Here is a 72,089-nt window from a genome sequence, read left to right on the forward strand (position 1 = left end):
TGCTTCTCCTCTTCTTATTTTCTGCAACAGTGCTGGGCTCGGCCCAGCACTGTAGTAGGCTAGTGCTGGGCCCGATCCCAGCACTGTAGTAGAGATCCTTTATCCTTTTAATTTTATTATTTATTTATTTATGTATTTCTGTCTTAATTAATACAAATAGATTTAGACATTATTTATTTTAATAATAATACATATTCATCATTATGATTATTATTAATTAAAGTTTATTGATGATTAATTAAGTGGTAAACTATTACACATAAATATAGGTAATACTTATATTTATTTATTTATTTACTTATATGTATATTAGATTAATAGATAAATTTGTAAATTATAGTTATTAGATTTATATTCTAATATTCTTATGATATAAATTTTAAGTAATTCTGTTAATTTATTATACATTATTATTTTGTAACAAATAAGATAATGACTACATAGTCCCTAATTAATCAAGATATAATTTAATTATAATTAGGTTTTTATCTATATTTATATTTTATTTATAATTAAAATCTAGCCAATCATAAAAATAAGTAGAAATTCTAAAATCTAATAAATCATCATATTTTACTCGAACGGATTATAATGGGATAAACAACTAACTTTATGTTAGTTAACCATTTTCAGATCCCGAACCGCTTATTTGAGACCCCGTTGTCCTTGCTAGCGAGAAGTGTCACACGGTTGATGGGCGGATGTAAGGGATACGTGGTTTGTATCTTCTGATCAGGGTGAGTAGTCTTATCCCCTAGATCCCTTTCTCAAATTAGGTTATATTATATATTATGTACATGCATGTTTTGGCCTCCAGCATGATTATATGATTTTATCTAGAGATGATTACAGTCGAGCATATTTTTATCATGCATATAATTAGGCTGATCTTGGATATGAGTATGATGATGATAAATAGAGATGATGAGATATGATTATATTGTGGTGAGGTTATGTCTAGTTGATCTGTAGCATGGGTATGCATATAATAGATTAGCATGAGTATGCATGTGTTGACTATATAGTTGGAGACTACATTGCATCATTTTTCTCTTGATTCCTATTCCACCTAAATTCCTGTTATGCATTGACTTGTTATCGTACTGGATATATGCATATGATCTGTCATTTAGAAGGAAAGCATGAAATGTGATTGATAGGATAGTTGATAGAAAGCGTGAGGATACCCGAGTGGGCGCGAGGGTTACGGCGTGCCTGGAGATGACTGATCGCTCGACATAGTCGCGATCCTGTTGGCCTTACGTGTGAGGTCGTTAGTCTGTGTGCGCAGCAGACATTCGGACACATGCCGTTCGCTAGGGCATATGTGGCGAGTTATCCTCACGAGGTTTCTATCAACTATGTGGGTGCCCGGTATGGATGGATGTTGATACCCTAGCGGGTGGCGGGGTATGGTTATATTAGAGATACTCTTGCGGGTGGCGGAGTATGCTCTGAGCCTTTGGACATGATGTTGAGACCAGGTACCGGGTGTTGACTATGCACAGTGGTCTAGTATGATGATATTATACCGAGAGGTCGGTGATGATTATGATGTTGAGAAATGCATATGATTTCATTATCATTTGATACCTGATTATCGAGTGGTCAATATGCATCATATATGGTTGCATTTGATATCATAGCATGGTCATGGTCGGCATGCATCATGTGTCATATTTGAGAGAGAGTTATGATGATAGTATGACATGGAGATTTGTTTACTCATGGTCGAGGATTATATACTTTAATTAGTTATGACATGTTATCTACTTTTCATTTATATATTATTGAGGATACATTCATATACTCACTCATGACATGATACTCTTTCTGATTCATATTATCCAGTATATGATTTACTCTCTATTTGGCATCACTGATTCGGGGTAAGGTCTATTCACTGAGCCTTTTGCTCATGACTCTCTTTATTTCTTTTCTAACCCCTCAGATTTGTGGTACGTGATAGCGACCTGAGATATCTTGGAAAGATATTTTAGAGTGATGATGAGGTGAGCTATTGATGCGAGACGGTATAGAAGATAGTTTAACCAGACATTGAGTTGTATCGTTGTTTGTTATATTTGTACCTTATTGTATCAGACGATGATTTGTATAATATAGGTCGAATCATAGTGTACTCTTGTATTAGTTATTTTAGTTGTATCTTGATGGTTTGTTGTGGCCTGTGTGGGTCCTGCCAGATTATGTAGCGGTCTAGTGTATATTATTGTGGACTTTGATATTCATATGTTAACAGATTTATTTGGTTAAGAGTATGATTTATTTGGTGATGGATTATATGATCATGGATAGGTTAGCAGGTTTTATTTGATGATGTCATGATTATATGTGCACAGGAGAGTATCCGTGCGTGACGGGCCCCGCCCGACTTGTCGCGTGCGTCGCGCGTGCCGTGCGGCCGCGTGGGTGTGCACGTGCCGTGCCGGGCGGGGGCGTTACAGTTCAGGTGGTATCAGAGCCTAGGTTTAAGGATGATCTGGCAAACCATCAAGATAGTAGTTGTCGGTTTATTTTAGGGCTACCCTAGTAGTCAATCTCGATGAGTTTGATATTAATTGGTTGAGATAAGAATCTAGGTTGTGATGTTAAGATTATTAAGTTTTGATACTTGTCGATATTGATAGAAATAATGTGTGATATTTGTATATTGATAATTTATCTGAGCGCCTAATGAATAGGAAGATGTATTATTAAAATCATGCATTGATATTGATATTGATGTATCATAGTCTGTGAAGCCTAATATGGGATATATATAGCGTTTTTCATATGTTGTGATAAAGTGTAGAAATTTGTAAATATGTGGAGATATGTATTTTGTACAGAAGAATTATTATAAGTAGATTTGAAGTTATTCTGAGCAGATATAGCATATTTTTGGATTTTTGATCTTTTATGGATATATTTGATATTAGGAGATTGATGTAAAGAGATATATGCGCAGAAAGACTATTTTGATCTTTATGAGGGTTATAATTATGGATTGTGGATGGATGAATAAGACATATGATGATTTTGTATAGTGGAAAAGAAATTATGTGTTGTGATATAGATGATTGTAGATTGTATATAGAAAATAATTTTCGGATGACTAGTATGATAAATTATGTTTGCAAGATGTTTGTGTTAGTAGATATGAAATTTTGATTGTATCGATAAGATGAGTGATTCAGTAGGGATATGTGTAACTAACAATATTGTTAGAGGATTAACATCTCATTTAAACCTTTGAGTTGATTACCAAATAGGGCAACGGGTATAAGAAATATGTCATGGATACAGTTATTAGTTTGTGAGTGGTGTTAGTAACTGAGAAGTAATGTATATCTTTCTGGATGGCATGATAGTAGGTTTAGTTTAGAAGTTGCTGACTGTGTGAATGTGATTAGATAGAAAGAATAATAATGAAAGGAATTATATAGGGTGATGATAGTTGCTAAAGTTGATAGTCTCAGGATATATCTTGTATGGCAGTGAAACTATATTATGGTTATTAGTTTAGTTTTGAAAATTGATTTAGAGGATAAGAATATTATAGCTTAAAGATCGTGTATGTTGGGTGATGAATTTTAATTACAAGTATACAGACTTATTTTATTACGATTATTAGGTGATATTAATGATGTTGTAGAGGGATATTGATGATTCTATACGATTAAATTGTGCAGCATATATAGTGGACTTTGTATAGAGGATGTGATAGAATATTAAATTAAGACTCTTAAAGAAGTATGAGGTTTAAATGATTTAATTAGGAATGAGATATGTTGGTATAGATGTTAAATTGAGATATTATGTGTTTTGACATGTTAGTTGTTTCAATGATACTAATTGGTGAGCTAATTTGATAGCGTTATTCATAAAGCCTATAGACTTGATTATTTGTTATGACTGAGAGATGGTTTGGAAGTTGAACTAATTGCTTCATAGGACGATAATGAAAGGAATATAGAGGACTATGATATTTCATGTACAATGTATCGATGGATGTTTATTATACTGCTAGATGATAAACAGATAATGATGTATAGGAAAGTGATTATATTAGCAATTGTTTAACCATTGGCTTACATGCTCGATTATTACTAGAGGTTATTGAGCGAGCCTTTTTGAATGATTAGATTGATTTAATGATTGTAAAGACTTACAGTAAGTCTTAAGATAAAGACATTTGATTGGAAGATAATGATTTCATGATTGGTTCTATTATAGTTTGTGGAAATTTGATCGTTTAATGGATTGCAAAGTTAAGGATGTGAGAATGTTGTTATCTATATTGTTGGATGTCTTCTAATCTATAGGAATCAGTTAGTGTCAGTTAGTTTATTAGCAGATCATAATAGCATTATGAATTCAAGAGGTTAATCTTAGTAACTTTAGTTCATTTATAATGATTTTATGGATTTGTTTAAGATGTGTTTATGTATTTTTTAAAAGATCAAGTATGATGGATTAGTATATATTGGTGTGGCAATGGATTAATATTAAGAATTGAATATTATATCTGTCGAGATATTGAAGAGATTATTGGATCACTTAATAGAACTCCATGGATAGTCTTTGGATTGGAATATCGATATCATTAAGCGATATTTTGGTGGATATACTAGTAGTGATGGTAATTAAATAGATAATGATCAAACTGGAATTATGTGAATCGAGGAATGAATAGTTTGGATATAGAAGTGATTGATAGAAAGATCATTATAAAGTTTATCATGTATGTTTCTTGAGATAGTTAAATCCTTTTAGATATTGCAGATTAAGAAGGAAGATAATGTGGAGAATTAGAAGAGGATATAAATTTCGGTTGAGGTTGCATTAGGATTTACATTGATAGGTCGGATTTGATGCACTGTATGTTATTCTGAAGAATGTATTATGAATACACGTTGATATTGTAGTCTTATATGGATAGGTATGATCTCTTATATTGATTTACCTAGTAATTTATATAATGGTTTAAGCATATGAGCAGTGCACTTTAAATAAGAGAGTTTGTGCTATCGCCTAAATTTTATGAGGATATCGTATGATGCTGAGTATGTATAGATTAGTGAGATTATTTGTTTAGAAAGAGGAGCATGAGTTAAAGTATTTCGGATGTTTTTGAAATAACTTGTATTTATCGTTCCACTTAGTATTAGTGATAGTATTGAGGAATAACCCATTGAGTATGTTTGGGATCGGAGTATATATTCAGCAGATTGGAGATAATTTACTTAAATAGGTTGTATCGTATAATCATAGGTGATTATGGCATTACGATGTGTATTATTGTAGATAATAGGAAAAGTGATAAATTGGTGTAGCTTGAGGTATTTTGGAGTAGAATATGATTCAATTAATAGAATGAGTGTACTCTTTCTTGCAAAACAATTGTATTATTGATGTGTATAGATATGGTATGATTACCTGACTGACTTAGATCTAGAAAATTTAATCTTGTAAGGGAGCTACTTGTGGTGGTATAAGTTATAGATTTGAAAAAGTAAGATTGTGCAGTTATCGATTTGATTAGAAGGTACTAGAACTAGATTTGTAGATTTTTTTTTTACAATACCAGTGTGATTTAAATTTCGCGGTGGAAATTTTTATAAGGAGGGAAGGAAAATGTAACAACCCAATCCCAAAAAAAAAAAAAAAATTCTTTCTATGGGCACGACGTGGCCGGCCTCACGCCTGTGCAGTGGGGCTGCGTGGGGGAGGTGCCACGCACCCCCCCCCCCTCGCGTCGCTGCAGCCAACCGGCTGCGGCCATCTGGCAACGGCGGGCCCCAGCGCCGCCGCAGCCACCGCCAATCTCCCACCGCCTTCCCTCTCTCTCTTTAAATCTCTCTCTCTCTCTCGTTTGGTCTCTCTCTCTTTAAACCTCTCTCTCTCTCGCTCTCTCTCATTGAGGCCGGTCTATCGCCGCCGTCGCCACCTCCGTGAGCTCCGGTGAGCTCCTTTCTCTCCCCTCTCTCTCTTTCTCTCTCTCTCTCTCTCTCTCTCTCTCTCTCTCTCTCTCTCGCTCACACCCGAGCTCGGGCACGTCGGAACAGAGCCGCCGGCAAGAGGCCGGCCGCTGGCTGGCCAGCAGCGGTCGGTGCCCTCCCCGCCGACCCGGTTCCACAGTTCCCTCCCCTCCTCTCTTTCTTCTCTTCTTCTCTTCTCTTTTCTTCTTCTTCTTCCTTCTTTCTTCTTCCTTTCTTCTTCTTCTTCCTCAGCTGCTTCTCCTCTTCTTATTTTCTACAACAGTGCTGGGCTCGACCCAGCACTGTAGTAGGCTAGTGATGGGCCCGAGCCCAGCACTGTAGCAGAGATCCTTTATCCTTTTAATTTTATTATTTATTTATTTATGTATTTCTGTCTTAATTAATACAAATAGATTTAGACATTATTTATTTTAATAATAATACATATTCATCATTATGATTATTATTAATTAAAGTTTATTGATGATTAATTAAGTGGTAAACTATTACACATAAATATAGGTAATACTTATATTTATTTATTTATTTATTTATTTACTTATATGTATATTAGATTAATAGATAAATTTGTAAATTATAGTTATTAGATTTATATTCTAATATTCTTATGATATAAATTTTAAGTAATTCTGTTAATTTATTATACATTATTATTTTGTAACAAATAAGATAATGACTACATAGTCCCTAATTAATCAAGATATAATTTAATTATAATTAGGTTTTTATCTATATTTATATTTTATTTATAATTAAAATCTAGCCAATCATAAAAATAAGTAGAAATTCTAAAATCTAATAAATCATCATATTTTACTCGAACGGATTATAATGGGATAAACAACTAACTTTATGTTAGTTAAACATTTTCAGATCCCGAACCGCTTATTTGAGACCCCGTTGTCCTTGCTAGCGAGAAGTGTCACACGGTTGATGGGCGGATGTAAGGGATACGTGGTTTGTATCTTCTGATCATGGTGAGTAGTCTTATCCCCTAGATCCCTTTCTCAAATTAGGTTATATTATATATTATGTACATGCATGTTTTGGCCTCCAGCATGATTATATGATTTTATCTAGAGATGATTACAGTCGAGCATATTTTTATCATGCATATAATTAGGCTGATCTTGGATATGAGTATGATGATGATAAATAGAGATGATGAGATATGATTATACTGTGGTGAGGTTATGTCTAGTTGATCTGTAGCATGGGTATGCATATAATAGATTAGCATGAGTATGCATGTGTTGACTATATAGTTGGAGACTACATTGCATCATTTTTCTCTTGATTCCTATTCCACCTAAATTCCTGTTATGCATTGACTTGTTATCGTACTGGATATATGCATATGATCTGTCATTTAGAAGGAAAGCATGAAATGTGATTGATAGGATAGTTGATAGAAAGCGTGAGGAATCGGCCTCATGGTTAGGATCATCGTGCATTGAGTCCTCCCTTGTCGGTGTGCTCTCCATAGGTTTCCTTGTTGATGTCATCTTCCTTGTTTCAACCATTAATGGAGGTCTAAGGTTCGCCTAATCTGAAACCACTTTGATAGGCTCTGATACCAATGATAAGCTCTGATACCAAATTGATAAGATCTGAAACCAAAGATAGACTACGCTAAGATTTCTTCAAGATCTGAATTTACTATAGAAATCAGTCCACGCAACCGTGGGAAAATATTTGTCAAACAATCTCCAGTAATCAGAAAATTATGAAACCAATTGAGTTGGATTCGTAACTTCCTGATCTACAATCTTTGTATTTACGCCCTTCATAGATTCGAACTGTAGTAGGGACGAAAACACAAAATAACGTGGGTGATGATAGTGGTGACAGGTGAAGTGGATGTTAGGGTTATGGATGGGTATGGAGATGAGGGTGGATTGTGGAAGTGATTAAGGGAAGTAGACGAAGGGAAAAAAAGTTAAGATCCCAAAGAAGAGGGGTGACACAACAGACGAGGGAGATTAGAAGCGAGGAGAAACCTTACCAACGGTAGATGTGGAAGGATGGTGAAGAGGGAGGAGAGAGAAGTCTACAAAAAAGATAGGAGGCAAGAAATCAATAATCCAATAGCATAATGAAGTTGGCTGCCATCCACATATTTATAGAGGCTAGCCGACAAGTCCTAAAACAATATAAAACTCTAATTCTAGAGGATTCCCGTCGATCGCATTCGAACGCACCCGATCGTGTTCGAACGCACTAAAAAAAGCCCCTTCTCTGGATTTGCGAACGCGACACAGACGTTCGAACGCGAGTGTTCGAACTCGCCCGACTGCGTTTGAATGCAGGTGTTCACGAGGGCGTTCGGTTGTGACTCCACCTACGTTCAAACGCGACCTATAGGAATTTTATTTTAATGAAAATAAACACCTAATGCAATAAAAAAAGATCCTAACTAAGTGTATCAGAGGCACAAACTCCTAAGTAGAATATGGTAGTGGAGGGTCGACGGCGATTGGGTGGCACCGACAGACATGGTGGTAGTGGAAGATTAGGGATAATGAAGAGGATTAGGGTGATGGTACAGATAGTAGAAGAAGAGTGAGAAGTGGGCTGCCCCCTAAAAGACTATGTGGTTGGCCGATCGATGAGGATTAGAGGCGACAAAGCCGAGGTGATGGCTACTGCCAAAGAAGGAGAACAAGGGAGAACAAGAGGAAAAAGATTAATCCAAAGAAATTATATTCATTTGATAATCAATTATGGTGCGCACCACAATGCTCTTTATAAGTGGCTACCGTCGAGCCAGTACTAATGTAGGGACTAAAATGCCATAAGAAAATAATGACAATTAAATAAAAATAGATATAGAGATCCAATCCTCATGCACTCGGCCTGAGGTGACTTGGCTTGACCTAAGTCATATGAGATGTACACCCAATTACGCACCTACTGATGCAAAAACTCAAATTATAGGGGTACCTTTCAAAGCTACCCAAACTACTGCACTTGTCTTACTTGATAAAGTAAAATGACCCCTCCACAAAGATGCACTTGTCAATGACCCATGTCAATTTTACAAATATAAACAAGTTAGTCATGTAGCTTTGAGGTGCCCTCAAAAGGCCCTTTACCTTGGGGAACAAAATGACACTATAAAAGAAGACAAGCTCGATGGGCAAGATTATGAGTAGTTTTTATGGCCTTGCTATTTTTTATTAATGCTTTACGAGAGAGGGTTTAGCACTATCATGTCCCCATTCACTACTTGCCTAAAGAAAGGGGATTTTCATTGGGGTAAGTCAGCAAGTAAAGTTTTTGAAGAAATCAAGAAAATGATGACTACAACACCTATAATGCGTCTTCCTAACTTTTTCAAAACCTTTGAGGTGGAATATGATGCCTTCGGAATTAGGATTGATAGTGTTCTTAGCCATGACCGTCATCCTGCTGCTTATTTCAATGAGAAATTAAATGAGGCCAAATAGAAATACTCCACATATAATAAGAATTTTTATGCAATTATTCAAGCTTTTCACCATTGACGTCATTGCTTACTCACGCATGATTTGTCCTTCATTTAGACCATGAAGCTCTTTGATTCTTAAATTCTTAGAAAAAACTAAATATGAGACATGCTCATTAAATCGAGTTCTTGTAGGAGTGCACTTTTATACTAAAAAGTAGAGCTAGGATTGAGAATAAGGCGACTGATGCATTTAGCTTTATTTCTGCCATTAGCATCAAAGTCACCGAATTTGACAAAATGTAGGAAGATTATACATCTTGTACTAACTTTGGAGAAATTGTTCTCACATTGTTGAGTGACTCGAATGTAGCTTTCAATATTTATTTCTCTATGACGGTTACTTGTTTAAAGATAACAAACTCTGTATTCCCCGTACATTTGTACGTGACTTCTAGTTTAGGAGATCCATGCTGTCGGCTTGTCAGTCATTTTCGACATGATAAGACCATTGAAGAAGTTGGGCATCAATTCTATTGGCCAAGTCTTAAACTTTACGTAACAAAATTTGTTAGCCGATATAGGACCTATCAACTGGTAAAACATCAAAAGCAGAACACTAGGCTTTACACTATTACTGTGCTTGATCACCCGTGGCAAGATATGAGAATGGATTTTGTCCTTAGATTACTACACACCTTTAGAAAACATGACTCAATCTTTGTGGCCATGGATCATTTCATTCCTTATGCCAAGACCTCTAATGCTTCACATTTGGAAAAATTGTATTTTTCCTATATTGTCAACTTATATGGTCTTCCAAAAATTATTGTATCTGATCACGATGTTTGCTTTATAGGCTACTTTTAGAAAATTTTATGGCACATAGTTGGCACAAAATTAAAGTTCTCCACATCGTATCATCTCCTAACTGAGGTTGTCAATCGTAGTCTTGGAAATCTTTTGCGATATCTCATGGGTGACCATAATAGAAATTGGGATGCCATTCTTCTTGTAGCTCAATTTGCATATAATAACTCTACTGATAAGATTTTAGGTATGAGTCCATTTGAAGTTGTTCATGGTTTTAAAGTTTGCAAACATTTAGATCCTTTGCTCATGTCATCTCATGCTAGTCTCTAAGTTTGTCAAAGCATTTGCACATCATGTTCATTCATTGCATTAGGAGATCACCAAGCGATTTGAGGTGAGAAATCTCTAGTATAAAATAAATGTCGATTTGCACAAGTGTGCCAAGGAGTTTAATATAGGAGATCATGTTATGATTCGTATCAAATTCAAACAGTTCCCTTCAAGATCTATTCAAAAGTTGCATGCTCTTAGTGTAGAATCTTTCTAAGTTCTAAAATGTGTAAGTTCTAATGCTTATGTCATTAACATTCCCTCTGATTACGGCATTAGTTCTAAGTAATGAGGATTAAGTATCTTATAGATCGCCTATGAACATCCCTACTGGACTATATGCTATATTTGTTACTACTATTTTAGAGATATCTAATATGCCACCCCCCACTTCTCCTTTTCAATCCACACTATAAGAAAAGATATAAGCTATTTGAGATGATCAAATAACATCTACTATAGAAAGGTTGACCGGAGTTTAATTGTACGTGGATCACTTGTGAAGAGTTATAACAGCTTGACCTTGATATCTTGGAGTACTATCAGAACCATCCACACCCTCACACGATTGGGTCGAGTATCTTCCACCATAGGAGAGTTGGTGCGGGCACCACTATTCGTCACATTTATTCTTGTAGGCACAATGATAGCTCTCCATAGGTCTCCTTGTTGGTGTCATCTTCCTTATTTCAACCATTAATGGAGGTCTGAGGTTAACCTGGCTCTGATACCAAAGATAAGTTCTAATACCAAATTGATAAGTTCTTGTACCAAAAGATCGACGACTATTGAATAATTCCTTAAGATATGAATTTATTGTAGGAAGCAATCCATGCAACCATGGGAAAATATTCGTCAGATATTCTTTGATAGTCAAAAAATTATTAAACCAATTATGTTAGAATCTGTAACTTCCTGATCTATAACTTTCATATTTACACCCTTCGTAGATTCGAACTATAGTAGGGATGAAAACACGGAATAACGTCGGTGATGGTGGTGGTGACGAGTGGAGTAGATGTTAGGGTTATGGATGGGTATGGAGATGAACACGCCCGATCGCGTTCAAATGTACTCAAAAAGCTCCATCTCTAGATGTGCGAACGCGATGCAGGTGTTCGAACGCGGGCGTTTGAACTCGCCCGACTGCGTTCAAACGCACAATATGCGTTCTCTGTATTTGCGAACCTGATGTAGGCATTCACAAGGGCATTCGAACACAACCCCTCCTGCGTTCAAACGTGACCTACATGAATTTTATTTTAATGAAAATAAACACCTAATGCAATAAGAAAAGATCCTAACCATGAGGCTGATTCCTTTGGAGTGACCACGGTAAGACCGAGTCAACCAACGTCCATGGGTTCGAATATTGATGAACTTAGAGGCATGTTCCAAACATTGTTGCATAGAGTTGACCACATGCAAAAGGATCACAATAAATTCAAGGAATATGTCGTGAATTGATTTCGTCATCTCCTCGAGGACGAACAGAGTTTCAAGGACCAGTGGTGGGACCTCATCGAACTGATACCCCATAGGTCTAGGTGCGTCATATGAGTGTCAATGATCCCCTCCTACCTATGCCTTCACATCATCCCCCACCTCCATTACAAAACCCAAGACCGGCAGTGGTGGAACTCGAGAGGCATGCGGCATCGATGCGATTCGTCGATGAGGAGGATTGGCACTATGAGGATGAGGTTGATCCCTATGGAGATAGTGATGGACGTGCTCGAGGATTTAGAGAAGGTGATCAACATGCACAAAGGTTTAGACCTGAATCAAGGATCTTTTCCGAACCCAACAACGCTATTCAGGGGAGAACCGCATGCTTGGACTTCCCAAAATTCCAAGGCGGTGATCCAACGGATTGGGTGTTTCAAGTTGAACAATATTTTGATTGTCAAGGTACAGCGAAAGATGCAAGAGTCTAGATGGCAAGATTTCACCTTCAAGGAACAACATTGCATTGGCATAGATCGGTTATTCAAGGTGGTGGATTTACCAGATGGGCTAATTTTTATAGGAGGATCACACGTAGATTTGGGATAGCAGCATACGAAGATTTTGCTACCACATTAAGCAAGATGGTTCAGAGGATGACTGTATCGGAATATCAAGCCGAGTTTGAAAGAGTTAGTAGTCATTGTGAGCCACCATGGCCCGAACATACATTGATGAGTCATTTATTTCAAGGCTGCGAGAAGAGATACAAGCGGATGTTCATGCTCTATGTCCTACTACTCTTGAGGAGGCCTTTGAGAAGGCTATGAGGATGGAACAAAAGTACAGGGCTCTAAAGATGGCAGCAAAAACCAATTGGGGCAACCAAAATGGGTGGTTTGCACCTAAAACGCCGACTGAAAATTCTTCGGTTTCAAAAATAGCGGTTGCAAGCACTAGACCACGACCACTTTGAGACCTTCTTTAGATGTTAGAGGAGGCACTAGACCCCCAATTCGAACTCTCACACCTACCCAGGTGGAGGAGCGAAGAGCGAAGGGACTTTGCTTTTGATATGATTAGCGTTTCACCCCCGGTCATCAATGTTCTAAGCCGATCGGGAGTGTGATGCTTTTCGATGGTCTTGAGGAGGATGATGAGGTTGTTGATGATGGAGAGTGTCTAGAAGAGACCCATGAGGAGGCCGTTGAGGAGGGCGTGGAGGAAGATATCCAAACTGAAATATCGATGCATGTATATTCAGGTACTTCCGCGTCGAGGACATTACGAGTAGTCGGACTCGTTAGAAAGTATTATGTGCACATCCTCATCGATTCAAGGAGTACACACAACTTTCTAGACGAGAGGTTAGTGAGGAGATTGGGTTTGGATGACAAACCGACCACAGGATTTGACGTTGCTATTGGAGACGGCACAAAGCTTAGAGTGGAGAGCTTGTGTTGTCGGGTCGGTATACGGGTACAAGGACACGACATCATTGTGGACTTGTAACCATTGGCGCTTGAAGGAGCGAATATTATCCTTGGTACTCAGTGGTTACAGAGTTTGGGACCTATCACATTTGATTTCCAGAGCACGTGGATGAAATATAAACAAGGAAATAAAGATGTGCGGCTTGATGGTGTTCGGTCTTCGCTGATTCCTGCGATGCGGCCTATGGTGGGGCTACGTTGTGCGTACAATTTGGCCTATCTTCTTCAGTTAGGACCAATAGGAGATGAGTCTCAAACGAGTTCATGTACTACTATTGAATTGTCTAATTTATTAGATAACTTTTCTGGACTGTTTGAGGAGCCATAGGAGTTGCCACCGAGAAGAGCGGCGGACCATCGCATAGAGATTGTACCCGGGGCTGCACTGGCGAACATGAGGCCATATCAGTATCCACATGTGCAAAAAGAAGTTATCTCAAAGATGGTAGCCGAGATGTCGGAGCAAGGCCTCATACAACCAAGTCATAGCTCATACTTATCCCCTGTGCTATTGGTGCGAAAGAAGGACGGGACATGCGTTTTTGTGTCGACTATCGGGCACTAAATGCTATTACCGTCAAGGACCGGTATCCCATTCTGATTATCAAGGAGTTGTTGGACGAGCTTGCAGGGGCGACTATATTTAGTAAGCTTGACTTGAGGGCCGGGTATCATCAAATTAGAGTTAACCCGAGAGATGTGCACAAAACTGCATTTCAGACTCCGGACGGGCATTACAAGTTTCGGGTGATGCCTTTTGGTCTCACTAATGCTCCAGCTACCTTTCAAGGCCTCATGAATGATATATTTCGGCCTCTATTGCAGAGGTATGTCTTGATATTTTTTGATGATATTTTGGTGTATATAGCAGGACTGAATTGGAGCATTAGCGGTATTTTGAGGACATGCTGAATTTGTTGAAGCAAAACCAATTAAAAATCAAGAAATCCAAGTGTCTATAGGGAGTACCAAAAGTGGAGTATTCAGGCCACATTATTTCAGCGGATAGTATAATGGTGGATCCTCAAAAGGTTGTATGCATGACCGCTTCGCCTATTCCTACTACTACCACCAGATTGACAGGATTTTTGGGGCTGACTGGCTATTATCGCCGATTCATCGCTAGTTATGGCAAGATCGCTCCTCCTCTCACTTCTTTGTTGAAGGACTCTTTTAGATGGACGGATGAAGCCACTTCAGCCTTTAAAAAATTAAAAACAACAATGACGACGGCACCCATTTTAGCGCTACCGGATTTCACCAAAGAATTCATTGTGGAATGTGATGCATTGGGTGTTGACATAGGAGTTGTACTAATACAAGGAGGACATCCCATTGCCTATCTTAGCAAGGCTTTATCACATTTTCTGCCGTTATGGTTAGTTGAGCTTGATTGCGGCTTCCTTGGCTAGTCCAATTCTGTTTCAGGTGTAACTTCATGGCCCTATGTTTGTCTTCCATGAGTACCGCATCTTCGAAGGCCTCCTTTAATGTTTAAGGCCTTAGAGCCCTCACATCAGCTTGTATGTCTCCCCGCAGCTCGAAGATGAAGGTGCTGCAAAGTTACTGATCCGTCCATGAGGGTTGACATTGGCTTCTTATCCTCTCAAACTCTTCTTAGTATGCCCCAACCGTAGTCTTTTTGAAACACCCAAATCTCCAAATATACATATAAACTGCGTGGGTAAATCTCCCCACACGGTGCATCACATGACCTGTCAGTAAAAAGATTTCACAAGGCACACAACAGCACAAATTCACCATAAATAAACTCAACCATAAGAGTCCGAATATAAGTTCCACAGGCCACAACAAGCCTTCTAAATACACATCCAAAATACAATACTAAAGTTCAAAATACATCATCAATCATAACGCCCTCGTAGGGGCTTAATACAACTAATAGACATACTGAAAAAGGAAGGCAGCTATTCCTCGCTACCCACACCTGCGTCCCCTAGCTCTGAAATAATGCCACCAAGAGGTGGTGAGCTTACAGCCTAGCGAGTAGAATCCATACAATCTAAAATAATGAAATCACATGTGTATATCCAATTTATGCCTATAATTACTAGCAATAATAATATGCTTGTTGAAATGACTTACCATGAGTTACTAAATCAATACAATCGATAAAGATTACCAGTCACTATCCTAGAACATGCTAGTTCCTAAACGTATCAAGATAAGTCCACACAGATATAAAGTTTGATACAATCTTTTATTCATTCAAATCTCAATCATAGTATTTACATGTTATGCATAGTAATAAAAGAGTAGTTTAGTCATCTTATGCTTACCAAGGCGTTAATCATACTTATCATAGCTCACCGAGCTATTCACTACACAAGGTAAATACTCTCAAGAAATAATCATCCATCACATAACCATCTATCATCTCATACATCGAGGGGGGATATATACACATATAGCGGTAATGCCACCATGGTACACTAAATGCATGTATTGATACCGGCATTTCCTACAGTGTCATGACAGGTATAATGACTGTAACTACATCATTCTAGACTTGTATAAACTTTACTCGCCTGGGGGTTTCCACAGTACACTAAATCTCGTCAGTTAGCCGGCTCCTCCGGAATCCCAAAATCCTTCTCAGACGGTGTCAATCCTATAAATTCACGCAAATAAAGTCATACGTAAGATTAGAGAACTAATATAATTAATTATCTTGTTAGAGAATTTATGTTTGGGCATATACATAAGTCAAGGGTCTCTTAAGGTGAGCCTATGTTATCCTAAAATGATAATAAATTGTCATTACGGGGGTTAGGCTAATTAATCAAGTGAAAATAGATAAACAGGGTTATAGGGTCCAAGTAGTCCTAAATGGGCTAGGCTGGAGGTATTGGGTTAGGCTCAAACCTATCCCAATAGGCAAGAGGGGCCTTGGTGGGCTAAGGTGGGTTGGAAGTCCAACCACAGCACACCAAGGTTGGATTAGTGGGCTGCAGTCTGTAGCCCGCCCAACATTTGGGTTAGTGGGCTGCGATTTGACCGCAGCCCATTAAGGGGTTGGGTTGGTGGGTTGTGGCCTGCAGCCCACCCAAGTCTAAGTGGGCTGCAGCCTATAGCCCACCCCGAGCCCAGATTGGTGGGCTGCAGCCTGCAGCCCACCCCAAATCCAAGTTGGTGGGCTACGGCCTGTAGCCCACCAACTCCTTTGAGGGAGGGAGATAGAGGAGAATTGGGAAAGCCCACCCGGCCGCGGTGCCAGTGGCGCAACCATGAGGTCAACGACGCAGCCACTAGGTTGACGACACAGCCACGAGGCCGGTGGTGCAGCACAAGGCCGACGGGTAAGTGAAAGGGGAGAAAAAGGAAAAAGGGGAGGAGGAGGGCCCGATGGCGATGGGCCGCGCTCCATGGTTGGCGGCCATGGAGGTGCCTCCTCTCTTCAATAAGGGCCCGAAGGCTAGAGAGGGTTTCTCTCCCTCCACCGGAGCTTCTCGGATCGACGGCTAGACGCGAGGTCGTTGGCCGTCGTGGACTCCGACGACGGCGAGGGAGTGGGAGGTTACACTACTGAAATTAATGGCGAGGGGGTAGGAGGGCTTACCAATGGGGGGTTGGTCGGCAAGCTCGACGGCTCTGGTTCCGGGGCTTCGTCAACTCGGGCGTCGGCAACCCAAGAGAGAGAAGGAGAGAGAGTTGGCAAGGTGGAGAAGAAATGGTGCGGTGAGGGGAGGGGGAGATGGGGATTAATGGAGGTGGGGAAGGTGGCGTGCATGGCAAGGGAAAAGAAAGAAGAAGGAGAAGATAGGACGGGGGGGTGGCAGGCTCTGTGACGCGCGTGCGTCACGGGTTCTTTTTTTAAATTGGGGTGTTACACTTTTGCACCATCTTTGAGAGGAGAGCATCGAAGTCTTCATACCCCGACGCTCCAATCGCCGCGTGATATCAGCACAAAAGTCAGCCCAAGTTTCAATAGTCTCATTGGCATTGGCTGTTCGAAACCAATAAAGCGTTGCATCTTCAAGGTGGAAGCTCGCAAGCGTTACCTTGTATTCTTCCGCCGTACCCTGGTATGCGAAGAATTGCTCCGCTATATACAACCAATCAATCGAATTCGAGACACACGATTTGCCCACGGATGTCGTTGTCTCAATCAGGATCATGTCCAAGTCCTTATCTAATCGAAGGAGGATGCACCATGAATGGTTGATGATCCCTCCTTCGATTTTGATTAACTCGTCGTGGTTCCGGTTTGTATTGCCCCGCCTACGGATCTAGATCTCCAAGGCGATCTCCATAGCGGTTCGCTCGGCGAATGGGCTCACCTGCAACTAGGCCTGGTGGAATCATCCTTGCTGGTCTTTGCCCATAGGGTGGTGGCAGCAACGGCTCTTGTGGTTGCAAATTCTGAATCGATGGCGGCGGGTTCATGGGAGTGGACCGACGTTGTGGGGTTGATGGTGCATTCCCGTTCGCCATGGCTTCCCTTGTCACCCGTAATTACCGTATCATCTCCATCATCATCTGGTTGTTGATGGTCATTTGTTCAAAAAGAGACCCCAACATGGCTTGAACACTAGGTTCTTCCGTATTCCAATTTGATCAGGCTGTTCCGCGGGTGGAAGTCCCCGCAACCGTTTCCCCCTTCTCTATTGGGAGAATCTCTTCTTCCTCATCTCTCCATGTAGCCATGGCTCTGGTTGTCGTCATAGGAAGCGTGTGTCTGAGGAACGGTGGCTCTGATACCAGCTTGATACGATCTCCCCTTTTTAGGCCAAGGTCGATCTATTCCGAATTTCAGATCTGGATAGGATCTGACACAGAACTTGAAAAATAGATCCCAAAATATGCCGCCGTCGGATCAATGTAAGATTTTGATATGTTATAGCCCCGTGAAAGAGCTTTCCAACAAATCAAGCTTTAGGAGAATCGGATGTTGGGATCTCGAGATATCGTTCGATTAGTGCACAAACATGGGGGGGGTCTATCTTAGGATGCATGGATGGAGGCACGAAATCCTTGATGATGGTGGAGGTTGGTGGACCGGCGTTAATGGGGTGGCACCGGTGAATAAGTGGTGGTGGAAGGGTTATAGGTGATGGAAGGGTTAGGGCAAGTGTTGGATAGATTGGAAGAACGGGGAGGACCCTAAGAGATTAGGGTGATTGGCTGGTCGAGGGAGGTTAGAAGCGGCGTCGCCGGAGATCGAGAGAAAGGGAGAGAAGAAGACGAAGGAGACAAGACAAAATACTCAATTCATCAATAATGACTCCATGGTTGCCATCTACATCCTTAGAGGCTAATCAAACAATTCAAAAATAACCCTAAACAGTACATTTTTGCTGATCGCGTTCGAACACACTTATTTCTCACTTCTCTGGATTTGCAAACGCAATGCAGGCATTCGCAGCATGTTCGAACGCACATATTTGCCACTTCTTTGGATTTGCGAACGCGATGCAGGCGTTCGCAAGCACATTCGAACGCACAATTCGTGCTCTCTGGATGTGCAAACCTGATTCAGGCGTTCTCAACCGCGTTCGAACGCACTCTACCCACGTTCGAACATGACATACAGAAAACTTATTTTTATAAGAATTTAAACACTAAAACAAGAAACAAAGACACCCCTAAAGTGAATCCATGCTCGAGACGACATCAGTGAAGTCCGAATCGTATCAACATGGGAGTTGGAGACTGATATCTTGGAGCGTTTCCCTGACTTTTCACCTTGAGGGCAAGGTGGGGGAAGCGTGGTGTTTATTTTCACTTAGTTAGGATCTTTTCTTATTGCATTAGGTGTTTATTTTCATTAGCACCGCATCATGTAGGTCGTGTTCAAACGTAGGAGGGGTCGCATTCAAACACCCTTGTGAACGCCTGCATCAGGTTCACAAATACAGAGAACGCATATTGTGCGTTCGAACGCCTGCATCGCGTTCGCACATCCAGAGATGGAGCTTTTTGAGTGCGTTTGAATGTGATCGAGAGCGTTCGAACGCGATCGACGAGAATCCTCTAGAATTAGGGTTTCATATTGTTTTAGAACTTGTTGGCTAGCCTCTATAAATATATGGATGGCAACCAATTTTATTATGCTATTGGATTATTAATTTCTTGCCTCCTATCTTCTCTCTAGACTCTCTCCCTCATCCTTCTTCACCATCCTTCCACCTCTACCGTTGACAAGGTTTCTCTTAACTTCTAATCTCTCTCGACTATCGAGCCACCCCTTTTCTTTGGGATCTCAACCACTTCGTTCTCTTCATCTACTTTCTTTAATCACATCCACAATCCACCTTCATCTTCATACCCATTCATAACCCTAACATCTACTCCACCCGTCACCACCACCATCACTCACGTTATTTCGTATTTTCGTCCCTGCTACAGTTCTAATCTATAAAAGGCATAAATACAAAAGTTGTAGAGCAGTAAGTTACGAATCTAACCGAATTAGTTTCGTAATTTTATAACTACCGGAGAATATCTGACGAATATTTTTCTACGGTTGCGCAGACTGTTTCTTGCAATAAATTCAGATTTTCAGGAATTGTTCAGTAGCCAATTTTTTTGTATAAGAACTTATCAATTTGGTATCAGAACTTATCTTTGGTATCAAAGCTTATCACACAAAAGAGATGCACCCGTAGCTCTCTGGCTTAATGAGAGTTTTAACTAGCCTTAGATGGCTATTTTTATCATTTTGCTTTGCTTTGCCTATATAAAGCTTGTAATCCTCTCTTTTCAATTAATAATATTTTGAGAGTTTTGATAGATTGAGTGTCTATCGGTAGATTCCAATGTCAGTAGACTCCGACACCCCCGGTTGATAAATTCCCCGGTTTTAGTTACTTTTACTACATTTTCTTTTCAATTCTGTGATCAAGGAGTTTGTCCTGCATCACTAGCTAGATTAAACCCCAATACATTCTTAACCAAAACGTACCAAACAAGCCATCATTATGCCCAATGAAAATATCTGCACCATCCTATCCAAGAACAACATATATTCCTTTTTCAACATCTTTCAGATAGAAAGAAAATGCAATCTGCAATGACATATCAATTTCAGAATGCTAGTGTCACTTTGTAAGTAAAAGTTTAATGCTTTGAAGACACTTAAGAATATAACTGCGTTATGGCATATGTGGGGCTTAACAAATTATGGAATCAACAAAATAGAAAGGAGCAAAGCAAGCGTGATCTAATTTAACAAATCTTTTTGACAACATTGAGCAGGTGCAGGATGTGGAGGGAATAGAACTATGTGGGTCACTAAAAAATGTGGTGGCTGTTGCAGCAGGTCTCAAGCATATGTCCTCTCGTATAATCCTTGGTTTATTTAGTTTCCTTCATAAGCTTAGATTATCATGGTAATTTGCGGGTCTTGTTGATGGCTTGGACATGGGAAACAACACCAAGGTTTGCAATTTAGTGAAGATAAATGGGAAATGATTAAGGTGACTTCTCTAAATAATGGATGTACACTATTAGGCGGCAATAATGAGGATTGGTTTGAGAGAGATGCGTCCTTTCTCCAAGTTGTTGTTTTCTTCGGTTAAGGACAGCACTTTCTTTGAGAGCTGTGGTGTGGCTTATCGAATAACAACATGCTGTAAGTATTTCAAATCTTATGTTGTTGTATCTTCAGACAACTGGTGCTCAACACCATTGATTATGTGATTGCAGTTGGTGGAAGAAACAGAAAAGTTGCTGAGGCCTTTGCAAGAAGCGCGGAAAAAGGTATTAATTCATATATATTCAAGTTCCTAAATCTTACCTGTTTCAGATTGATCGAATAACAAATCTGACAAAAACTTCTCCTTTGTTTCAATGTTAGGTCTTTCAATGAGCTGGAGGCAGAACTACTGCAAGGCCAAAAACTACAGGTAAAATTGACGAAGTTAATGGGTTTTAGCTGATTTTCATTTAAAAGAACCTTCACCAACAACAATAAGCTAGTAACAACGGTTGCAACTTTATAATGAAGAAAGTACCACCAAATCAGTCTAGTCTTTTAAAGGTTATTTGCAAACAGAAAATGCAAAGCTATCAACAAATATCAGATTAAATGAAGAATCCACATGATGATCCACTAGATACATGGATTTCAGTTATTAGTAGAATGAAGAAATAAAAGCAAAGAAATGTTCAGATCTAGAAGAAGATCAAATCAAGAAAATATACAAGGTACAGTGATATTAAAAATATTACAATTTTGCTCCAAGTTTGATGCAAACTAGTTCCAGATAATCGCTTAGATAGTTAGATCATATGATATTGCCAACCTCTATACAAGGTATTGAAGAGAAAGATAATTGTTCTATAACCACATGAAATTTGACTGATGCAAGAAAGCAAGCTGTTATCATAGAGAACTCTCTGCTACTCTGTTGTTACAATTATCAGAACACATGCAAAATGTTCAACTTTGTACTTCCGAGCAGTATCTTAAGCTACAATCTGATGATATTACAAAAATTAGCCCAAAAGAATTGCTAATTTCAAGTCAAGGTTTTCTTCAGAAGAAAAGCTAATATGAACAAGAGTTGTAAGAATTAGCTATTTTGAGTGCAAGCCCTAGCTCTTGCTCGTATATTTAGAACTTTAGAGGTACATCTTTTCATTCTAACCCAACAACTTTTCCTTCTGTTTCTAGAAAATTCATATGAGAAGCATATAATTAAAGTAAAAGTATATGCAGGCATTACATTCCCAGTGATTTCATTATCAATGCTACAATAGTTGCCTACTAAGCAACAATGCTATGAATTACCTAGCCAGCAAGAAAGAGAAATATTCAATAGAATTACCCTCTGAAAAAAGAATGAGTTCTAATTAGAACCATAGTTGAGCATCATATGATGTGTATCTTTTACATTTTGGAAAACTGACATGATTTTGTAAGTCTTTTAAGGGCGTATCCACTGCAAAAGAAGTATATGAAGTTTGAGCTACCGAGGATGGCAGAAGTTGTTTTCACTCAATATTAATGAACTTACTAGATGTAGTACTACTTCTATATATCTCAAGCTCACAAAAGTGTGAGACACAAGAATATGTAACTCTTGTACTGTCTGGAGGAACTTAGTGGAGCTATAATAGGCGTTTACAGTCGAACTAGGTTATATTGAACTTTTATGATACAAAATCCTGGTCATTTTGCCTTGTGATCTTCAGATTTTTTTTTTTTCCTATCTGCTGCAGCTTACATCGTGGGAAGTTCCACAGAGAATAATCAAGATGCCTATTACAAGACATAAAGAATACTTGGAAAGCACTTATCTAAAATTTAAAGTCACCAATGAATGGATAAAAAGGGTCATTTGTATGACTATTCCCACGTATAATTATTTCATAGCAGGTTAAGTGATTTGCTTATACAAAGAGTTTTTCTTTTTCAACCATTGTCAGCTCAGACCTTTTCGTATATTTTTTCTGACATAAAAGGGAAAAAAAAAGAATAAGATCTATGAAATTGGCATCTCCCGACGAATTCAAATACATGATCGCCACTTACATGTGAATTGAGAAGTTAATGTTAAGTTCGAACACATTCTCCCTTTTTTTTTCTTTTTTTTTTGCATATTACTACCCATATTATAGTCTTATTGTAAAAAATTTCTGTCATATTTTCAAACAAAATACTTTTACAAGTGTGAAAAAACCACCTCCCGCGTAATTCATAAAGAATATTCTCATTATATATATAAACTTTTTTCAAATGCTCCTCATGTGTTTCTTCCGCAAAAATGGGAAAATTGAAGAGTAAAAATACTAGTGATAAGTTAGTAACACACTGAGAATGTCAGTTATGAACCAGGAAAGATGGCTCTTTGGAAATGTACCTGAAAAGCGAAATCGTCAAATCTATAAATATGACTACAGGGCATGTTTGCGATCATAAGGCTAAAATATCTAAAACCTCATAATTCCTATGTTGTGTTTCTAATATAAAGTTAGCTAGAAAAAGGTATTCCATAAGATGCACAATACAAGATGATTGTTTCATAAATTCTGAAGTCAAGAAGTGCTATTTAGAAATATAGAATATGGAAATGAGTTTGTGCAAATTGAAGCACTCTACCAAAAGTATATTGAAGTTCCTTTTTAGTAAAAGAGGACAAGCATCTGATATGTTAAGACCAGGAAGGCAGTTGTAAGAATTGGTCTAGACAATTGATCAAAGTATTTATGGCACAGAACAACAGTAATATGCCATTCCAAAACTTATTTAGCAAAATAAAATAGTAAATGAAGTACAGACATCTTCCAACAATGGCATAAAGAAAGTTCGGTGCAACTAGAAAATCTTTTTCTACAAAGTAAAACGGGAAGATGTTTATGCAAGAGAATCTTGTTGTTTAGCTTGAGCCAGTAGTTCCTCTCTAACCCTCTTGATCTCCATCTCCCTTTCAAGTCTCTCCTTCTACAAGAGTAAAAACGAAGATAACTTCAGCACCTAGAAATATCTATAAGCATGTATTCAGCAGCATTCAATTCTATATTTCCAATAACTTTCAGCGTAATACCAAGAAATCACACGGCAATACTAAAATAACATACAATCTTCAATAACAAGACAGACTAAACTGTTCAAGTACTAAAAACAAAAGAAAGTCTAGCTAGAGATAGATGGCGTCCATGCATTTTAAATTAGAAAAAGGGGATACTCAACACTTACTGTTAATCAAATCAATATCAAATTGGCATATCTTACTACATCAATGCAATATGTTATTGCATTTACTAACAGTAAGGAGTAATATAATGGATAAAATCCAAGACAAAAATGAATTCTTTGAAGAGAAAGAGGGCCATCTCAAAAGATTCATCTTGGTTCCTAGTAAAATTTTGGGTTACTTACGCTTTGAGCCCCTCAATTATAGGTGATTGTCATTTTCATCCTCATCTTTTCTTCTCTACAACTTGACCTCCTTAACTAACTATTCAAAATCATCAAATAATTCTGTTAGTTTACTGTTAGGGTTTCTAACAAAATCTGCGGCACATGTTTGGCACATGATCTTATTATTGACGAAAGCCTCCTATTCGATCTCTTGTTCTCTTCTTCCTCCTCTTCCTCATGTTTCTCCTAAATTCTAACCCTATATATAAACCTCACCACCACAACCATCATCACTAACCCTTTTAATTCTCCTCTCCCAAAACCGAAACATGGATATAATCTCACCACCATCACAAACCCCTCTGACCATGGATCCCAAAATTGAAGACAAAATTGACCGATTCAAATTGAGCTCGATCATAACTAATCTGATCCAAACCCAAAATCAGTCTGGGATAAATCGTATCGACCGGTTTCGGCCGTATTAGTCGATCCATACTGGTCGAAAATAATAAAATCAGCTGAAATTAATTTTTTTTTAAGATTCAAGTTGAATCTAAAATGTAGCTAACCTAGGAGACAATAGTAATTTATGTCATCAACTATCTTCTTTTTAAATTTTTTATTTTTACTCTCTATCTTGTTACGCGTCAGATTTGAATTGATCCGGAAGTAAGAAAATAATAAGAATTTAGATGATGGTAGCCTCATCAGATAGGATTTTAATGGCACTGGTTTCATGTCAATCGAATATCTAGATGAAAAGAAATAATTAAAATAGTAGAGCAAGGTCAGAACGGGGCAGAACAATATCCAACGTTGCGGCAGTTGTCGAAGGGTGATGGACGGCAATCTATGAAACACGGACACTTCAAATAGCATGCCGTGTCCGTGTCCGACACTCGTCGGACACTCATTGGACACGTGTCGGATACTTCTACGACATATTCTATATTTAAAAAATTATAGAATAAATTGGGACACTCCTTAGACACTTTTAGACACTCTTTCTCTCATGAATAATTTATGCATGCTTATGTATTTATACTATAAGTTTAGAAAAATATTTCTTTAAACGTATCGATAATATATATAATGCTTTTATTTATTTATTTTGTCGTGTCCTAAACGTATCGTGTCCTATTTTTTTAAGATTTGTCGTATTCCCGTGTCCGTATCATGTCGTATCTGTGTCCCGTATCCGTGTCTGTGCTTCTTAGATGGCAGTATAATAGGGTGGCTGCTGGAGAAAGGTGGTGGTTAGAATTTGGATGCTTGAAAGAATTCTAAAATTCTATAATTATGATCTACTCCTATGAAGATAAAGATGATCTAACGGTCATGATAAAAACGATAAATACAATAATAAGAAAATAACTAAACTCAATTAATTCTTAATGCTTGGATTAATAAATGTCGGGTATAATGAGTCCTACTCGAACTTAGCCCTAAAGGCTTATACGATCCGAACTAGAACTTGCCTTTGAGGCTTACATAACTTAATTGAACTTACTTTAGTAGCTTACATAACTTAATTAAACTTACCTTAGTGACTTACATAACTTAACTAGACTTAATTTAAGGACTTACATAAGCATGAATCAATTAAAAGATAAATAGGCTCGATTCATCAAGCCCAATGTTCCCATAATATGATCCAATCTAACCTGGTTCGCATCATCTCTCACATGCACTCTCCTCGTACTCTCACACTTCACCGAGCATATTTGATGGCTGATCTAATGAGCTCTTTTGGCTAGTCCACACTTTAGTGAACTCGGATGAGTATTTTTTTCTCATTTCTCATTTCCCTCTTTCTTACCCATTTTTTAGCTCCTCTTTTCTTACTACTATAGAACAACAATGAAAAGAAATCTCTCTCTTCATGTTGTTATGTACTAGTAATCTACGAGTATAAAAATTTATCTAATTAAAGTAAAATTTCATTATAATTATAAGTGAGTTTTTTCTTTAGATTTTAGGCTTCATATATGACTACTTTTTATTTTCTTATTTTTCTATTATTTTCTATAAATTTTAGAAATTTTTTTGTATTTTAAATAGTATTTAGAATTTATGTAATTAAAAATAGTCCAATAAGATACAAGCAGTCAATACGTATTGGTTTTTCTAACGACCAATCTTGATTCCGATACCGAGTTTCAAAACCTTGCCTCTAACAATTTCTCTTTCTCTCAGACCCAACCACTAATCGTATTGCCAATAATCCCTCAATAACCTTTTAACTTATCCTTGGAATCACAATGATCTCTAATCATAGTGATTATATTTGCTACAGTAGTAGATGTTTTAGGGGCATAATAGTTATTTTATAACTTCCATTGACACTATCAAGGGCTTGATGATTTTGAATAGTTGAGAGGAAATTGTAGAGAAAAGAAAAGATAAAAAGAGTGAAAGTAAAAATCACCTATAGTTAAAGAGGTCAAAGTGTAATTATCCCAAAAGTTTTCTTCATTTGGAACAATCAAGAGATGGCAGGAAAACTGAAAAGCAAAATTCATATTCTTTAGAGGTAGTTTGGTTGAGTGGAATAAGTGGTTTATTCCAGAATAAAGCCCATTTATTCTAAACAAATTATGCCAAACGTGGGATAAGGCTTTGGAATAGGAAAATTAAATAAACCCTCTTATTCCAGATATTTTCATCTCAGGTTTTAGTTGAGATAAAAAATTTAGAATATCTCACTTATTCCAAAACACAACTTATTCCAAAACACAAATGTCATCATTTATTTATGTACTACTTAAGATTAATATATTAATTATTATGGTTTAGATTCAGATTGAACAATGTAATATGACCATAATATACTTGGTAATATATTAGAATCTATTTATAGCAAAAAAATTTTGACATGGGATGTACATTTGTGATGCTATTTATGAGAGTATTTATATTGAGTAAATTATGATGAATTTAAGTCAAATTATCTTTTGCCCAAGAATTGTAAAAATAACCATGAGAAGATAATACAAATATCTATTTACATTAAACTAGGAAAAGGCAATAAGATCGATATGATCAGTTTTATCTCTTATTCCATCTATCACAACCAAACTCTATCTTATTTACACATTTTTACTTCAGCACTCATCCATCTTTTTGCAACCAAACACCTAATGAGAAATTGGAATAATTTTTTTTTATTCCACAATAGATCCTCATTTTATCCCAATTTCAATTTTTTTTATTCCGCAACCAAAAGGTCCCTTACCATATGGAATATTTTCAAATAATTTCAAATATAAGTACCACCAGCATTGTCCATGAAGAGCAACACTTCTCATGCCAATGAGGTGGCTACACAGAGACTAACCTCATAGAGTTCAACTCCCATTCTCAACCCAGCAAAAGGAAAGGGTGGCATACTAAGGGATGCAAAAACTGTGAGGCCCACAAAGACAGAGTAATGAAGAGAAAAGAGACAGAGGTACGGCTTGGTAACGAGGAACGATGAGGCAGAAGATGAAATAGCTTTTACATTAGATTCTAATCAGATTTAATCTATTAGTGTTTATACTGTTAGAAGGCAAATTCGTCAAACATCAAACACATTCAAATCATGTGGACAACCTTAGATTTAATGTACATAACTTGGAATTTGGGTCGAAGTTCCAGGCAAATTCGTCAAACATCAAACACATTCAAATCATGTGGACAACCTTAGATTTAATGTACATAACTTAGAATTTGGGTCGAAGAAAATCAAGTTCCAGGTTCGTTCTCAACATTTGATCAAAACCTGTTCAAACAGCCTAAATGCCATTCGAACATCAGAATGAAACCCTAATACTCTTTGAAGGCGACAACCACTATTCGACGAGCGTGCGAACAACAAATGAGCACTAGATGCAAATAGCCAATGTTTGAAGGATGTTTGACTGCCAGAAAACAAATCCTATAGGATCTCTTAGAGGCATTTGAATGGTAGTCCCAACGTTCCAATGCTGACACTGGATAGAGATGGTTTGGAGGAGTTTCACGGATATTTTGAGCCAGACATCTCTGGGAATCTTTTCACAATATAAAAGGGAACATTTGTGACTTAGTTATTAAACCTTCTTTCTCAAAGAAAACCCTAGGAACCACCAAGAAGAGTGAGGAAGTCCGACACAAATCCAAGAACATTTCTACAATGGAGCTTGGTAAAAGATCTCGACGGACTTGAATCGTTTCTCCCACCAACATGAAGAGATGAACCTAGTCGGAGGGCAAGCTAATCCGAGGGGCAAGCTATTGCAAGACAAAGTAGTTAACTGTGAGTGCCTAGTGGGAGGCTTGGATTTATGAATTAACTATGTAATATTAAAATAGATTTGATTTTGGTTCAACTCATGGTTTTTCATCTCTAGAATAGGGGAGGATTTTCCACATAAATATCACCTTGTTTGTTCGATGATTTGAGCCTATCTTGGTTTTTTTTTTCATTGCTAGAATGTTTGTAAACCATGCTCTAGTGTGTTAGATCTCTATTTGCATGCATCATTTGCTACTATTTCACAGAGTTCTCCTAAGCAAGTAGCATCATAGCACTCTAGCCTTTGAGCTTAGTCTAGCATAGCATAGAAATTTTCATAAATAATCAATTAGACCAAAAACCAATAAACTTAGGCTAGTAGGGTTATAAGTGGGTTTGGGTTTGGCTTATACCCTCCTGCTATGCCTATCACAATTGAATGCTAGTTGTGGGTCATTTCCTTTCTCTTTCAGCCTCCGCCTCCACTATCCTCGCTCTTTCAATCTCTCAATCTGCTACCACCTCTCTACTTCTATGAGCCTCTACATATCATAATGGATTTGTTTAGTAGGATCCATACCACTTGACATATCTTGTGTAAGCAAGATATGTCATGTTCATGTCTAACATGCCATGTTCGTGTCCCAACACTTGTCGGACACCGACACTCATTGGATACTTGTTGGACACATATCAGATACTTCTACAACGCATCTGATATTTAAGAAATTATAGAATAAATTTGAACACTCCATGGACACTTTTGGGCATTCTTGAGATATTTTTGATATAAGATTTATCATTTATATGCTATGAAAGATTATAATGCAAAATTATCTAGTGCAGGATTTTCCTACATATACTATAGAAATAGAATGCAATAATCACAAGTTAGTAAATTCGAGAAAATTAATATTAATGCAAAATATTATAAAATCACATATTCGCCTATGCCATCCACTATAATTAAGTAGTGACAATTATTTATTCTCATAACATTGAATTGTTTTGTCACGTATTAGCATTATCATTTTCGACTTTCTACTATTGTGTAAATTTTGTTTCTCTCATGAAACTTTCCTTATATGTCCAAGATGTTCTTAAATGGTCATACTATTTACTAGACTATGATCTCATCTAAGTAGACTTCCAAAGAGCATTCATATACCTCTTTTTGGGGGTCGAGAGCAACCAGCCGTCAAGTACTAAACAAAGATTAGGTGGCAACCATTTCATAGTGGGCTGACATCTTCTTGAAAACCATGGTTCCCCGTTTTGGATGAAACCCACTCCAAAATATTGACTAGTTTCAATAGGGTATCGATCGATCGGCCAAGTTTTGGCCGTTTAGACCAAAACGAACCAAATCATGAGAGAAAGGCAAAAAAAGGAGGATCTCAAGAAGAGGAGAGTGATAGAGAGGAGAGAGAGAGAGAGGAGGGGTAGGGAATTCATCAGAGAGAGGTCAACAGAGCTAGATCTACGTTGGAGGAGTTTGCCAGACATTGATGAAGCCAAATCTACGTCGTAGAAGTTCGCTTAGGAGAGAGGGAGTAGGAGAGGAAGATGAGAGTGCGTATAAGGGGGAGAAGGAGAGCTCTGAGGGGATCGGAGTCCTTTTTTGAAATGAGTGAGAGTGAGAGTAAGAAAAGAGAGAGGAAATGGAAGAGAGTGAGAGTGAGAAAAGAGATGAGGAGATAGGAAAGAGAGTTAGTGAAAGAGTTAGTGAGAGAGAGATAGAAATTCTTCTTTTATTCTTATGAGGAAAGAGAGAATGCTGGTAGAAACTAGAGAGAGATTAAGATTAAGAAAATAGAATTTTTATTTTTATTTTTTAGACTATAAATATGAATAATTTATATTTATATTTTTATTATTACTTTTTCTAAAACTTTTATTATTTTCCTTATTTTAAAATTATTTTTAAACATAGGCCGATACGGATGACTGATACCACCATACCACCGATACGTATCATTTATTCAGACAGTCAATTCCAATTCCAAATCCGATCCTAATCCCGATCTCAATACTTAAAACTTTGCTATAAACAACAACAAAGTAAAGCACTCACTCTTCTATTTATTTATTTTACTATGTCCTAAATGTATTATATCCTATTTTTTCACTCTTGCCAGATGCAATGGAATCTTTAATCATATTTATATATAGTTTTGCAAATGACTATTGTTAAGCTATCAATGCATCAACTAGGTATATTTGTCTCTTAAGATACTCAAAGTTAAATCCTAGAATGTTCTACAATAAATATAGGGGAAAAAATGGTAGTACCATAATATCAGTTCAACAAATACGTTAATGGTTTTCCAACAGATTGAAAGCATTCATGACTCATCAAGAAAAATGCTTAATAAGAAAAGATCTTCACACAAACTGTAGACAATGATATAGTCAGAATGGGTATAATGACGTTTTATGGAAAATACCAAATCAATGTTGCAGTTTTCACATGAATATCATCATAACTGTTTGAACTGAATGCAGCACAAGTAATAAGCTAGAACACTTTAATATGAACTTAAAAGTTCAGTCATCAGAAACAGGTAATTTCAAGTGGTTAAAAAGTAGTACTGGTGAGAATTTGCACAAAACTAGATACTATATTAGCCCAAATTATTAATAATTTTTATTGTTCACTAAAGAAACTTTTATTGTTAAATACAGCTAGATCATCTTACAAAGGGGTTTGAAAATCTGTAATGATAAAGAGGAAGATTTGTCGTGTCCATATCCTGTTTTTTTTTAAAAATTTGCCACGTCGCCGTGTCCATATTGTATCGTGTCCATATCGTACCAATGAGTAAAATAAAGATCTGAGTCTGACAAACTTCAACAGAATTTCCACGACAAAGCCAATTGGTTAAAGAATGAAATGCAGCTCTGAGGGTTTCCTATTGCAATTGCTAATAGCTCAAATAAATACAGAAGGCTGGAATATAGAGAGGAAAAACTCAAGTTTACATATTCTCAACAGAAAGAAAGAAGAATTAAGAAACCACGAATAAAAAAAGGGAATAGATTTGGAAAAAAATATCAGCAATGCATTTAAAACTAAGATGCACTTAGGGCACTAAGATCCATTGTGTTGCCAGATGCGATAGCCTGATAGGGATTATCAAGGTACATGAGGGCGAAACCAGTGTGTTGATATATATGAGATAACTAGATAAGATTATAAGATACTAATATTCAACTTAAACATTGGTATGATTAAAATATTACCCATTTATATTTCCTAAATGAAAAGTTCAATAGCTGGCTACTATGGACAATAATCATTATTAGGCACAAGAGGCATTAGCTTGCTAACCAAAACTACAACTTGAAACATGGTTTTCTTCATTAAAAATATAAATAAATACCAATTGGTGCTTGAAACAGCAATTAGCAATAAGTCAACAAAAATGGCCAGACAGTCAATATCAGTAATTTATAACATATACTTAAACAAAAGTACCATGAGACCTTGAAAACCATTGCATTTAAGGGATCAAGGTAAACTTAGTGACGGACGCAAAAGATGATTAAACTTAGAGACTGAAGCATAGCCTCTAAACCTAGAAAATTTTGTCCTTATATGATAGTAAAGAAACACAAAGTGGTCAAATGTGTCAGTAAAGGGTAGAGTGCATTATTTGAATATCAAATGTTCAGCTCAGTAGAGCTACACAGAGACGCAAAGCATGCCCCTATGTATTATCTCTCATTTTATGGAAAAAGATGACAGAGATTACCATAAAAAGCAATGTATTGAAAAGCGGAAAAGGCGGCCGCCATGGCGGGGCGGCGCACCGGCCGCCCCGCCACTCCGCCTGGCGCTCGTAGAAGGCGGTTTGCCGCATTGGCGGGCCGCCTGAGCGCCAAAAGGCGCTAGCAGGCCGCGCGGCCCGATAAGGCGGGTTGGCGCTTCGGCCCGCCAAACCCGCCTTATCGGGTTTTTCTATAGTGGATTGGATTATCCAATATCCACTAAAAAAACTTAACCAATACCATTAATATTTCTTCTCTCTCTCGCTGCTCGCTGCGCCCTCTCTCTCTCTCACTAAAATCCCTAAATCCCTAATCTCTCTCTCGCTGCGCCCTCTCTCTCTCGCTGCGCCCTCTCTCTCTCGCTGTGCCCTCTCTCTCTCGCTGCGTCCGCTCTCGCTGCGCCCTTTCTCTTGCTGCGTCCGCTCTCGCTGCGCCTACTCTCGCTGCAGAGGTATGGGCCCCTCTCTCTCTCTCTCACACACAATCTCACTCTCTCTCACTCTCTCCTTCTCTCTCTCTCTCACTCCTCTCTCACAGTTTCACTGTCTCACACCGAAGTAGTTAATTTTTTTTTTAATTTTCAATTCTGTCTAAAGTAGGTAAATCTTAATCTATTAGTTACTTAGTGATTATCTGATAATAATGATAATATGTTCGTTAATTAGTTAATCACTTCATCTGTTAATGATGGTCAAAAACTGCGAAAGGAAAGAGGGTTTATTCTACTATCCTCAATAACCAATTTTGGAGGCAAGTGTCATTAGCAGTTAAAGTATTCACTCCTTTGGTGAAGTTGCTACGAGTTGTTGATGGTGAAAGAAAGCCACCAATGGGATTCATATATGGTGGATTGAAAGATGTCAAGAAAGAAATAAAGAATATTTTCAATAATAATGAGACATCTTCCAAGCCTTTTCTAGATGCAATTGATCACTACACAAATGGAAAGCTTGATACACATCTCCACGCTGCTGCATATTACTTAAATCCATACTATTTTTATAGAGATTTGGATGAGATGGAGACTGATTTTAATGTAATGGATGGTGTTCTTAGTTGTATTGAGAACTTTTATCCAGATCAAGCCATTCAAGTTCACATTTCAAATGTGGAGATGAAAGCATATAAGGATGCCACTGGGATATTTGGGAGACCGCTAGCAAGATTAACAAGAGAAGTTAACAATGATGAATTCAACCCAGGTAATAATTATTAATTAGCATATGTTGTAAAAGTGTAAAACATGTCTTTTACAGTTTTATTCTTTGTATGTTACTAAGTTACTTTTTAATTTTTATGGTTATAGCTCATTGGTGGAGTGTATATGGAGCCGCTGCGCTCTACTTGAAATGTATGGCGGTTAAGATTCTTAATTTAACATGTAGCTCCTCAGGATGTGAAAGAAATTGGAGCTCCTTTGAATGGGTAATATATCATTAATCATTGTATTGACTAAGCTAAATTGATGAATTTTATTATCAAATTGATTTAGTCTTTGATTTGATGATTTCAGATTCATTCAAAGAAGAGAAATAGATTGGAAGTGAAGAGGCTAAATGATCTTGTTTATGTACAATTTAATGCAAGAATGAAAGATCGAAAGATAGCGAAAGAGAAGGATCCAGTCGTTTCAAAAGAAAGAAATAATGCAAGGGAATGGTTGGATAATGATCATGTAGAGCAAGAGGTCTTTCCAAGTGAAGGGTTAACTTGGGAGATGGTGACAGAAGCATCAGGAGCCGAAGAATATTTAAGATCAAGGAGGAGCACTAGATCTACTCAAGCTACTACTAGTAGCACTCCTTCCACTTCTCTAGATGAGCAATTAATTGAGTCGGATGAAGAAACAGATGATGAGGAGGATGTTGAGCTAGAATTTGATGATGATTCCGATGATAATCTTTTGGTCGATGAAGTTCCTCCCATAGATTGTGAAGAAGATTAGAAGATGGCCTTTATGTTATAATTGTGAACTTGTTATGAACTTGATAATTTTGAATTTTTGATTATATGTTATTTGTTATGGACCTTATAATTTTGATATGTTTTATCATATTATTTTGTTATGATTGTGAACTTGTTGCTAGGAACTTATGGTTGTGATAATTTTGAATTTTGAATCTTTGATTATGTATTTATAGTTGTGAATTATGGTAATGTTATTGTGGTTGTAAATTGTGATTATGTTATTATGGTTTAGAACTTGTTGCTATTTATGTATTTATGTTATTATGGTTGTGAATTTGTGATTATGTATATTATATATGTTTATTTATTTATTTATAATTTTTTATATTAAAAATGCTAGACCGCCTTGTCACCCGCCTTGTCGCCCGCCTTCCGCCTAGGCGCTAGGCGGTGGGGTGACCGCCCGCCATCCGCGGCCGCCTTTCAAAACATTGATAAAAAGAGAGTATAATTCATTAAACAAAGAAGTTTCTAAGAAAATGTTATTAAGATTTAAAAGAGGACTCCACAGAACAATAAACATCAATAAAGAGTTCAAGCATGAACTTGATGTCCTATTTAAGTGGGGGAAAAAGTGCAGCTTATATATGAAAAACCCCAACTTAAAGAAAATTGCAATCAACAAAGAAATAAGAAGTTCCAAATTAAAGTTTTAATTTAAAATATTAGAGGTCTTTGATGACAGAAAGAAAGGGAGAGAAGCTTTTATATTGCAAAATTCTGTCAATTATATGCGGTTACATTTCAACAGTCCAAATTGGTAAATTCATTCAATAAATGAGGAATATTGGCAAATGGTGTTGCATACATGCACAAGGAATCAGTAGGAAAATTCTAGCATTCCAGTAGAAATTTAAAAGATAAGGTGAAAATGGTAATCACTTTTGGTAATTTCTCCTTCACAAAACCAATCTAGGCATTATGAAAATATTGAAGCTAAAAATTACCCAGAAGTATTGTATTCATCCTGGACTAAATAGGAGAAACGAGCTAAGAAAAGGTAAGAGAAAGACATGAGATTTGGTTATCTAAATAAATGCATTGAGAAGAATAACAAGAATTTCAATAAAAATTCTTCTAGTGATCAGGGCTTTTCGGTCTGTATTATCAAAATGCCTCAATAAGATCGACTGCTACGATTAGATCTCTTATTCCATCCAACGAACTGAATGCCGTGACAGATCGTTAGTATAATTAGATATCTTATTCCTCTATATAGAATAGAAGCAACCCTTTACCTAATTTCATAACCCTAAAAAATATAATTTCCTAGCAGCAAATGATTTCTCTGTCATTGAATTCCATGGTTAACTATTCATATCAAATTCTGGCAAGTCATCAAAAGATGGGCATAGATTAGTACAACATCAATTTAACATAATGGATCTTGGTATATGCAGGGAGAGATAAAAAGACCTTCTCGTCCTGGTGGAGGGCGATCCAGACGTGAAGCTTGTCCATGGATTGCCAGAAGAGGAATGCCCCGAAGGTCATCCCGAAGTAGGTGGCCATCTTCACCATCCTCCAAAATCCCTCGCTCCCAGTCTCACGTTAGGGAGTCCTTAAAGAAGGGAGGGCATCAATTTGGGAACAAGAGCGATATCGCATAGCAGTGCTCTGATTACAAATAGGGTGTAAACGAGCCGAGCTCGAGCGAGCTGACCTGAGCTCGGCTCGGCTCGAAATGACTGCAAATCGAGCTAGATTAATTCGAGTTAAAGCAACTCCAATGGCCCCCAACCCCCAAAGCCCAGCCCGAATATCCGAATTTAAACGGGCTAAGCATGGCCTGAGTCTAACTTGGGCCCAACCCAGCCCAGCCCTAGCTCAATTTACTGATGGGAAGTACTAATTACGTCTTTGCAAACCTAGCATGGCCCAGGAGCCCGCCCACAACCGGCCGAACAGTCAAAATATTTCAAGAAATAAAGGCACTGAAGTAGCTACTCCAATTTTCCTCCCTTTTCCTCTTTTTTTTTTTAATCCTTTACTTTTGGAGTTTGTGCCGGCTCATTTTATCGTATCTACATATCTACATGAGAGTACATCCTAAATGACATGACATTTATCTAACGTAATTCCCTCCATTTTCTAGAGGAAAGGAGAATATCTAATTAGAAAAAATTGGAGCCAAATTAGAAGCTCACGAGCAGCCAACTAAACGCCCAGGCCGAGCATATGTCAAAAGCTGGGTGGGCGGTGACGAGCTAAAATCGTAAGGTCTACTTCGAAATCGTAAGGTCTGCTTCAAAACTGGCCTAATGTAACTAAATCGTAGGATAGTTGACGAATTGAAAAACAGTCTGATTTGGACCGGATAGAACTCTAGAGTTACTCTCGCACTCAACTGTTGCTCAGTTAAGCTCCAAAAATACAGCAAAGATTCAGGGGTTGTTTGGCTGCATGTATGTAGAAAAAATTATATCCACACATATAAAGCATAATATAATCTTAGTTTTTAGTTTATGAATTCCATAGAGTATCCTCTCTCATGGGCCAAGATGGGCTCACATACATCATATTGATATCCTCTTCAACTAAATAGATATCAAAATACATTCTCTCGATATTAGGTCTTAGGTCTTGGTCACTGGCTCCACAAATTCATAAGATGCATCAAATATTAATACGATAAATTATGTACTAACGTGTGTCAGAAAATAGATATTACCACAATAATTCTTTTGTTATATATCCAAATGATGTCTAATATAAACATTTTAAAGAAAAAATAGCATAGTGTTGCATTAATCGTAGACAAAAGATCTGTTAGTGCCTTGTCATCAATTCTAACATCAACATGATACGATTTGGACTTCATCAATGCCGTCTCAAGCATGAATACACCTTATGGGGGTGTCTTATCTTATTGTTTTAATATTTTATTTTAGAGAAAAATAAGTTTTATATATGTTACGTTCGAACGCGGATGGGGTGCGCTCGAATGCACTTGCGAACGCTTGCATTAGGTTTACAAATACAGAGAACGCAAAATGTGAGTTCGAGCACGGTCAACGAAAATCCACTATTTCTAGGATTAATAATTATCATTTTTGAATTGTTTGGTTAGCCTCTAAAGGTGTGAATAGCAACCAAAGAGTCATTATTGAATGAATTGAGTTTTGCCCTAGTCTTCTTCTTCTTCTCTCTCGTTCTCTCGTTCCCCAACGCCGCCACTTCTAGTCTCCCTCGACCGGCCACTCACCCTAGTCCTTTAGAGACGGCCCACTCCTCCCCCTTCTTCCAACCTCTCTAATACCTTGCCCTAACCCCTTCCATCATCCATAATCCTTCCACCACCACTTACTCACCGGTGCCACCCCAATACCACCGGTCTACAACCATCCATCATCACCTAGGATCTCGTGCCTCCATCCACGGATCCATAGACGGACTCTCTAATATTTGTCTACTTCTCAGACAATATCTCGAGATCCCATCGTCTGATTTTCTTAAAATTAGATTTGTTGGAAAGCTATTTTTTTAGGGCTACAATATATCAAAATTTTACATTGATCTGACAGCTGCATCTTTCAAGATATATTTCTAAAGTTCCGTGTCAGATTCTGTCCAGATTTAAAAACGGAATAGATCAAACCTTAACCCAAGGGGAGATCGTATCACCACACATACTCATATATATATATAGGAGATCATTGACACTCATATGACGCACCTAGACTTGTGGGGTATCGGTTTTATAGGGTCCTACCACTGGTCCTTCTTGAAACTCCGTTCGTCATCGAAGAGACGACGAACCCAATCGATTCACGACATATTCTTTGAATTCATTATGATCTTTTTGTATGTTGTCAACTCTATGTAACATTGTTTGAAACATACCCCTTAGTTTATTCATATTCGTACCCATGGACGTTGGTTGACTCGCTCTTGCTGTGGTCGCTCCAAAGGAATCGGCCTTACGGTTAGGATCATCGTGCATTGAGTCCTCCTTAGTCAGTGTGCTCTCCATAAGTCTCCTTGTTAATGTCATCTTCCTTATTTCAACCATTAATGGAGGTTTGAGGTTCGCCTGTTCTGATACCAATTTGTTAAGGCTCTGATACCAAATTGATGGGTTGAAGCAGTTCGCGCAACCGTAGGAAAATATTTGTCAGAATTCTGTTGTAGTTAGAAAATTACGAAACTAATTGGGTTGTATCTGTAGCTTGCTGATCTACAACTTTTGTATTTACGCCCTTCATAGATTAAAACTGTAGCATAGAAAAAAATACGAAATAACGTGGGTGATGGTGGTAGTGACAGGTGAAGTGGATGTTAGGGTTATAGATGGGTATCGAGATGAGGGTGGATTGTTGAATTGATTAAGAGAAGTAGACGATGGGAATGAAGTGGTCAAGATCCCAAAGAAGAGGGGTGGCTCGATAGTCGAGGGAGATTAGAAGCGAGAAGAAACCTTGTCAACGGTAGATGTGGAAGAATAGTGAAGAGGGAGGAGGGAGGAGGGAGGATGGAGGAGTCTAGAGAAAAGATAGGAGGCAAGAAATCAATAATCTAATAGTATAATGAAGTTGGTTGCCATCTATATATTTATAGAGGCTAGCCAACAAGTCCTAAAACAATATGAAACCCTAATTCTAGAGGATTCCCGTCAACCACGTTCGAACACACTCAAAAAGTCCCTTCTCCAGATTTGCGAACGCGACAATGGCATTCGAACGCGGGCGATCACAATGCGTTCACAAGGGCGTTCGAACGTGACTCCATCTACGTTCGAACGCGACCTATAAGAATTTTATTTTAATGAAAATAAACACCTAATGCAATAAGAGAAGATCCTAACTAAGTGTATCACTCCTCTGAACACTCTCCATCACCAGCAACCTCATCATCCTCCTCAAGATCGTTGATGAGCATCACACTCCTGATCAGTTTGGAATACCGTTGACCGGAGGTAAAACGTTCATCATATTGAAAGTAAAGGCTCTTCGCTCTTTACTCCTCCACCTAGGCAAGAGTTAGAGTTCAAATGGGAAGTCTTGTGCCTCCTGTAACATTGAAAGAAGGTCTCAAAGGTGGTCATAGTCAAGTACTAGTAGCTGTTGTCTTTGAACCCGAAGAATTTCAGTCGGCATTCTAGGTGCAAATCGGTCTTCTCGGTTGCCCCAACTTATTTTCGTTGCCATCTAATAGGGTCTACGGTACCAAATTGATAGGCTCTGATACCAATGATAGGACTACGGACCGATTCCTTCAAGATTTATATTTATTGCAAGAAACAATCCACGCAACCGAGGGAAAATATTTACTAAATATTCTCTAGTAGTTTGAAAATTAGGAAACTAAAGGGAATAGATCCGTAACTCCCTGATCTACGAATTTCATAATTACGCCCTTCATAGATTCGAACTGAAACTAGGACGAAAACATGATATATTGCGGATGATAGTGGTGGTGACGAGTGGAGTGGAAATTAGGGTTATGGATGATAATAGAGATGAGGGTGGATGGGTGATGTTGTTTAACTGATTAAGACGAAGGGCAAGAAGTGGTCAAGATCCCAAAGAAAAGGGAGGACTCGATAGACGAGAGAGATTAGAAGTTAGGAGAGACCTTGCCAACAGTAGGGTGGTAGGTTGGTGAAGAAGGCAGGAGGGAGATCAGGGTAGAGAGAATAGAGAGAAGATAGGAGGCAAGAAATCAATAATCTAATAGCATAATGATTTTGGTTACCATCCACACCTTTATAGAGGCTAGCTAACAAGCCAAAATAATAATTATTAACTCTAATTCTAAAAGATTCCCGCCGATCGCGTTTGAACGCGTCCGATCGCGTTCGAACGCGACCGATCGTGTTTGAACGCACAAAAGGCATTCTCTATATGTGCGAACGCGATGTAGGCATTCGAACGCACATTTTGCGTTCTTTGTTTTTGCGAACTTGATGCAGGCGTTTGAAGTGGCGTTCGAACGCGACCCCTTCTGCATTCGAATGTGACCTACAAGAATTTTATTTTAATAAAAATAAACAACTAATGGAATAAGAAAAGACCTTAACTAAATGTATCAACTCACCACGCTTCCCCCACCATGTCCTCAAGGTGAAAAGAAATGCTCTAAAATATCAGTCTCTAACTCCCATGTCACCTCATCGGATAGCTTGCCAAGCCACTCAACTAAAATCTCTATCTCTAATCTGGTACTATGTTGTTGTCGGTGCCTAGCAAGTACACGAACTAGCTCTACGATCTCTGTCTCCTCCAATGGCTTCGGTAGAATTGATCGAACAACCTCATGATTACCAATCCGCTCCTTCAGAAATGAAACATAGAAGACATGATACACCCTCAACCCCTCCGGCAGCTCCAAACGGTATGCAACCGGACCAATACGCTCTAACACCCAAAACGGATCGAAGTAACGATGTGCTAACTTTTGGTTTCATATCGGATGCAAGGTCATGATACACTTAGTTAGGATCTTTTCTTATTATATTAGTTATTTATTTTCATTAAAATAAAATTCCTGTAAGTCGCATTTGAATATAGGAGAGGTCGTGTTCGAACGTCATGCAAATGCTTGCATCAGGTTCGTAAATACAGAGAATATATATTGTGCGTTCGAACGCGGTCGGGTGAGTTCGAATGCCCACATTCAAATGTCTGCATTGCGTTCGTACATACAGAGATAGAGTTTTTGAATGCGTTCGAACGCGATTGAGCGTGTTCGAACTTCGCGTTCGAACGCGATCGACGGGAATCCTTTAGAATTAGGGTTTCATATTGTTTTAGGACTTGTTGGCTAGCCTCTATAAATATGTGGATGGCAGCCAACTTCATTGTGCAATTGGATTATTGATTTCTTACCTCCTATCTTCTCTCTAGACTCTCTCCCTCCTTCCTCTTCACTATCCTTCCACTTTCTCCTAACTTCTAATCTCCCTCGACTATCGAGCCACCCCTCTTCTTTGGGATCTCGACCACTTCATTCCCTTCATCTACTTCCCTTAATCACATCCACAATCCACCCTCATCTCTATACCTATCCATAACTCTAACATTCACTCCACCCGTCACCACCACCATCACCCACGTTCTTTTATGTTTTCGTTCCAGTTACAATTCAAATCTGCAAAGGACGTAAATACAAAAGTTGTAGATCAGAAAGTTATGGATCTAACACAATTTGTTTTGTAATTTTCTGACTACCGGAGAATATTTGATAAATATTTTCCCATGATTGTGTGGACTAATTCTTATAATACATCTAAATTTTAAAAAAATCATTACGTGGCCTATCTTCGGTACAAGAACCCATCAATTTGGTATCAGAGCATATTATAATTGCTATCAGAGCTAGGTGAACCTTAGACCTCCATTAATGGTTGAAACAAGGAAGATGACATCAACAAGGAGACCTATAGAGAGCACACCGATAAGGGAAGACTCAATCCACGATGACTCTAACCGTGAGGCCGATTCCTTTAGAGCGACCATGGCAGGACCGAGTCAACCAACGTCCATCGCTGCGAATATGGATGAACTAGGGGCATGTTCCAAACATTGTTGCATAGAGTTGACAACATGCAAAAGGATCACAATAATTCAAGGAATATGTCGTGAATCGATTGGGTTCGTCATCTCCTAGATGACGATCGGAGTTTCAAGAAGGACCAGTAGTGAGACCGCAACAAACCGATACCCCAGAGGTCCAGGTGCGTCATATGAGTGTCAATGATCCCCTCTTACTTATGCCCACACATCATCCTCCACACACGTTACAAAACTCAAGATCAGTGGTGGTGGAACCCGAGAGATGTGGGGCATCGATGCGCTTCGTCGATGAGGAGGATTAGCACTTTGAGGGTGAATTTGATCCCTATGGAGATGGTGATGGACGTGCTCGAAGATTTAGAGAAGGTGATCAATATGCACAAAGGTTTAGACCTGAACCAAGGATCTTTCGTGAACCCGACAATGCTATTTGGAGGAGAACCACACGCTTGGACTTTCTAAATTTCCAAGGCGGTGATCCAATGAGTTGGGTGTTTTAAGTTGAATAATATTTTGATTGTCAAGGTACAACAGAAGATGGAAAGGCCCAGATGGCAAGCTTTCACCTCCAAGGAACGGTATTCCATTGGTATAGATCGGTTATTCGTAGTAGTGGATTTACCTAATGGGCTGATTTTTATAGGAGGATTACACGTAGATTTGGGACAGCGGCATATGAAGATTTTGCTGCCATATTGAGCAAGATGGTTTAGAGAATGACCGTATTGGAGTACCAAACTGAGTTTGAAATAGTTAGTAGTCATTGTGAGCCACCTTGGCCCGAACAGGCATTGATGAGCACATTTATTTCAAGGCTACGAGAGGAGATACAAGCGGATGTTCATTCTCTGTCTTACTACTCTTGAGGAGGCCTTTGAGAAGGCCGTGAGAATGGAACAAAAGCATAGGACTCTAAAGATGGCAGCGAAAACTAATTAGGGCAACCAAGATGGGCGGTTTGCATCTAGAACGTTGGCTGAAAATTCTGCGGTTTCAAAAACAGTGGTTGCGAGTACTAGACCATGACCACCTTTGAGACTTTCTTCCGATATTAGAGGAGGCACTAGACCCCCCGTTCGAACTCTCACACCTGCTCAGGTGGAGGATCGAATAGCAAAGGGCCTTTACCTATACCGGACCGTGTTTGGGAGGAAATTTCTATGGATTTCATATAGGGTCTTCTGCTGGTACGTGGTTATTCTGTTATCTTTATGGTGGTTGACATTCTAGAAAGTCGGTGGCTGAAATTTTTGTTGGAGATGTTGCTCCATTACATGGCATGCCACGCACGATTGTCTCAGATCGTGATTGTGTATTTATGAGTAACTTTTGGATGGACTTTTTCAAATTAAAAGGGACTCGATTGAACTTCAGTTCGGCCTACCATCCACAGACAGACAACCAAACCGTGGTGGTCAATCGAGGCATTGAGTAGTATTTGAGGTGCTTTGTTGGAGAGTTGCCGAGACGATGGTTGGAGTTCTTACCGTGGGCGGAGTGGTCTTACAACACCGCCTACCATAGCAGCATTAGCCTGACTCCATTTGAAGTGGTGTATGGATGCACGGCTCCGACGTTACGCGTTTATGATCCAATAGCATCTGTAGACCGGACGAAGGTGGAGTTAGTGTTGATGGATAGAGACGCCACATTGAGGAGGTTGTGTGCTCATCTTAAACTTTCTCAAAACCGCATGAAGCAAGTTTATAACCATAGCCATAGGGAGCAGGAGTTCAACATCGGCAATTGGGTGTTTGTGAGGGTGCAACCTTATCGACAGGTGACCTTACGTCCGATGCATAACCAAAAGTTATCGACAGGTGACCTTACGTCCGATGCATAACCAAAAGTTAGCACATCACTACTTTCGTTTGTTTCGGGTGTTGGAGCGTATTGGTCCGGTTGCGTATCATTTGGAGCTGCCGGAGGTGTCGAGAGTGCATCTTGCTTTCTAATCTACAACTTTTGTATTTACGCCCTTCACAGATTCAAACTATAGAAGGGACAAAAACACAGAATAACATGGGTGACGGTGGTGGTGACGGGTGGAGTGGATGTTAGGGTTATGGATGGATATGGAGATAAGAGTGGATTGTGGAAGTGATTAAGGGAAGTAGACAAAGGGAACGGAGTGGTCGAGATCCCAAAGAAGATGGGTGACTCGACAGACGAGGGAGATTAGAAGCGAGGAGAAACCTTGCCAAAGATAGATGTGGAAGGATAGTGAAGAAGGATGAGAGACAAGTCTAGAGAGAAGATAGGAGGCAAGAAATCAATAATCCAATAGCATAATGAAGTTGGCTGCTATTCACATATTTATAGAGGCTAGCTAACAAGTCTTAAAATAATATGAAACTCTAATTCTAGAGGATTCCCATCGATCGCGTTCGAACGCACTCAAAAAGTTCCATCTCTAGATGTGCGAACACGATGCAGGCGTTCGAACGCGGGCGTCTGAACTCGCCCGACTGCGTTTGAACGCACACTATGCGTTCTCTGTATTTGCGAACCTGATGCTGGCGTTTGAACGTGACCCCTCCTGCATTTGAACGCGACCTACAGAAATTTTATTTTAATAAAAATAAACAACTAATGCAAGAAGAAAAGATCTTAACTAAGTGTATCATCCCACTATGCTTCCCCCACCTTGCCCTCAAGGTGAAAAGTCAGGGAAACACTCCAAGATATCAGTCTCCAACTCTCATGTCGCCTCATCAGATGGCTTGTCATGCCACTCTACTAGAATCTCCATCTCCAATCTAGTACCATGTCATCGTCGGCATCTAGCAAGTACTCAAACTGGCTCTACGATCTCTATCTCCTCCAATGGCTCCGGTAGAACCGATCCAACTACCTTATGATCTCCAATCTGCTCCGTTAGCAATGAAACATAGAAGACAGGATGCACTCTCGACCCCTCTGGCAACTCCAAACGATATGCAACTGGACCAGTACGCTCCAACACTTGAAATGGACCAAAGTAGCGATGTGCTAACTTTTGGTTACGCATCGGACGCAAGGTCACTTGTCGATACGGTTGCACCCTCACAAACACCCAACTGTCGATATCGAACTCTTTCTCCCTATGGCTATGATCATAAACTTGCTTCATGCAGTTTTGAGCAAGTTTAAGATGAGCACGCAACCTCCTCAATGTGGCGTCTCTATCCATCAATGCTAAGTCCACCTCCGTCTGATCTGCAGATGCCACTAGATCTTAAGCGCGTAACGTCAGAGCCATGTGTCCATACACTAACTCAAATGGAGTCATGCCAATGCTTCTATGGTAGGCGGTGTTATAAGACCACTTCGCCCACAATAAAAACTCTAACCATCGTCTCGACATCTCTCCAACAAAGCATCTCAAATACTACTCAATGCCTCAATTAACCACCTTGGTTTGGCCGTCCGTCTGTGGATGGTAGGCCGAACTGAAGTTCAATTGAGTCCCTTGCAATCTGAAAAACTCAGTCTAAAAGTTGCTCATAAATACACAATCACGATCCGAGACAAATCGTGCGTAGCATGCCATGTAACCAAGCAATATCTCTAACAAAATTTTCAGCTACCGATTTGGCTAAAAACGGATATGATAACGCCGAAAGTGCGCATACTTGCTAAATCTGTCAACCACCACAAAGATAATAGAATAACCACATACCAGCGGAAGACCCTTTATGAAGTCCATACAAATGTCCTCCCAAATACGGTCTGGTATAAGTAAAGGCTGTAGTAATCTAGCCGGTTTTAATGTGGTTGCTTTAGCCCTTTGATAGACTTCGCAAGCACGAACAAAACTCCTCACATCCCACATCAATCCTGGCCATGTGCAACTCTGAGATATCATCCTATAAGTCCTCAAGACACCATCATGACCAACCTCTGGAGTTTGGTGGAAGTGCTCCAACAATTTCTACTGCAATCCATTATTAGCAAGCACTCAAATGCATCCGCGGTCCAGCAGCAAACCGCCTCGATTCTCTAATTTTGGATGGCGCTCCGGATCATCCATCACCTCCTGCAACAATCTTAAAATATCTGGGTTAGATGTATATGCATACCTCAGCTCGTCAAGGAAGGGAAAGGTAAGAGAAGAATAAGTTGCAAGCTTGGTGGTAAAGGGTTGGCGCGATAGTGCATTCGCCACTGTATTTTCCGTTCCTTTCTTGTATTGGATTTCATAATCATATCCCAGCAATTTTGTGACCCATCTCTGTTGTGCCGGAGTGTGTATGTGCTGTCCCATAAAGTATGGAAGGCTCATTTGATCTATTCGCAGATTCAAACTGTAGTAGGGACAAAAACCCGGAATAATGTGGGTGATGGTGGTGGTGACGGGTGAAGTGGATGTTAGGGTTATGGATGGGTATGGAGATGAGGGTTGATTGTGGAAGTGATTAAGGGAAGTAGACGAGGGGAACAAAGTGGTCGAGATCCCAAAGAAAAGGGGTGGCTCGACAGTCGAGGGAGATTAGAAGCGAGGAGAAACCTTGCCAACGGTAGATATGGAAAGGTGGTGAAGAGGGAGGAGAGAGAAGTCTAGAGAAGATAGAAGGCAAGAAATCAAGAATCTAATAGCATAATGAAGTTGGCTGCCTTCCACATATTTATAGAGGCTAGCCAACAAGTCCTAAAACAATATGAAATCCTAATTTAGAGGATTCCCATCGATCACGTTTGAACGCACCGGATCACGTTCGAACGCACTCAAAAAGCCCCTTTTCTGGATATGCGAACGCGATACAGGTGTTTACAAGGCATTCACAAGGGCGTTCGAACGCGACTCCACCTGCGTTCGAACGTGACCTACAGGAACTTTATTTTAATAAAAATAAATACCTAATGCAATAAGAAAAGATCTTAACTAAGTGTATTAAAAGTGCTCCAATAATTTCTGCCGCAATCGATCATTTGTGGGCACTCGAATGCTTCCACGGTCTAGTAGCAAATTGTCTCGGTTCTCCAACTCTGGATGGTGCTCCGTTTCATCCATCACCTCTTGTAACAATTTCAAAACATCTGGGTTAGATATACATGCATACCTTAGCTCATCAAGAAAAGAAAAAGTGGAAGAAGAATAGGCTGCAGCTCGGCGGTATCGGGTTGGTGTGATAATGCATTCGCTGCTCTATTTTTCGTTCCTTTCTTGTATTGAATTTCATAATCATACCCCAACAATTTTATGACAAATCTCTACTATGCCAGAGTGTGAATACACTGTCCCATAAAGTATGAAAGGCTTTTTTGATTGGTTCGAATAATGAATCGCCTACCGATCAAATAAGGCCTCCACTTTGTTGCCGGATGTAGAATTGCCAACATCTCTCTCTCGTAAGTTGATAATTGTTGAGATTTTTGTGATAAAGCCTTACTAAGAAAGGCTATGGGATGTCCTCCTTGTATTAGTACAGCTCCTATGCCAACTCTCGACGTATCACATTCCACAATGAACTCTTTGGTGAAGTCTAGTAGCGCTAAAATGGGAACCGTCGTTATTGTTGTTTTTAATTTTTCAAAGGCTATAGTGGCTTCATTCATCCATCTAAAAGTGTCATTCTTCAACAAAAAAGTGAGAGGAGTAGCGATTTTGCCACACCCGATGAGGAAGCAGAGATAATATCCGGTCAGCCCCAAAAATCCTCTCAATCCTGTGGTGGTAGTAGGAATCGGCCAAGCGGTCATGCATGTTACCTTTCGAGGATCCGTCGCTACACCTTCCACTGAGATGATGTGGCCTAAATACTCCACTTGTGGTACTCCCCAAAGGCACTTGGACTTCTTGATCTTTAGCTGGTTTTGCTTCAATAAATTTAGCACATCCTCCAAATGCCGCTAATGCTCCAATTCAGTCCTGCTATACATTAAAATATTGTCAAAGAATATCAAAACATATGATACATTTAGTTAGGGTCTTTTCTTATTCCATTAATTGTTTAGTTTTATTAAAATAAAATTCCTGTAGGTCGCGTTCGAATGCAGAAACGGTTGCGTTCGAACGCAACTTGCGAACGCCTACATCAGGTTCGCAAAAATAGAGAACGCAAAATGTGCATTTTAACACAATTGGGCATGTTCAAACGTGGTCGGGCGTGTTCGAATGCCTGCATCGCATTTGCACATATAGAGAACGTCTTTTGTGTGTTCGAACGCGAACGGGCACGTTCAAACGCGATCGGCGGAAATCTTCTAGAATTAGGGTTAATAATTGTATTTTTGCTTGTTGGCTAAGCCTTTATAAAGTTATGGAAGACAGCCAAAATTATTATGCTATTGGATTATTGATTTCCTACCTCCTATCTTCTCTATATTCTCTCTACCCTAGTCTCCCTCCTCTCTCTTCACCAACTTATCACCTCTATCATTGGCAAGGTCTCTCCTAACTTCTAATCTCCCTCGTCTGTTCTTATTGCATTATGTTTATTTTTATTAAAATAAAATTCCTGTAAGTCGGGTTCAAACGCAGGTGGAGTCGCGCTCGAACGCTTGTGAACCCTTGTGAATGCCTTGTGAATGCTTGTGAATGCCTTGTGAATGCTTATGAACGCCTTGTGAATGCTAATGAACGCCTTGTGAATGCTTATGAACGCCTTGTGAACGCCTTTGTGAACGCCCACGTTCAAACAGCTTGTGAACGCCTGTGTCGCGTTCGCAAATCCAAAGAAGGGGCTTTTTGAGTGCATTCGAACGCGATCGGGTGCGTTCGAATGCGATCGACGAGAATCCTCTAGAATTAGGATTTCATATTGTTTTAGGACTTATTAGCTAGCCTCTATAAATATGTGGATGGCAACCAACTTCATAATGCTATTAGATTCTTGGTACGTGGCTATTCAGTTATTTTTGTGGTCGTTGACAGATTGAGCAAGTATGTACACTTTTCGGCACTATCACATACATTTAAAGCCAAGTCAGTGGATTAAATTTTTGTGAGAGATATTGCTCGGTTACATGGCATGCCACACACAATTGTCTCAGATCATGATCATGTATTTATGAGCGACTTCTGGATGGAGTTTTTTAGATTGTAGGGGACTTGATTGAATTTCAGTTCGGCCTACCATCCACAGATGGACGGCCAAACCGAGGTGGTTAATCAAGGCATTGAGCAGTACTTGAGGTGCTTTGTTGGATAGATGCCAAGACAATGGTTGGAGTTCTTACCTTGGGCAGAGTGATCTTACGACACCGCCGACTATAGAAGTATTGGCATGACTCCACTTAACGTGGTGTATGGGTGCTCGGCTCCGACATTACACGCTTATGATCCCGTGGCATCTCCAGATCGGATGGAGGTGGACTTAGCTTTGATTGATAGAGACGCCACATTGAGGAGGTTGCGTGCCCATCTTTAACTTGTTCAAAACCACATGAAGCAAGTTTATGATCGCAGCCATAGGGAACAGGAGTTCGACATCGATAGTTGGGTGTTTGTAAGGGTGCAACCGTATCGACAGGTGACCTTGTGTCCTATGTGAAACCAAAAGTTAGCACATCGCTACTTCGGTTCGTTTTGGGTGTTAGAGCGTATTGGTCTGGTTGCATATCGTTTGGAGCTGCCGAAGGGGTCGAGAGTGCATCCTGTCTTCCATGTTTCATTACTGAGAGAGCGGCTTGGAGATCATGAGGTCGTTGGATCAGTTCTACCGGAGCCATTGGAGGAGACAGAGATCTTAGAGCCGGTTCGTGTACTTGCTAGGCGCCGACAACGACATGGTACCAGATTAGAGATGGAGATTCTAGTCGAGTGGCTTGGCAAGCCATCCGATGGGGCGAGATAAGAGTTGAAGACTGATATTTTGGAGCGTTTTCCTAACTTTTCACCTTTAGGATAAGGTGGGGGAAGCGTGGTGGGCTGATACATTTAGTTAAGGTCTTTTCTTATTGCATTAGTTATTTATTTTTATTAAAATAAAATTCCTGTAGGTCGCGTTCGAACGCTCTTGTGAACTCCTGCATCAGGTTTGCAAAAACAGAGAATGCAAAATATGCATTTGAACGCGGTCGGGTGTGTTCGAACGCCACGTTCAAATGCCTACATCGCATTTGCACATACAAAGAATTCCATTTGTGCATTCGAACGCGATCGGGCGCGTTCGAACGCGATTGGTAGGAATGTTCTAGAATTAGTGTTAATAATTGTATTTTGGCTTGTTGGCTAGCCTCTATAAAGGTGTGGATGGCAGCCAAAATTATTATGCTATTGGATTATTGATTTCCTGCCTCCTATCTTCTCTTTATTCTCTCTACCCTAATCTCCCTCCTCCATCTTCACCAACCTATCACCTCTACTGTTGGCAAGATCTCTCCTAACTTCTGATCTCCCTCGTGTATCAAGTCCTCCTTCTTCTTGGGATCTTGATCACTTCTTCCCCTTCATCTTAATCCCTTAAATAATATCAACCATCCACCCTCACCTCTATTGTCAATCATAACCCTAACATCCACTCCACCCGTCACCACCACCATCATCCGCACTAAATCATACTTTCATCCTAGTTGCAGCTCGAATCTACAAAGGGTGTAAATATGAAAAGCATAGATTAGGGAGTTACAGATCAATTCCACTTGTTTTCATAATTTTATGACTACAGAAGAATATTTGGTGAATAGATTTCGTCGTTGTGCGGACTGCTTCTTACAATAAATTCAGATCTTAAATGAATTGTTTTGTAACCTATTAGTGGTATCAGAGCCTATCTTTTGGTAGCGTAGAACCTATCACAATGTTTGGAACATGCTCGTAAGTTCATCCGCTAAGCCCTTATTTACACCAATGGACATTAGTTGACTCGGTCCTACCGTGGTCACTCCAAAAGAATCGGCCTCACAATTAGGGTTATCGTGTATTGAGTCTTTCCCTCGTCGATGTGTTCTCCGTTGATCTCCTTATTGATGCCATCTTCCTTGTTTCTACTATTAATGGAGATCTAAGGCTCAATTGGCTCTTATACCAATTGTTAGGTAACGAAATAATTTCTTCAAGATCTGGATTTATTGTAGGAGGTAGTCCGCACAATTGAGAGTAAATATTTACCAAATATTCTCTTGTTATTGGAAAATTATAAAACTAACTGGAATCGATCCGTAACTCTGTGATCTATGTTTGTTCTATTTATGCCTTTCGTAGATTCGAATTGCAACTAGGATAAAAATACAATGGAGTACGGATGATGGTGGTGGTGACAGGTGGAGTGGATGTTAGGGTTATGAATGATAATGGAGATGAGGGTGGATGGTTGATGTTGTTTAAGTGATAAAGACGAAGGGAAAGAAGTAGTCGAGATCTCAAAGAAGAGAGAGGACTCGATAGACGAAGGAGATTAGAAGTTAGGAGAAACCTTGCCAACGGTAGAGGTGATAGGCTGGTGAAGAGGGAGGAGGGAGATTAGGGTAGAGAGAAGATAGAGAGGCAAGAAACTAATATTCCAATAGCATAATAATTTTGGTTGCTATCCACACTTTTATAGAGGCTAGCCAACAAGCCAAAAAAATAATTATTAACCCTAATTCTAGTGGACTCCCGCCGATCGCGTTCGAATGTTTCTAGTGAAGTCCGAATCGTATCACCGGTGCCGCAACTGCAGCGTTGACGTCCCCACCCCACCGCCTTCTCTCTCTCTTTAAATCTCTCTCTCTCTCTCTCGGTCACCCTCTCACTCTACTCTCTCTCACACGCTCTTTCTCTCCTCATTGCCGGCACCGGGCCGCCGCCAGCTCCCCTAGAATCACCGACGCCAGTGAGCTCTCTCTCATTCTCTCTCTTCTTCTCTTTTCTTTTCTCTCTCTCTCTCTCTTTCTTCCTCCTTAGCTCGGGTTCGCAGGTGCTGAGCCGCCGATCGCTGGCTGGCCAGTAGCGACCGACGCCCTCACCGAGTGCAGTCTAAGAGGAAAGAAGGGAAGAAGGAGGAGGAGGATGAGAAGAAGAAGAAGAAGAAGAAGAAGAAGGAGAAGGAGGAGGAGGAGAAAGCGGAAGGAAGAAGAGGGTTGGGCCGTGGGGGAGGGGTGCGGCCGCTGGTGGCCACTTAGCGGCCGGCCTCTCCTCGACGGCTCAATCCTCCGGCGGTCACGAGAGGAAGCCGACAAAGAGAGGAAGAGAGATAGAGAGAGAGAAAGAGAAAGAGAAGTAGGGAAGCTCACCGGCGTTAGTGGAGGTGGCGGCAGCAACGGCAGGCCGACGGAGTGACGGCGGTAGTGGGTAGAGAGAGAAAGAAAGAGTGTTTGAGAGAGGGAGAAAGAGAGAAAGGTGAGAGAGAGAGCCCGAAAGAGAAAAAGAGAGAGAGAGACGACTGGTCGGAAGAAATATTAAAAATGAAAAACCCCTAGACACACGTATGTATCTAACCTCTAGGCAATGATATTTCTCGTTTGCTTAAGTAAAAGTCAAAAGAAATATTAAAAACGAAAGTAGAGATGAACGCCAAGATTTTAACGTGGAAAACCCAAACGGAAAAAAAACCACGGATCCAAACTCGAATCAAAACCAATCACTATGATAGTAGCAGTTACAAGACTGACTCACAACTCGTCATAGTCAAATGTGCAAGAAGTTGTTCACCAGGGAGGCTTGTTGGCCTGATGACGATGACTCAGAACTCGCCGGCCATCTCTCTACACGCCATGTCGGGCATCCATGCTCCTCAAACTATGCAAATATTAGGAAGGGTTCTAAGCCACTCTGTCACCGTCCTCGTGGACTCCGGAACACCACAACTTTCTTAAGGAAGAGCTGGCTACACGAATGGTTTTACAACCCATCTTGTGCGGAAAATTGGAAGTCCAAGTTGCCAGTGGTGAAAGATTATCTAGCACCGGCCAATGCAAGGGAATGCCAATATCTCTCCAAGGTGTTGCACTCATTGTGGATTTTTACCTTCTACCCTTAGAAGGCTATAACGTTGGGTGCACAATGGTTGCAACCTTGGGACTAATCTTATGGGATTTCTTGAAATTTGAAATTGGAGGCACCAAGGTATGCTTAATTGGGTTATCTAATCCTACTAAAAAATTTGTGAATGCAACAGAGATCCATCGAGAGTCCCGACGGTGCAAGAATGGCCTGGTTATCCAATTGCAGGCCATAACTGAGGTGTTTCAGTCGAGCTCCCCCATGGTCATACATCCGCAAATTCTCTCTCTCCTTGAGGAATTCAAAGATATTTTTGAGAAGCCCACGAACCTACCTCCACCAAGGGCTCATAATCACAACATTCCTCTGTTACCAACAACGTTCCAGTCAGTGTTCGGCCATATAGATATCCTTATTTCCAGAAGACAGAGATTTCCACCCCAGTAATAGCCCATACTCATCACCAGTCCTATTGGTGAAGAAGCATAATAGATCATGGAGATTGTGCGTTGACTATCAAGCTTTAAACAAAATCACGATTAAGGATAAATTTCTCATCCCTATCATAAAACGAGTTGTTGGATGAGCTTCATGGTTCTCAATTTTTTACCAAACTTGATCTACGATCGGGATATTATCAAATCAGGGTCCGCCTAGAAGATGTGCAAAAAATAGCTTTCCGTACTCATCATGGGCCATTTGGTTTTACTAATGCTCCATCAACCATCGAATCATTAATGAATGAGGTATTCCAATCTTCTTTGCGAAAATTTGTATTGGTATTTTTTGACGAAATTTTAATCTTCAACCACACAATGCAAGACCATATCCATCACTTGGATCTGGTACTTACTACATTACGAGCTCACAAACTATTCATCAAAAAAGAGAAGTGCACATTTGGCCAAACCCAAGTGCTCAACCTTGGCCATGTCATCAATAGGGAGGGCGTTAGTGTTGACCAAGAAAAAATACAAGCGATGTTGGATTGGCAGCGATCGACTACTCTCAAATCTTTACGTGGGTTTTGGGGTCTCATAGGGTACTATCAGAAATTCATACGGAATTATGATAGCTTGCTAAACCCCTAATCAATATGCTTAAGAAAGATAACTTTGCTTTGTCCTCAGCTGCAAAAGAAGCCTTTGAGAATCTCAAGCTTGCCATGACCACATCTCCTGTGCTTGGCCTTCCCGATTCCTCCCAACCATTCGTGATCGAGTGTGATGCTTCTTAATCAGGAGTGGGGGCAGTCTTGCAGCAGCAACAACGACCAATTGCCTTCTTTAGCCAAGCCTTGCATGGGCACAATTTGGAGCTCTCTAAATATGATAAAGAAATGCTTGCCATTGTTCTTTCCATCCAAAAATGGCACCCCTACCTCCTCGGCCGTCCCTATGGGATCAGCAAATTTCTACTGATGTACAGCATCATTGATATGGACCGAGCGTCCACTACCCGATCAAGATCGAATGCAGGAAAGCAGCCCGGGCAGTTGGAGGAAAATAATCACAAAATATTCTATTGTGGATAGAAAATTACGAAATTAGGGGTGGTCAATCCAAAACTTCCTGATCTACGTTTTTAGTATTTACATCCCTTGCAGATTCTGACTGCAACTAGGACAAAAGTATGTAAAAGTGGGGGTGATGGTGATGGTGACGAGTGATGGTGATGATGGGATCAGGGATGATAATGGTAGTGGTGACGGGTGGAGTGAAAGTTAGGGTTATTTATGATAATGGAGATGAGGGTAGATGGGTGATGTTGTTTAAGGTATAAAGACAAAGGAGAAGAAGTGGTTGAGATCCGAAAGAAGAGGGAGGACTCGATAGACGAGGGAGATTAGAAGTTAGGAGAGACCTTACCAACGGTGGAGGTAGTAGGTTGGTGAAGAGGGAGGAGAGAGATTATGGTAGAGAGAATAGAGAGAAAATAGGAGCAAGAAACTAATAATTCAATGGCATAATGAATTTGGCAGCCATCCACACCTTTATAGAGGCTAGCCAACAAGCCCTAATAACAATAACTAACCCTAATCCTAGTGGAATCCCGCCAATCGCATTCAAAGGTGCACGATCGCGTTAGAACGCACAAAAGGCGTTCTATCTATATGCGAACGCGATATAGGCGTTCGAACGCACATTTTGCGTTCTCTATTTTTACGAACCTGATGTAGGCATTCACAAGGGCATTCGAACGCAACCCCTTCCGCGTTCGAACGCGACCTACAGGAATTTTATTTTAATGAAAATAAAAAACTAGTGCAATAAGAAAAGACTCTAACAAGGTATATCAGAAAAGTGGTCGAGATTCCAAGGAGGGGGGGAGGACTCGACAAATGAGGGGGATTAGAGGATCACTGGCGTCGAGATGGCGCACGGCTAGGGTTTGAATGAAAAAGAAGGAAGATTAGGGTAGAGAGGAAAGGAAGGGAAAAAAATCAATATTCATTCCTCCTAATGTTTTTGGTTGCCATCCACACCTTAAGAGGCTAAGAAAACAAGACAAAAATGACAAATAATAACCCTAGAAATAATGAATTCTCGCCAATCACGTTCGAACGGGGTCGAGCGCATTCGAATGTGAATTTTGCATTCTCTACTGATGTGAACGTATGCAGACAGGGTCTGGGCATTCGAACGCACAAATTGCGTTCTCTATCGATGTGAATGCTTGTAGGCATTCGCAAGGGGTATTCAAACGCGACCCTTCCGCATTTGCTGAGGGAAAATATTCACCAAATATTCTCCTATAGTCATAAATTATGAAACCAAGTGGAATCGATCCGTAACTCCCTCATCTACGTTTTTCGTATTTACTCCCTTCATAGATTCAAACTAAAATTGGGACGAAAGTATGATTTAGTGCGGATAATAGTGGTGGTGACGGGTGGAGTGGAAGTTATGGTTATTTATGATAATGGAGATGAGGGTAGATGGGTGATGTTGTTTAAGGGATAAAGACGCAGGGGAAGAAGTGGTCAAGATCCCAAAGAAGAGGGAGGACTCGATAGACGAGGGAGATTAGAAGTTAGGAGAAACCTTACCAACGGTAGAGGTGGTAGGTTGGTGAAGAGGGAGGAGAGAGATTAGGGTAGAGAGAATAGAGAGAAGATAGGAGAAAGAAACTAATAATCCAATAGCATAATGAATTTGGCTGTCATCCACACCTTTATAGAGGCTAGCCAATAAGCCCTAATAACAATAACTAACCCTAATCCTAGTGGAATCTTGCCAATCGCATTTGAACGCGCCTGATTGCGTTCAAAGACACAAAAGGCGTTCTCTTTATATGCGAACGCAATGCAGGCGTTCAAACGCACATTTTGCGTTATCTGTTTTTGCGAACCTGATGTAGGCGTTCGCAAGGGCGTTCGAACGCGACCTACAGGAATTTTATTTTAATGAAAATTTAAAACTAGTGTAATAAGAAAAGACTCTAACAAGGTATATCAGAGAAGTGGTCGAGATCCCAAGGAGGGGGGAGGACTCGACAAATGAGGGGGATTAGAGGATCATTGGCGTCGAGATGGCGCACGGCTAGGGTTTGAACGAAAAAGAAGGAAGATTAGGGTAGAGAGGAAAGGAAGGGATAGAAATCAATATTCATTCCTCCTAATATTTTTGGTTGCCATCCACACCTTAAGAGGCTAAGAAAATAAGACAAAAATGACAAATAATAACCTAGAAATAATGAATTCTTGCCAATCACGTTCGAATAGGGTCGAGCACGTTCAAATGCAAATTTTGCATTCTCTGCTGATGTGAACGTACGTAGATGTTCGCATGCGGGCGTTCGAACGGGGTCTCGGCATTCGAACCCACAAATTGCGTTCTCTATCAATGTGAATGCTTACGGTTATTCGCGATGGGCATTTGAACGCGACCCTTCCACGTTTGAACATGACATATAGAATCCTTATTTTCTGAAAGAAATAACTAAAACACAATAAGAAAACACTCCCATACGGTGTACCATGCTCGAAAAGACTCGGTGAGGTCCGAATCAGATCATTCCACCATGCTTCCGCTCACTTTGTCCTCAAAGTGCGAATTTAGGATATCGCTCCATCAAGGTTGCCTAAGGTTCGCATGTGGCCTGCTCTTGTGTCTGTCCCATCCAGCTTACCAGCACCTCTATGACTATTCGTACTTCACGTCTGACCCTTCTTCATGCTTGGACCTTCTCTGGAGCGGGCTCAACTGTGTCTTATTCGGGCTCGGGTAGTTGTGCTGCAACTTGCTCAACTAGACCAACTCGAACTCTCAAGTTGGATACACGAAAAACCAGGTGAACTCAGAATGACTCGGGTAGGTCCAGCTTTATATGCAACCGCTCCCACCTTCTCTAGGATCTGAAATGAACCAAAGAAGCGATGTGCCAGCTTTTCGCTCTTAATAGTTCATACCGAGATTTGCTGGTACGATTGGAGTCGAAGTGTACCAACCCAATCTTTAAAAAAAAATTAATTTTGCGCACGATGTGGCCGGCCACACTGTGGCCAGCCTCGTGCCCATGCAAGCTGCATGAGCAGCTTGCGTGGTGGGGCGCCACACGCCCACTATTGTTGTCGCGGCGGGCCCCGACGCCGCCGCTACCCCTCCTACACCGCCTTCCCTCTCTCTCTCTCTCTTTAAATCTCTCTCTCTCTCTCTATCTATCTATCTCTTTCTTGGTCTCTCTCTCTACTCTCTTTCCACTCTCTTTTGCATTGCTTCCACTCCTCGTTGCCGACGTCGGCCCACCGCCACCTCCCCGAAGCCGGCGCCGGTGAGATCCCTCATTCTCCTTCTCTTTCCTTTTCTTCCTCTCATTTTCTCTCTCTCTCTCCCTCTCTCTCTCTCTCTCCCTCTCTCGTTCTTGCCTCGAGCTCGGGCTTGTCGGAGATGAGCCGCCGGCGAGAGGCCAGCCGCTGGCTAGCCAGCAGCGGCTGGTGACCTCCCCACCGACCTGGGTCTGCACTTCCCTCCTCTCGTCTCTTTCTTCTCTTATTCTCTTCTCTTCTCTTCTTCTTCCTTATTCTTTCTTCTTCCTTTCTTCTTCTTCTTCTTCTTCTTCCTCAGCTGCTTCTTCTCTTCTTGTTGCAGTAGGCTAGTGCTGGACCGAGCCCAGCACTAGTACTAGTAATCCTTATTTTTATTTTATTATTTATTTGTTTAGGTATTTCTATTTTAATTAATACAAATAAATTTAGACATTATTTATGTTAATAATAATATATATTCATCAATATGATTATTGTTAATTACAATTAATTAATGATTAATTAGGTTATAAACTATTACACATGAATATAGGTAATACTTATATTTATTTATTTATTTATTTACTTATATGTATATTAGATTAATAGATAGATTTGTAAATTATAATTATTAGATTTATATTCTAATATTCTTATGATATACATTTTAAGTAATTCTATTAATTTATTATATATTGTTATTTTGTAACAAATAAAATACTAGGCTTATGTATTTATTTATTATTTTATAAAGTAATCGCTAATTAATCAAGATATAATTATAGTTAGGTTTTCATCTATATTTATATTGTTATTTTTATCTGTAATTAAAAATCTAACTAGTTATAAAGATAAGTAGAAATTCTAAAACCTTCTGAATCATCATATATTACATAAACAGATTTTAATTAGATGAATGGCTAACTTCATGCTACTTAAATATTTTCAGATCTCGAACCCCATATGTGAGACCCCGTGGACCCTGACGTTGAGTTGATGGCTGACTGACGAACGTGATAGTTGCGTGGTTCGTGTCTTCTAATCAAGGGTGAGTAGTCTTATCTCCTAGATCCCTTTATCAAATTAGGTTATATTATATATTATGTACATGCATGTTTTGGCCTCCAGCATGATTATATGATTTTATCTAGAGATGATTTCAATCAAACATATTTTATCATGTATTTGATTAGGCTGATCTAAGATATTAGGGGTGCTTGTAGTGATGATTATGGTCGCTGATATACGATATCTCATGGCCTATGTCCGAGGTCAGTTGAGTTTGTGCGCATAGATAATCGGACACATGCCGTTCGCTAGGGCATATCTGGCGAGTTATCCTTACAAGGTTTCTATCAACTAGGAGGGTGCCCGGTCTGGATGGATTTTGATATACCCTTAGCGTATGATAGGGTATGATTATAACTGAGATACCCTTAGTGTATGGCAGGGTATGCTTTGAGCCTATGGGCAAGATGTTGAGATCGGATACCAGGTGTTGACTATGCACAGTGGTCTAGTATGATGATGACATATAGAGTTGACATTGATGACTAAGATGTTGAGAAATGCATATGATTTCATTATCATCTGATTACCTGATTATCGAATGGTTAATATACATCATATATGGTTGCATTTAATATCATAGCATGGTCTTGGTCGGCATACATCATGTGTCATATTTGGGAGAGAGTTATGATAATAGTATGACATTGAGATTTGTTTATTTATTGTTGAGGATTATATACTTTTATCAGTTATGACATGTTATCTACTTTTCATTTATATATTATTGAGAATGCATTCATATACTCATTCATGACATAATGCTCTTTCTGATTTATATTATCTAGTACATAATTTACTCTCTGTTTAGCATCGCTGATTCGGAGTAAGATCTATTCACTAAGCCTTTTGCTCATGACTCTCTTTATTTTTTTCTACCCCTCTTAGATATGTGGTACGTGAAAGCGACTTGAGATATCTCGAGAAGATATTTTAGATTGATGAGGTGAGCTATAGGTGTGAGACGGTATAGATGATAATTTGTATAGAAATTGAGTTGTATCATTGTTTGTTATATTTGTATTTTATTGTATTAGACGATGATTTGTATTGTACATGTGAGATTATAGTTCACTCGTGTATCAGTTGTTTAGTTGTATCTTAATGGTTTGTTGTGGCCTGTGTGGGTCCTACTAGATTAGGTAGTGGTATAGTGTGTATTATTGTAGACTTGGATATTCATATGTTAACAGATTTATTTGGTTGATAGTATAATTTATTTGGCGATGGATTATATGATCATGGATATGTTAGCAGGTGTTATTTGATGATGTCATGATTATATGTGCACAGGAAAGTATCTGTGCGTGACGAGCCCCGCCTGACCTGTCGCGTGAGCAGCGCGTGCCATGTGGGCGCGTGGGCGTGCACGTGCCGGTGCCGAGCGGGGGCGTTACAGTTCAGGTGGTATCAGAGCTTAGGTTTAATGATGATCTGGCAAACCATCAAGTATAGTAGTTGTCGATTTGGTTTAAGGTTACGCTAGTAGTCGATCTCGATGAGTTGATATTAATTGGTTGAGATAGAAATCTTGGTTGTGATGTTAAGATTATTAAGTTTTGATATTTTAACGATATTGATAGAAATAATTAGTGATGTTAGTATATTGAGAATTTATTTGAGCAACTAATGAATAAGAAGAAATATTACTAAATCATGCATTGATGTTGTTGATATTGAGGTGTTATAGTCTGTGGAGCCTAATATTGGATATATAGACTTATTCATATGTTGTGATAAAGTGTAGAAATTTGTTAATATGTGGAGATATGTATTTTGTGCAAAATGACTATTATCAGTAAATTTGAGGTTATTTTTAGCAGATATAGCATATTTTTGGATTTTTGATTTTTTATGGATATATGTGAGATTAGGAGATTGATAGAAAAGATATATGAGACTATTCTGATTTTTATGAAAGTTATAGTTATGGATTGTGGATGGATAAGTAAGACATATGATGATTTTATATAGTGGAAAAGAAATTATGTATTGTAATATAGATGATTGTAGATTGTATATAGAAAAGAATTTTTGGACGACTAGTATGATAAATTATGTTTGCAAGATACTTGTGTTAGTAGGTATGAAATTTTGATTGTATCAATAAGATGGGTGATTTAATAGGGATATGTGTGTCTAACAATATTGTTAGAGGATTAATGTCTCATTTAAATCTTTGAGTTGATTACCAAATGGGCAATGGGTATAGGAAATATGACATGGATACAATTATTGGATTGTGAGTGATGTTAGTAGTTGAGACGTAAGGTATATAGTTTTGGACAACATGATAGTAGGTCTAGTTTAAAAAGTTGCTAATTATATGAATTTGATTAGATAGAAAGAATAATAATGAAATGAATTATATAGGGTGATGATAGTTGTTAAGTTGATAGCCCCATGACATATTTTGTATGACAGCGAAAATATATGTCGACTATTAGTTTAGTTTTGGGCTTTGATTTAGAGGATAATAATATTATAGCATGACGATCATGTGTTTTGGGTGATGAAGTCTGGCTACAAATATACAGACTTGTTTTATTATGATTATTAGGTGATATTAATGTTATAGAATGATTTTTGATGATGCTATAAGGTTAAATTTTTCAGTATAGGTGATGGACTTTATATAGAGGATGTGATAGAATATTAAGTTGAGACTTTTGATGAAATATGAGATTTAATTAGAAATGAGATATGTTGATTTTAATCATAGATGTTAAATTGAGATATTATGTGCGTCAGATGTTTTGATGATACTAATCGGAGAAATAATTTGAGAGAGTCATTAATAGAGCCTATAGATATGATTATTTATTATGATTGATAGATGATTTGGAAGTTGAACTAATTGCTTTATAAGACAGTAATGAAAGAAATATAGAGGGCTATGATAATTCATATACAGTGTATCGATGGATGTTTATTATACTGCTAAATGATAAACAGATAATGATATGTAGGAAAATGATTATATTAGTATTTGTTTAACCGTTGGCTTATATGTTCGATTATTATTTGAGGTTATTAAGCGAGCCTTTTAGAATGATGAGATTGATCTTAATGATTGTAAAGACTTACATGTTTGTATTTCAATCTTAAGATAAAGATATTTGATTGGGAGATAATGATTTCATGATTTATTCTAGTATAGTTTGTGAAAATTTGATGTTTTACTGAATTGCAAAATTAATGTTGTGAGTTGATCTAAAGTAAAATGGAAGATATACTAGTAAGGTTGTAATTTATATTTTTGGATGTCTTCTGATCTATATGAATCAGTTAGTGTCAATTATTTTATTTAGCAGATCATAATAGCATTACCAATTCGAGAGATTAATCTTAGCAACCTTAAGTTCATGTACAAGATTTTTGTGGATTTGTCTAAGTCATGTTTAGGTATTCTTAAAGATCAAGTATGATGGATTAGTAAATAGTCGTGTAGCAATTGATTTATATTATGAATTGCATATTATATCTATTGAGATATTGAAGAGATTATTGGATTACTTCGTAGAACTCAGTAGATAGTCTCTGGATTTGAATATCGTTATCATTAAGTGATATTTTGGTGGATGTATTAGCAGTGATAGTAATTAAATAAATAATGATCAAACTGGAATTATGTGAATCGAGGAATGAATAGTTTGGATACATAACATGATTGATAGAAACATCATTATAAAGTTTATCATGTATGTTTCTTGAGATAGTTTGGATTTAACCTTTCAAATATTGCAGATTAAGAAGAAAGATAGTGTGGAGAATCAGAAGAGGATATAAATTTCGGTTGAGGTTGCATTAGGATTTACATTGATAGGTTGGATTTGATGCACCTATGTTATTCTGAAGAATGTATTATGAATACAAGTCGATATTGTAGTCTTATATAGATAGGTGTGATCTCTTATATTGATTTATTTAGTAATTTGTATAATGATTTAAGCATATAAGCAGTGCATTTTAAATAAGAGAGTTTGTGTTATCGCCAAAATTTTATAAGGATATCAGATGATGCTGAGTATGTTTAGATTAGTGACATTATTTATTAGAAAGAGAAGTATGAGTTAAGTCTTTCGGATATTCTTGAAATAACTTGTATTTATCGTTCTACATGGTATTAGTGATAGTATTGAGGTAATCCATTGAGTATGTTTGGGATCGGAATGTATATTCAGTAAATTGGAGATAATTTACTTAAATAGGTTGTATCGTATTATCGTAGGTGATTATGGCATTACGATGTGTATTGTTGTAGTTAGCAGGTGATAAATTGGGATAGCTTCAGGTATTTTGGAGTAGAATATGATTCAATTAATAGAATGAATGTACTCTTTCTTGCAGACCAGTGGTATTATTGATGTGTATAGACATTGTATGATTACCTGACTAACCTAGATCTAGAAAATTTAATTTTGTAATGGAGTTACTTGTGGTGGTATAATTTATAGATTTAAAAAAAGTAAGATTGTGCAGTTGTTGATTTGATTAGAAGGCACTGTAACTAGATATATGAATTTTCTTACAATACCAGTGTGATTTAAATTTTGGGGTCGAAATTTTTATAAGGGGGGAAGGAAAATGTAACAACCTAATCTTTAAAAAAAATAAATAATTTCGGGCACGACGTGGTTGGCCACACTGTGGCCGGCCTCGTGCCCATGCAAGCTGTGTGAGCAGCTTGCGTGGTGGGGCGCCACGCGCCATAGCCGTTGGTCGCAGCGGGCCCCAGCGCTACCGCTACCCCTCCTCCACCGCCTTCCCTCTCTCTCTATCTATCTCTCTCTCTATCTCTCTCTCACTCTACTCTCTTTCGCACTTCTTCCTCTCCTCGTTGCCGACGTTGGCCCACCGCCACCTCCTCGAAGCCGCCGCCGGTGAGATCACTCATTCCCCCTCTCTTTCCTTTTCTTCCTCTATCTCTGTCTCTCTCTCTCCCTCTCTCTCTCCCTCTCTCATTCTTGCCCTGAACTCGGGCTCGTCAGAGCTGAGCCGCCGATGAGAGGTCGGCCGTTGGCTGGCCAACAGCATCCGGTGCCCTCCCGCCGACCCGGGTTCGCACTTCCCTCCCCTCCTCTCTTTCTTCTCTTCTTCTCTTCTCTTCTCTTCTCTTCTCTTCTTCTCCCTTCTTCTTTCTTCTTCCTTTCTTCTTCTTCTTCTTCTTCCTCAGCTGCTTCTTCTCTTCTTGTTGCAGCAAGCTAGTGCTGGACCGAGCCCAGCACTAGTACTAGAAATCCTTATTTTTATTTTATTATTTATTTGTTTAGGTATTTCTATTTTAATTAATACAAATAAATTTAGACATTATTTATCTTAATAATAATATATATTCATCAATATGATACGATTCGGACTTCACCGACGTCATCTCGAGCATGGATTCACTTTAGGAGTGTTTTTGTTTCATGTTTTAGTGTTTAATTTCTATTAAAATAAGTTTTCTGTAAGTCGCGTTCGAACGCGAGTGGAGTGAGTTCGAACACGGTTTGTGAACGGGGTTGTGAATGTGGGTGAAGAGAGTGCACTGTGCGTTTGAACGACCGCGTTCGAATGCACTATGAACGCCTGCATCACATTCGCAAATACCGACAGGCGCGTTCGATCGCGTGTTCGAATGCCTGCATCGCGTTCGCAAATCCAGAGGAGCAAACTCGGTCCGTTCGAACACGGTCGGGTGCGTTCGAACGCGGTCGACGAAAATTGTATTGTTAGGGTTAATTTTGAGTTGTTGGTTAGCCTCTAAAAGGTTGTGGCAACCAAAGTCATTATTGAATTGAGAATTCAGTTTTGCCTTGCCTCCTTCGTCTTCTTCGCTCCCGTTCTCTCAATCCCCGGCGACGCCGCCTCTAACCTCCCTCGATTGGCCAATCACCCTAGTCCCTTAGGGGTGGTCCTCTCCTCCCCCTTTTTCTAATCTATCCGACACTTGCCATAACCCTTCCATCGACCATAACCCTTCCACCACCACTTTTCACCGGTGCCACCCCATTAACGCCGGTCCTCCTTCAACCACCATTACCTAGGATCACGTGCCTCCATCCACGAATCCAAAACAGACCACCCTGACCTTCATCCAGTAATCGGACGATATCGTGAAATCCCCACATCCGATTCCCCTGAAACTAGATTTGTTAGAAAGCTCTTTTCTGGGGCTACAACATATGAAAATTTCACATTGATCTGATGGCAGAATCTTTCGAGATCTATTTACAAAGTTTCATATCAGACTTAGTCCAGATCTGAGAATCGGAAGAGATCGAGCCTTAGCCCAAAAGGGGAGATCGTATCAAGCTTGGTATCAGAGCCTTAGCCCAAAAGGGGAGGTCGTATTAAGTTGGTATCAGAGCTCCATAGCCTGAGGCGAGATCGTATCAACTTGGTATTAGAGCCTTAGCCCAAAAGGGAAGATCGTATCACAAAATATAATTATTGTTAATTACAATTAATTAATGATTAATTAGGTTATAAACTATTACACATGAATATAGGTAATGCTTTTATTTATTTATTTATTTACTTATATGTATATTAGATTAATAGATAGATTTGTAAATTATAATTATTAGATTTATATTCTAATATTCTTATGATATACATTTTAAGGAATTCTATTAATTTATTATATATTGTTAGTTTGTAACAAATAAAATACTAGTCTTATGTGTTTATTTATTATTTTATAAAGTAATCTCTAATTAATCAAGATATAATTATAGTTAGGTTTTCATCTATATTTATATTGTTATTTTTATCTGTAATTAAAAATCTAGCTAGTTATAAAGATAAATATGATTATTTTTATCTGTATGACATGGAGAATTATTTATTTATTGTCAAGGATTATATACTTTTATTAGTTATGACATGTTATCTACTTTTCATTTATATATTATTGAGAATGCATTCATATACTCATTCATAACATGATGCTCTTTTTAATTCATACTATCTAGTACATAATTTTTCTCTATTTGGCATCACTGATTCGGGGTAAGGTCTATTCACTGAGCCTTTTGCTCATGACTCTCTTTATTTTTTTTCTAACCCTCTCAAATATGTGGTACGTGATAGTGACTTGAGATATCTCGAGAAGATATTTTAGATTGATGAGGTGAGCTATAGGTGTAAGACGGTATAGATGATAATTTGTATAGAAATTGAGTTGTATCGTTGTTTGTTATATTTGTACTTTATTGTATCAGACGATGATTTGTATAATACATGTGAGATTATAGTACACTCGTGTATCAGTTGTTTAGTTGTATCTTGATGGTTTGTTGTGGCCTATGTGGGTCCTGCCAGATTAGGTAGTGGTATAGTGTGTATTATTGTAGACTTGGATATTTATATGTTAACAAATTTATTTGGTTGATAGTATGATTTATTTGATGATGGATTATATGATTATGGATATGTTAGTAGGTGCTATTTGATGATGTCATGATTATATGTGCACAAGAGAGTATCTGTGCGTGATGAGCCCCGCCCGACTTGTCGCGTGCGCCGCACGTGCCATGTGGGCACGTGGGCGTGCACGTGCCGGTGGCGGGCGGGGGCGTTACACGAACATAGACCCAATCGCCAACTTCATAGCTTCTTTTCTAGTGTTTGCGATCATACACTTGCTTCATTCGGTTTTGCGCTACTGCTAGATGAAGCTTGTGATGAACTTAGTTAGAGTCTTTTCTTATTGCATTAGATATTTGTTTTCATTAAAATAAATTTCCTATAGGTCAAGTTCGAATGCAGAAGGGGTCGCATTCGAATGCCTACATCAGGTTCGCAAAAATAAAGAATGCGATGCGCATTCGAACACGGTTGGACGCGATCGAATGTCACGTTCAAACGTCTGCATCAGGTTCGCATCGACCAAGAATGCCTTTTGTGCGTTCGAACGCGATCAGCGAGAGTCCACTAGAATTAGGGTTAATAATTATTATTTTGGCTTATTGGCTAGCCTCTATAAAGGTGTGAATGGCAGCCAATATTATTATGCTATTGGAATATTAGTTTCTTGCCTCTCTATCTTCTCTCTACCCTAATCTCTCTCCTCCTTTTTCACCAACCTACCACCTCTACCGTTGGCAAGGTCTCTCTTGACTTCTAATCTCCATCGTCTATTGAGTCCTCCCTCTTCTTTGGGATCTCAACCACTTCTTCCCCTTTGTCTTTATCCCTTAAACAACATTACCCATCCAACCTCATCTCCATTATCATCCATAACCCTAACATCCACTCCACCCGTCACCACTACCATCATCTGCAATATATCATGTTTTTGTCCCAGTTGCAGTTTGAATATGTGAAGGGCAGAAATACAAAAAACGTAGATCAGGGAGTTATAGATCGATTCTACTTGGTTTCGTAATTTTGTGACTAAGGCAGAATATTTGATAAATATTTTCCCACAATTGCGGAGACTGCTTCCTATAATAAATTTAGATCTTGAAGGAATCGTTCTATAGCTATCATTGGTATCATAGTCCTATCATTTGGTATCAGAGCTAGACGAACCTCACACCTCCATTAATGGTGGAAACAAGGAAGATGACATCAACAAGCAGATCAATGGAGAACACACCGACAAGGGAAAACTCAATCCACGATAACCCTAATCGTGAGGCCGATTCCTTTGGAGTGACCACGGTAGGACCGAGTCAACCAACGTCCATGGGTGTAAACATGGGCTTGGTAGATGAACTTAGGGGCATGTTATAAACTTTGCTGCATAGGGTCGACGAGGAATATGTCATGAACCGATTGGCTTCGTCATCTCCTCGATAAAGATCGGTACCTCAAGAAGGGCTAGTAGTGGGACCACACCGAACCGATACCCCACAAGTCCAGGTGCGACATGTTAGTGTCAATGATCCTCTTTTACCTATTCCTCCACAACATCCCCCACTTCCGATACATAACCCAAGACCGGTGGTGGTGGAACCCGAGAAGTGATGGGCTAGCTTGAGAATTTAGAGAAGGTGATCAACCAGCACAAAGGTTTAGACCTGAACCAAGGATCTTTCGTGAACCCGACAATGCTATTCGGGGAGAAGCTTGTTAAATTTATAATTGTAATATTTGTTATGCCCAAATTATTAAATGTTAATATTTTATTTTAACTAATTAATGTATTTTAATTATATGTAGACCTTTGATCAATTGAATCTCATTTAGTCACTAAAAATGGTCAAATTTGGGCTCAAACCAGAATTAGGCTTAGCTACTACTAACCTACTGAATCTATCTCTCATCTTTCAAGTCATGCTTAAGTCAAACCATGATTCACCAATCACTTTCTTCCTTGTCTAAAACAGAATGAGTCAATTTTTTTTTGTCAAGTAACAGATTTTCAGCAATCAAATCTCTATCAAGTTGTAGAATTTTAGCAAGGAATCTTTACCTAATGTAGTAGATTTTAGCTCCAATTCAGGCAAAATTTCAGCAATAATTGCAGTAGTAAACAAATTTCAAATTTCTATTTGAGTAGCAATTCTAGCCAAGCAAATTACCCACCTAATGCAGCAGATTTCTAGCATATTTCATGCAGATTTTTACCAGATTTCATGCACATATTTAGCAAATTTCAAACACAATCACAACAGATTTCCAACCGATTTGGAGTAGATTTTCATGCTCCAAGAAGTCTATAAATAGAGGGGTTGAGAGCTAGAGAAAAATATCTTTTCTTGTGTATTTTCTGTTAAGTTTTTTCTTTTGAGGAGTTGTAGTTTAAAATTCAGCATTCAAACTTGCAATTGTTTCAATTTAATTGACAACAATAGAGCACATTCGAAGAAATTTCAATCTTTATAAGTCAGCAAAGTTTATATTCTGATTTTCTTTTAGCGTAATCTCTTGTTTTTGGATTTGAATTTTGCTTTTGAAAGAAGTATTCTACAACTCTCTAGTGCTAAATCTCATGTTTAGTTTTATTCAAATTGTGTTATTAACTACTAAAATGAATTTCTAATTTTCTTAAGGTTGAGGATGATGCTTGTTGAGAACATATTTCTTTTATTCTAAATCTCTTATGTGTTCTTAATTGCTTAATAGGTTCTTCTTTCTTCTACTTTAAATTTGTTGTTTAGAATTTAGATCTTAGTTATTCTTAAAAAGGATACATCTAATAATTTAAAATTCTTACTCCATATTTTCTAAAAATGAAGGAAGAACGTAATTTTTATGAAAATTGAATTGTTCATTCAAAGATAATTTTCTGATCCACTGATGATTGATTTCTTGGTGAATCGTAAAAAAAAAAGAGATTTATGTTATCTAATAGAAATGTGTTATCTACAAGTGAATTTCAAGATCTTATTTCTCACACTTAATTAAAAGAAATCTGCAAGAAGATTTTCTTTCTCCATAAATCTCCTAAACCTATTTTCCAACTAGGTTAAAATTATTTTTAAGATTTTCAAACACTTCAAGTTTTTAAATAAGTCCTCATGGGATCGATACCTTGCTTGCCAATCTACTCCACAGATTCGTACATTTGCAAGTGTTACTTAATTTATCACAACGAGTTTTTGGCGCCGTTGCTAGGAACTTGTGTTGAAAACTGTTTTGAAAATTTAAAATTAATTTTTCTACTAGTTGTTTAAAAAAATTTTAAAAAATTAGAAAAAAAGATTAAAATTTTTTAAAAAATCCGAATTTTATTCTTGTTTGGAATTATTCTATAGAAACTAAAGAACGATAGAGGATTGTGCTTGAAGAAAAGAAAAATGCTTAAAAATTACTCCCAGTGAAGTAATTGCTAACCGGTTGACTCGACTGGAAGGTTTGAATTTTCTTAACCCTACCTACGAATCTCCTGTCAGTGGGTTCTGAACTGATTCTGTGTGATTATTTGTGCATTCATATTTGCATAAAATATTTAGTAAGGGTACAAACCTCACCAAGATAAGGAGTGGATTTAATCACCACATCCTTGCCCACTTAAGTTAATCATCCCCTTTCATTTTAAAACCCAAGTCAAACATCTAACTTAAAATCAAGTAGATGTCGACCAAAGGATTTCACATAGCTCATAGGAACCTCTCGGAAAGAGTTATCTTTTGGTAAGCCCAGTGAGCACCTTCCAAATTACAATGTCTAGGTAAGTTCTATCAAAAAGGAGAGCCATACTGAGGCGCCTAAGGGAACTAGTATTCTGAAGAGGCCAGCGCCCACTAGTATTCCTGGGAACTTACCTAGTTGTGTTTTGGTAGGCCTTAACTGGTAATCCTCTAGCTTACTCTGAAAGGGAGTAGGAGCTCTCTAATTAGGAGAGAAGTGATTTTCTACAAGATTAGAATTGAAAAAAATTGCTTACTCTCATATTATACTTTAAATACACAAACGGTTAACTGTGATTTGCTTGGTAAGATTTGTGTTTGTGAAGCCTTTTCAAAACTTCGAAATTGGTTGGGTTTGAGATATTTCAGGTCATCTTGCTAGGGAAGAAATGATTGAAAACTATCAATGGGTTCATGGTGATACCACAACTTTACAAGAGCGATTTGCCCTTAATGGAACCTAACCTTCAAAATGCATTGTGTTACCTAACACTAATGCAACTCATTTTGAATTAAAACCTTCCATCCATCAATTGCTTCCTACCTTTTATGGTAAGGAAAATGAGAATCCATACTCTCATGTTGATGAATTCTTGGATATTTATTCAACATTCAAATTTCAAAACTTTTCTGATGGATCTGTTAGGCTAAGGCTCTTTCCCTTTCCATTAAAAGACCAAGCAAGAGCTTGGTTGAATCATTTAGATTGACCATCTCCACTTTCAAGCAGAAAGAGGAAGAGAAATTGATACACTTTGTTAGGATCTTTTCTTATTGCATTAGGTGTTTATTTTCATTAAAATAAAATTCTTGTAAGTCGCGTTCGAACGCAGGTGGAGTCGCGTTCGAATGCTTGTGAACGCCTTGTGAACGCCTGTGTCGCATTCGCAAATCCAGAGAAGGGGCTTTTTGAGTGCGTTCGAACGTGATCGGGCGCGTTCGAACGCGATCGACGGAAATCCTCTAGAATTAGGATTTCATATTATTTTTGGACTTGTTGGCTAGCCTCTATAAATATGTGGATAGCAACCAACTTCATTATGCCATTGGATTTTTGATTTTTTGCCTCCTATCTTCTCTCTAGACTTCGTCCTCCCTCTTCACCATCCTTTCACATCTACTATTGGCAAGGTTTCTCCTCGCTTCTAATCTCTCTCGTCTATCAAGTCACCCCTCTTCTTTGGGATCTTAACCACTTCGTTTCCTTCGTCTACTTCCCTTAATCACTTCCACAATCCACCCTCATCTCAATACCCATCCATAACCCTAACATCTACTCCACCCATCACCACCACCATCACCCACGTTATTCCATATTTTTATCCTTGCTACAGTTCAAATCTGAGAAGGACGTAAATACAAAAGTTGTAGATCAGGAAGTTATGGATCCAACCCAATTAGTTTCATAGTTTTCTAACTATTAGAGAATATCTAACGAATATTTTTCCACAGTTGCGTGGATTGATTCCTGTAATAAATTCAGATCTTGAAGGAATTGTTCAGTAGCCGATCTTTTGGTTTTAGAGCCTATCGATTTGGTATCAGAGCCAATCAATTGGTATCAGAGCCTATCATTGGTATCAGAACCCATTAATTAATATCAGAGCTTATCAAATTGGTATCAGAGCAGACAAACCTTAGACCTCCATTAATGGTTGAAACAAGGAAGATGACATCTACAAGGAGACCTATGGAGAGCACACCAACAAGGGAAGACTCAATGCACGATGATCCTAACCGTGAGACCGATTCCTTTGGAGCGACTACGGCTGGACCGAGTCAACCAACGTCCATGGGTTTGAATATAGATGAACTAAGGGGTATGTTTCAAACATTATCGTATAGAGCTGACAACATACAAAAAGATCACAATGAATTCAACGAATATGTCATGATTTGACTGGGTTCGTCATCTCCTCAACGACGAATGGAGTTTCAAGAAGGATCAGCGGTGGGACCCCATAGAATAGATACACCACAGGTCCAGGTGCGTCATATGAGTGTCAATGATCCCCTCCTACCTATGCCTTCACATCATCCCCCACCTCCGTTACAAAAGCCATGACCGGCGATGGTGGAACCCGAGAGGCTTGCGGCGGTGGTGGAACCCATGATGGACATGCCAGAGGATTTAGAGAAAGTGATCAACATGCACAAAGGTTTAGACCTGAACTAAGGATCTTTCGCGAACCGGACAATACTATTCAGAGGAGAACCGTACGTTTGGACTTTCCAAAATTCCAAGGCGGTGATCCAACGGATTGGGTGTTTCAAGTTGAACAATATTTTGATTATCAAGGTACAACGGAAGATGTAAAAGTCCAGATGGCAAGCTTTCACCTCCAAGGAACGGCATTGCATTGGTATAGATCGGTAATTCGTGGTGGTGGATTTATCTGATGGGCTGATTTTTGTAGGAGCATTACATGCAAATTTAGGACAGCGGCATATGAATATTTTGCTGCAATATTAAGCAAGATGGTTAAAAGGACTACTGTATTGAAGTACC

At 38.9% G+C, this 72,089-nt stretch overlaps 3 protein-coding genes across 3 annotated transcripts; 2 read left to right on the forward strand and 1 right to left on the reverse strand.

The window, feature by feature from the left end:
• The first annotated feature begins 20,773 nt into the window (after positions 1-20,773).
• Positions 20,774-22,620, forward strand: LOC140772485 (glycerol-3-phosphate dehydrogenase [NAD(+)]). The gene is made up of 5 exons (XM_073114572.1): positions 20,774-20,912; positions 20,985-21,105; positions 21,180-21,233; positions 21,331-21,379; positions 22,408-22,620. Exons 1-5 carry the CDS (start codon positions 20,895-20,897, stop codon positions 22,481-22,483), a joined length of 318 nt encoding a protein of 105 aa, XP_072970673.1. The 5' UTR covers positions 20,774-20,894; the 3' UTR covers positions 22,484-22,620.
• A 933-nt stretch (positions 22,621-23,553) lies between these two features.
• Positions 23,554-35,945, reverse strand: LOC140772221 (uncharacterized). The gene is made up of 2 exons (XM_073114177.1): positions 35,756-35,945; positions 23,554-23,919 (listed from the first exon to the last, which is right to left on the reverse strand). The coding sequence occupies exons 1-2, from the start codon at positions 35,858-35,860 to the stop codon at positions 23,833-23,835; spliced, it is 192 nt and encodes a 63-aa protein (XP_072970278.1). The 5' UTR covers positions 35,861-35,945; the 3' UTR covers positions 23,554-23,832.
• Positions 32,633-35,745, forward strand: LOC140772219 (uncharacterized). Its single transcript, XM_073114176.1, has 3 exons — positions 32,633-33,573; positions 33,678-33,796; positions 33,885-35,745. Exons 1-3 carry the CDS (start codon positions 33,201-33,203, stop codon positions 34,314-34,316), a joined length of 924 nt encoding a protein of 307 aa, XP_072970277.1. The 5' UTR covers positions 32,633-33,200; the 3' UTR covers positions 34,317-35,745.
• Positions 35,946-72,089: the final 36,144 nt, after the last annotated feature.

This window comes from Typha angustifolia, chromosome 12 (assembly GCF_048772165.1).
Source record: "Typha angustifolia cultivar Huaian chromosome 12, ASM4877216v1, whole genome shotgun sequence".
Taxonomy (NCBI): domain Eukaryota; kingdom Viridiplantae; phylum Streptophyta; class Magnoliopsida; order Poales; family Typhaceae; genus Typha; species Typha angustifolia.

Coding starts and splice junctions, on each gene's coding strand:
- LOC140772485 (XM_073114572.1), top strand. Junction 21,106..21,179: donor TTATCGAATAACAACATGCT/GTAAGTATTTCA, acceptor ATGTGATTGCAG/TTGGTGGAAGAAACAGAAAA. Junction 21,234..21,330: donor TGCAAGAAGCGCGGAAAAAG/GTATTAATTCAT, acceptor TTTCAATGTTAG/GTCTTTCAATGAGCTGGAGG.
- LOC140772219 (XM_073114176.1), top strand. CDS start 33,201: ATGGGATTCATATATGGTGGATTGAAAGATGTCAAGAAAGAAATAAAG. Junction 33,574..33,677: donor CAATGATGAATTCAACCCAG/GTAATAATTATT, acceptor TTATGGTTATAG/CTCATTGGTGGAGTGTATAT. Junction 33,797..33,884: donor ATTGGAGCTCCTTTGAATGG/GTAATATATCAT, acceptor TGATGATTTCAG/ATTCATTCAAAGAAGAGAAA.
- LOC140772221 (XM_073114177.1), bottom strand. CDS start 35,860: ATGGTGAAGATGGCCACCTACTTCGGGATGACCTTCGGGGCATTCCTC. Junction 23,920..35,755: donor CCCTCCACCAGGACGAGAAG/GTCTTTTTATCT, acceptor TTACTCTTGTAG/AAGGAGAGACTTGAAAGGGA.